The 68,093-nt window shown below is 58.4% G+C and overlaps 2 protein-coding genes across 4 annotated transcripts; one reads left to right on the forward strand and one right to left on the reverse strand.

Annotated features, from left to right (window-relative positions):
• The first annotated feature begins 30,175 nt into the window (after nt 1–30,175).
• TMEM179 (transmembrane protein 179) lies at nt 30,176–42,716 on the forward strand. Its single transcript, XM_036882232.2, has 4 exons — nt 30,176–30,598; nt 37,620–37,757; nt 39,237–39,315; nt 40,412–42,716. The coding sequence occupies exons 1-4, from the start codon at nt 30,294–30,296 to the stop codon at nt 40,589–40,591; spliced, it is 702 nt and encodes a 233-aa protein (XP_036738127.1). The 5' UTR covers nt 30,176–30,293; the 3' UTR covers nt 40,592–42,716.
• Nucleotides 42,717–42,882: 166 nt separating this feature from the next.
• On the reverse strand, nt 42,883–53,467 carry C11H14orf180 (chromosome 11 C14orf180 homolog). 3 transcript variants are annotated; one of them, XM_057488084.1, is made up of 5 exons: nt 52,936–53,467; nt 47,577–47,700; nt 46,568–46,697; nt 45,029–45,067; nt 42,883–43,106 (listed from the first exon to the last, which is right to left on the reverse strand). In XM_057488084.1, exons 2-5 carry the CDS (start codon nt 47,682–47,684, stop codon nt 42,883–42,885), a joined length of 501 nt encoding a protein of 166 aa, XP_057344067.1. In that variant the 5' UTR covers nt 47,685–47,700; nt 52,936–53,467. The 3 variants fall into 3 exon arrangements, with proteins under 3 accessions (XP_057344067.1, XP_036738128.2, XP_036738131.2); XM_036882233.2 differs by lacking the exon at nt 42,883–43,106 and adding an exon at nt 43,428–44,597 and having other exon boundaries at nt 52,936–53,457; XM_036882236.2 differs by lacking the exons at nt 42,883–43,106; nt 45,029–45,067 and adding an exon at nt 45,093–45,339.
• Nucleotides 53,468–68,093: the final 14,626 nt, after the last annotated feature.

The following is a 68,093-nucleotide window of genomic DNA, read 5'->3' on the forward strand; positions in this document are numbered from 1 at the left end:
TACTTGAATGCTTTTGTTTTTCTAGATAAAGTTCACTTTATTAGTCCTCATGTATCTGACAGAACTGTTTCCTCTTCACTTTTGAGTGATAATTGTCCTGGGGGTAGTGTTCCAGGATCCCAGTGTTTTCCTCTGAACGATATTTTCCTTCGAAAGATGGTGCTCCATTGTCTATTAGGCCAATGAGTCACTGTGACGTGCCTCACTTCACAGGAAATCTGTTTATTCACAGCGGCAGCTTTTCTTTTTCAACTCTGGAGTTCAGAGATTTCACCCGCTTGTGCTGGTTTTGTGTCCTTTTATTATTATTCCTGCCTGGTGTTCAGTGGCCATTATGACCAGGCATTCAGTCAGCCAAGCAGGACCTCAAGTCTTTGTTCAGATCAGGAAAATGTTCTTTATTATTTTTAATTAAAAAATTTTTATTGTTAAAATTTAAAATGCATTTTATTTCTAAATGAAAATTGCATATATTTAAAGTATGGAACATGATGACTAGACAAGTACATACATAATACAATGATCACTACACTCAGGCTAATTAACATATCATCTGCTCACAGAGTTACCATTTATGCACGTGCGTGTGTGTGTGTGTGTGTGTGTGTGAGCACTGAGAGCGCTCTCACACATAACCAGCACTAGTACAGTGTTGTTAACCACAGTCACCATGCTGGACGTTGATCTTCAGGCTTATTTATCCTACAAGGAAAATTTTCCTTAAAAGTATATATATTTTCCCCCATTTTTCCTATTCCCCATGTTATCTTCCTAGGGCATCTATTATACAGTTATTGGATCTTCTCTTACTGTATCTTATCTTACCTTTTTCTAGAATGGTTTGTTCAGCTGTAAGTAACAAGCTCCAAGTCTAAATGGTTTAAACATGGACGTTTACCACGTATTCATCAAGCAGTTGAAGGACGGTGGTCCCAGGAGGGGTTCGTTGGCTGGACAGCCTCTGCTGGGACTGAGGCTTTTGTATCCTCCTCTGCTCTGTCATCCTTGGTGTACAGACTTTGCTGCCTCTTGATCACAAGTTGGCTGACAGAGATCCAGCCATCAGGCTCACAAACATAGCGTTCAAAGGCAGGAAGCAGGAGATGCCAGCATGGCACAAGGGGACTTCCCTATGAGCTTTTCTTCTTCCACAAGAAAAGAAAGTTCTTGCTCAGAAGCCCCTCAGCAGACCTCTTGCATGTCATGTGGCAACCCTTCTTCAAGGGATGCTGGGAGCGTGAATTGTTGATTCGCAGGCCCTAGCCTGGGAGCAGAGACTAATGCCTGTACCCACCTGACAATGCCTGACACTTCTCCTGTTTTCTGTGTCCTTGGCTTCACAGCTCATGTCCTAGGTACACCCGAGATTGCCTTTTCCAGGTTACTCTGCAGTTTCCAGTCAGCAGCCCTTCTGGGGAGCCTTTGCTGCTGATCACATCCCCAGTTCCCAGGGACTCGCCCATGTTCTGAGTCCCTTTTCCCAGCAGCCTGTGTTCTGTGGAGTGCAGTGGCCTCTGCGAGCTTTCCTCCTGTCGGTTGCAGTGTCCCGTTACCTTACGTCCCTCTCATCTTGTATACCCTTATCCTGTGCCCGTTGCCTTCCTGTTCTCTCCCTGCTATTGTCAGGAAGGAAGACAGGCATGAGTGAGTGGGGTGAGAACAGAGCCAGCGGAGCCCACTAAAGGGGGCGTGAAGATCTGACCAGACAGAGGGCCGGAAAGGAGCCACAGAGTTAGTGAGTTAATGATTAGTTGAAGTTTCAAAGGCCTGCAGTGACTTGGAATGTCTGGATATTCTCCAGATGAAAGACAAGTCCCCAGATAAAGAAAAGTCAATCAGGGACTTCTCTGCCCTCCTCACGAGGGTCATGCCATTGTAAACCTACTCAGCCTGTGAAAAAGACGTGCTCAATGCCCAGCTTATCCTTTAGCTTAATCTACACACTGTTCTTCCAGCCCCTTAATCAATTAAGTAACTTTGCAGCCAGGACAGGAGACAGACCTCCGAAGTGTAAATGAACCTATGTGGATAAAGAATGCCAAGATCCAGGCCAACACACTCACTTAAATAACCCCATTTTTAAGACAAAACTTCAAAGGAATTATGAATCACCTGTATACATCATGCTTTATGCTGACCCCTACCCAAAAGGCCCTGTGAAACCCCAAACCCCAAGCCCTTAAGCGTGTCTCCTCTCTGAGGTTGCCCGTGCTTGCCTTTCTTTGAGGGTGTCCCTCTGTCCTACTCTGGATAAGTAGCGAGGGGCTGCTGAGAGCTCGGATCTGGGCTGGCAAGTTCCCAGCGCCTGGGTGCTCGGAACAGGACTGCGGCTGTGCGCTCACGCTCCTTAGCAGCCTGCCTGAAAAATCTCCTTTGCTTTGGGAAGTTCTCAGAAGGTAATCTCACTCCGTCCAGCGCTCCGCGGCCCTCCCCAAATCCTGGGGTGGTGGGGGCCTCGTCCCCAGCGGTGCAGATCCCAGGGGACTCCGGGTGGGCCTGGCTTCAGGCGTGGGCAGGGGATGTGCTCAGAGCCGTGCGGGAGTTGAACGAGCTTCCCTTCCCCCTCTGCTCCGCTTCCCTGCTGTTCCTGCTTTAATGAATTCCTTTCTCACCTTTCACTGATTCTCTGCGTCTCCGAACTGAGTTTCTTCCCATCACTGTGAGTCGACCTGCTCGTACGTAACCCCGGGGCCGCAGGTGTCCGGGCTTCCCGGCTGTGTGCTTGTACTTGTGCACGAAGGGCTGGATCGCTCAGGCTTCATCACGGATCCTACAACCAGCGCACGGCGGGCGGGCCGCGGCGCGGGGCCTTACCGGCCCCCCCAGAACCACCGCCCGGCGCTTGGGGGCGCACAGGGCTCGGGCCGCAGCAGCAGGGCGCCCGCCGCACCCGCAAACCCCGCGGCCTCGCTGCCGCCCGGCTGCACTGGCCACGCGAGGGCGCCCGAGCTCCGCCCGCGGGCCTCCAGGCCGAGAACCCGCCCTCCCCGGCGCTTCCGCGGGCTGGCTCCCCGCCCCGGTCCCGGGAGCAGCCCCCTCCCCGGGGAAGAGCGCAGGCCTGGAGGGCTTCCTGGGGCCGCAGCCGCGTGGGGCCTGGGCACGAGGCCGGGATGCGGCTCCCGCGGACAACCGTGGGCCCGAGCTCACCTCCGCAGACGGGACGGAGGGACCCGGTGAGGGCCGGATGCTGCGCGAGTATTGATGCGGGCCGGGGGCGGGGGGCGAGGGGGCGAGCGCGTTGCCTGTTAATATTTATTAAAGCCACAGCCCCGTCATTCAAGAGCCTCATAAATATTAATTTCCGATTAAACATTTATATGAAGGAGATTGCTTCTCCTCCCGTCCGAGAACCTGTTCGAAGCTGGGGCTGGGGCGGCCGTGGGGGGAAGCCGGGTCCCCACGGGCCTGGGCGGCTGGACGCAGTCCCCTGCGCTGCGGTGGAGGCGGAGCCCAGGCCCCGCAGAGTGGCCCCTGCTGACCAGACACGGCACCCTCCGAGTCCCCGTGGTCAGGTCTCTTGGGTCTGGCTGCAGGGTCAGTGTTTTGAGCCGTCCACCTGTGGCGCCGACCAGTCACGTACAGCGAGGTGGGATCTGCTTGGCAGGGCCGGGGGGTGAGGGCCTGGCAGGAGAAAGCGGGCAGCAGACGCCTGGCCTGCGCGGGGGCTGCCCCTCCGGCCCAGGCTGGGATGCCCTCCCGTGGGTTCGCCGGGGCCCCCGGGGCCAGCGGCAGGGGGCTCCGGGCTGCCGCCAGTTGTCTCCCACTCCGCAGCAGCTTCCCTGCTGGTTTTGCGTGTCAGCTGGGAGGAGTGTCCCCGGTGTCCCTGCTGGCCAGCCTGTCCACTCGGCGTCCTCCTCTCTGTGCCCTCTGGGCCCCTGCGCAGAGCTCCCACCTGACATCTGGGAGCAGGTGTGGACCTGGCACAAAGGCGGGTGCAGGTGTGTGTGTGGGGGCAATTTGTGCCTCACGGAGGGATCTGTGCACCAGACTGCATAGACACCGCACTCTACTTACACCCTGGGGTCCTGCCACGTCCTGCCCTTTATAAATCTTGTTGCTGAGGATCCTTCTGGATGGCTGAGGATTTCTGGGATCCCCGAGCCACGGGGTGCTTGCTTTCCGAAACGGCGCTGCCACGTGACCCCCATCCTGCACAGAGGCCCCTCCCGTGTCCTCGCAGCCCCCACACGGACTGACTCCCAGCGGCCCTGGCCTCCGCGTGTGCCCCTCCGATGACCCAGTGAGTGTGGGGCCCCCCTCCGAGGACGCCTCCCCCACGGCCTCTCCTGCACACCCGCCTTCAGCCCCTCGGGGGCCAGCTGACCTGGTGCAGGGGCGGGTTCCAACTCTCTCCCCAGCGGGGTTGCTGTTCGCCCCAGCCCTGGGTCCCCCTTGATGTGCGGGTCACCTTTACCTTAGTGGGTCCCGTGTCCCCAGTCCTGTTCGGGGGGTCAGCTTGCTCCTTGGTCCCCGGGGCTGCTGTGGCCTTCTGCCCTGTCCTCGGTCTGGCGCCGCGAGCCCCTCGTCTTTGCCCCCGTTTTCCGTCCGCGTCTCTACTCTCCGCCCACAGCGGGTTTGTAACGGGGCCAAGAGCTCTGGAACTGCGCTCAGCGAGACGTCGACCTAGACCGACCTGGGCGGAGCTGGTGGCCGCTGTGGGGTCCCGCGTGCGGCTGCGGCCCTCCGCCCCTCCCCGGGGCTGCGCCCTCGGTGCAGTTCCAAAATGCTCTCCCGGCAGCGGCTGCTCTTGGGTCATTTAGTCCCTGGCCCCGCTGCGGCCTCTGCTGCCCTCAGAACGCGTGTTCCTTTCTGGCGGCCTGCGGCCGGCCGGGCATCCTGTTGCGATGTCTGGAGGCTCCTCCTGTGACTCGGGAGTCTGAGGCGCTGGCCACTCGGCTCTGTCACCCGGGACGCCGGCCCGAGCCGGGCTGCCCCCCTCCCCCCGCCCGTCTTCACTCCTGGTTTTGTGTCTTGCATGTCCCCCGACTTCCAGGAACGACAGGGGTGAGGACTCTCTTGACTTACCTCTGATCTCGAAGTCTGATGTTTCTGAGGGTTTTTGGGAAATAGATTTTTTAACAAATTAACAATGTTCTCTTGTATTTAAGCCCTCTGAGAGTTTTTAGAAATTACAAATAGGCGTTGAACATTATGCAGTCTTTCTGTGTGTCTGCTGACATGACTCGTGTGGGCTTTTGGTGTGTTAGTCCTTTTAGGGGGCTACGTGAGGTGGTCACACAAACGTCCCGACCCAGTGACAGGCTGTGTCACCCCCCGGATGCACACTCTGCTGGAGTGTTATTATTATTTTAACTACATTTCATCGAATGCCATTGATCATAAGGTGCGCCGTTACTTTATGTACCTCTGAGAAAGACAAATGGTGCCTATAAAACGGTGGCACAGACTTCCTCACGTAGGAGCTGCGCTTTATATTTGTCTGAGAGCTCCTTCAGACTTATTTAATCATGGGATTTTATCACAGCTCATTCTATGCATTTGAAAACAGGAAAATAAAAACAAAATAGATGTGTTCAGGAGCAGCCTCACTCTCAGAAAGGCACAGGCCCTGCCAAGGGGATGCTGGCCCCCCGATTGAGCCCCATTCCCGCCCCTCCTGCAGAGGCGGCTGGTGCTCTGTGCAGAGCCTCTGGGCCTACTGATCTTTCTGGTGGCCAGCCTCTCTTGAGCCACCTCATCAGCATAAGCTCAGGTGTGGTCGAGGGCCCCTGAATAATGGGCATTCTTGTCATACAGGGGCTCTGCCAGGACCCCAGACAGCCAGCAGACCAGCCATGATGCCGTGCAGCCGCCCTCAAGGAAGCCTGGCAGGGAAGGAGTGGAGCCCACTGCGGTTCAGGTAGCTTCCCTTTACTCAGGATCCCTCGGCACTGCTCAGGGTTGAATGATCTGATCCCGTCTTCCATGTTCTTCATGGGCATTTGTGCAGGGCAAGTGAGCCTGGAGGGCTGTGGCCTCGCTGCTGACGGTGCGGCCCAGGGGGAGGCATGTGCTGAGCCAGGGCGTCCGGGGTGACTGGGTGGGCAGCTCCAGGACCCCGTGCAAGGTGCACCCCGGAATTCCCATCTGTGGGTGGAGAGGGAGCCCGCGCTCTGTACTTCCTGCCCCCGAGGGCGGGTCGTCTTGCAGGCTGAAGGGATAGCCTGTGTGAGCCCAGGGCAAGTCCCGTGAGACAGGGGTTGTGGGCTCGACAGAGCAGCGTGAGGGGCTCCGAAAAAACAAAGCAAGGTAATCCATTGTGGGATTTGCTCTGGCCTGCTCGGGGGGCCCAGCTTATTTTTCTGACTTTACCCAGGGGCTGCTTTTCCTCCTCCAGCCCTAATCAAGTGATTTGCAACCCGGGCAATTTAGCAAGCAAGCCCAAAACAACTAGTAAAAACAGGAAGGATTTCATCTTAAAGATAAAATTGCATTTTAAAACCCAATTAGTTAAAAAGTAAGTTTCTTAACATACTCTTTAACAAACAGACAATAGCTCAGCCCACCCTGGGAGCAAAGCAGGCAGTCTTAAGTGATACACTCCCAGACCAGGAAGCTGCTATCCTGGGAGGAAATTAGAGCAGTACATTTCTTGTAAATAACCAGGAAGACTAACAAGAAACTTAATGTCTCTTCAAAGATAAACATTTTGGGACCACTTAGCAGGTCTGCATCCCTAGCCCTTTGTCTCTCAACCACCTATAAAACCCCTAGACAACCACCACCCTGGGGCTCTCTTGTCCCCTTCTGGTGTGAGCCGGGAGCTCTGTCCTCTCACATTATCTTTAAAAAGCCTCTGCCTTGCTCTCCTACCTTGAGTGTTTGCAAAGTTCATTCTTCGACTCTGTGAACAGAACCCTGGCATCACCCAAGCCCTATGCCTCCAGCATGCTGGAGAAGCGGGGTGCGAGGTTGGCCCAGCGAGGCTGTCAGGCTGTGGTCCCCAAAGCTGGTCACCCTGGTGGAGGTGGCAAGAGGGGGTGGCTGAGCCATCTGAGCGCCTTGACCGGAGCCTGCTGCCCCCTTGCCTTTTCTGGAGAGGGAATTTCTAGAAGGAAGATTGGAGCTCGCCTCTGCTGTGCTGAGCTGGCTGCTGCCGGGAGGCGGTCTGGAGCTTCCTTAGCCTGGCACTCCAGGCCTGCTATTGGCTGAATGTTTGTGTCACCAAGTTAAGATGTTGAGGCCCTAACCTGCAGCAAGATGGGACTTTGAGGTGGGGCCTTTGGGAGGGGACTAGGCCAGGGGCTTAGTGCCCTTGTGAGAAGAGGACAGAGATCTAGCCGAAGCTCAACCCAAGATCTCGGGCCTCTGGAACTGTGAGAAATGCATGTGCGTCCAAGCTGCGCTGTCCCTACTGCGCGGTCAGGGCAGTGGAGCAGATGGATACAGGCCCTCTGGCTCCTGGTGCCCTTTCCTGTTCCTGCTCCGGGGTCCCCACACCCGGACCAGCTTCCCGCCGATCTGTCCCTGTGGGCCGGCTGCGGGCTCCTGTGCCTCCACTGGCACGCCTGCTCTCCTTCTGCCTGGGGCCCGGGTCACTGCAGGCGGCAGCCCTCCCCTGGCTCCTCCTCCATGGGCAGCTGCAGGGCAGGCCCTGGGCCAGGGCCTGAAGCCTCCTGTCACTCAGCCGCTGTCTACCTGGAGTCTCACTTGCAAAGCAGGAAAATACTAGAACCTGTGCCCTGGGTGGGGAGGAGAAAAGCCTCGGGAAGCGCCCGGGAAGGCCTCGGCGTGCCTGGTGCCAGGGAAGGTTCTGCGGCTCCTCGTGCGAGGTGGCCTGTGGGCAGGGCCGGTGACCAGCCGCTCTGTCTCCCAGATCCCCTCGTGCGGGGAACAGCAGGAAGAGCACGGCAGAGGCAGACGTGCGTGGAGCCTGCCAGCCTCCCTTGGCTGGGACCTTTGCTGTCTGGGGCTACCCAGGTTTCTTGTACTCAGAGAACGGCCAGGCACCCAGTGGGCATCACCGGCTGGATGAGTGGGTGGCTGGAAGGAGGGGTCAGGGGTGGGTTTGGAGAGTGGAGGGGTGGCTTGCTCAGGGGAATGCTCAGAAGTCATGGGAGGGTGGTCCCAGGTGGCGTGATGCTGGGGCGGAGGCAGAACCCCACACACCTGGGCTGGCCGGTTCTCCAGGCGCCTGGGCCCAGCAGCGCCCTGCCACCTGCAGGTGGGGGCCCACTTGGTGGCCTGGCGCCTGCTCCCCTGAGCAGTGCAGACCCCCAGCACCCGCCTTCTCACTTCCAGGGCTTTGCTGAGATGTGGGGGTGGGGCCCAGCCTGGTTAATTATTCAATGATTTAAATAAAGTAGCAAAAGGCTTTTTATTGATTTGCACATAAAAGTTATAAAGCCCAATCTATCCTGAACACGGGCAAATTAGTGGGCTGTAAAAGCTGGAGCGGCCGGCGTTTTCCGAGAGCGTGAGGCCGGGAGTGCCAGTGGGGATAAGGGTCAGTGGGAGACGGATGGCCACCGGGCTGGGGGCGCCCGGAGAGGTGGGCGGAGGGATTCACGCCTCCTGCCGCCAGGCCCCAGCTATCTGGGCGGGGTCTTCAATGTGCCCCTGTGAATATAATATCAATTCAGTCATAAATTAAAAGCAGTAGCTCTGAGAGGAGCCCGTGTGAGCCATTAAATTCAAAGCACCGTGTGAGGTGCTAGGGTGCTGGGGGTCGGGGGGAGGAGGGGAGAGGTGCGGACGTGGGATCCTCCCTGGCCCCGGCGAGGGGGTGAACATTACCCAGGCCTCAGTTCCCCACCCTCCCCGTGGGTCTGGGCCATGGACACCACCTGGGGAGCCCGCTGGCAGCTGCCTGGGGAGGCCCCGTGCATCCCCAGTGGGGGGCAGCTGAGTTGGGTGGGGAAGGACCCAAGGGGAGGGCTCTCCCAGGACTGGGGGGAGGGGTTCTCGGCAAAGGGAGGCTGCCGGAGTGCTGCCCGGGGACAAGAGGCTCAGGGCTGTGTGTGGCAGCTGGAGTCCGGGGTCGGGGGTGCGGGGGTCGGCGGCCTGGGAAACCCACAGACGTGCCCTGCAGAGCCGTGCCCAGAGTTGCCCTTTGCTCCGCCTTAGGGCACCAACCTCAGGCTTTTCCTGACCTTTTCCTGCAACTTAGCTGTGTTATCGTGCAGGGGAGGAGGTGGGTGGTCCCCGTGCAGGGACCCAGTGGCTCATGCAGAGAGGACGCCCCCACGCTGATGCCTCCTCCTCAGTGCCCAGGGAGAAGCCTAGCCTGGCAGCTGGGCCTCTGATACTCCTCTTGCCCTCCTGGCTGGTCTCTGGCAAGAATCCTGGGAGGCCCTGGGGCTGCGGGTGCCGGGCTGCCTGGTGGGCCTTCCCATGGGCTGGGATGTGCGCTCACCCTGCCTCCCTGCCAGCCAGTGCTAGGCCAGGCTGGGGGCACACAGGGACACTGCCAGCCAGGCAGCTGGGGTGGCGCTAGGGATGGTTGAATGAGGTTATGAGGGCGCTGGCCTCTGTCCACTGATGGCAGGGCCCTGGTCAGGCTCGGGGTGGGGCAGGCCCTGGTCCTGGCCAGGCTGGCCGGGCTGTGGGGGCAGGACACAGGGAGGCAGATGAAGGAAGGCTCCTGCCTGCCTACAAGGCCCAGTGCTCGCCTCCGTGAGGCCCTGCACGGACATGGCCTGGTCCTCCGGGCGGTCTCAGAGCTGGCCCTGCCCATCCGTGCCCACCTCTCAGCCTGCTGTAGAGTCCTCGGGCCAGAGACAGCCTGGAGCTGGGCGCCTAAGCCAGGCTGGTGGACGTGGGTGTGTGTAGCCACCCTGAGCCCCGCAGAGCCTGACGGGACAATCACAGGGCGACAGTGGAGTTTCTCCATTGCCGGGCACCTCTCAGCTCACCAGGATGGAAGACAGATTGGGCTGAATCTGTCAAGAACCAGGCAGAGGACTTAAGCGCCCAGAGAGGGGCAGCAGGTGCATGGAGGCCACACTGATGGGGGCCCAAGGCTGGGGCTCCAGAGAAGGCTGTTTACCCCAAGCAGGAGGCCACACGTAGGCATAAAAAATGACAGACAGGTACCCAGCGGTTGCCTTGACTTGGTTCCCTTTCCAACTAGGTTGTGTGTCTTTTTTCTTTTTTTATCAGTTCTTATAGGAGTTCATTATATATTCTGGACGCTAAGGATTCATTAGTCCTGGGCATGGCAAGAAGTTTCTCAGTGTGTTTGCTCCCCCTCTGGGACGCTTTGATGTGGAGAGGTTTCACACTCAGGCTGATGAGCTTACAGCGCGTCCCCTTGTTGCTTGTTTATTTTGTGCCTTAAGAAATCAGTGGCTTCACCCATATCATAAGCATATCTTCTCTGTCTTCTTCTAAAAGGTTTAGTTGCACCCTTCATATTTCGATCTTTAGTCCATCTGGAACTTACGAGTATTAGAAACTGTGCTGAGCCTTTGCCATGTGGAAAACAAGGGTTCCCAGTGCCACTTGTGAAACCAGCCAACCTTTATACCCACACCCTACGACACGGCGGCTGGGAGCTGCATGTAGTTACTTCTGTTCAAACTAATTAATGTTACATAACATTTAAAATTCAGACCAGTTGGACGGGTCACATTTCAAATGAATGCTCAATAGTCACATGTAACTAGTAAACAATTATAAAAATGCATCAGGGTGGAAAAGATGTGGAAGCACGAAGCAGTGGGTTAAGTGGGCGGCCATATGTGGGCAGCTGCGCTAAATCAGAGGTCACACATGTACAGAAATCATTTAAAAAATATTAAGAAGTGGACCCTGCCAGCCACATTCTCTGATTAAACTGTAGTCAACTTGGAAATCAATAACCAAAGGTAACATTGAAACACATAGTTTTGAAATGAAAAATACTTGTGAATAATTCATTGTCAAAGAGGAAATCGTAGGGGAAATGAGCCAGTGTTCACATCTGAACAGTGGCTACATCCGAGCCTCAAACAACACTGGGTTGGGGCTGACAGCCCAACATCTGCATATAACCTTTGACTCCCCCAAAGCTTAATTTATATGTAAACTGTATAGTATAATAAAAAAAGTAATTAAAATTCATGAGTACAGAAACCAACTCAAGAAGTACAAAAATACTAATAGAATAAACTGAAGCAAGTAAAAGAAAGAAAACCAGAAAGGCATGAGCAGGAATTGACAGAATAGAGGGCAAAGAATAAAGAGAAACAGCAAACAAAAACTTAATATTTGTAAAGATGCGTAAAGCAGACAGGCCTCTCTGGGCATTGTTTCAGTGGCAGGCAGCCCACAAGTTTTGGTAAGCAGTGGTCCTTGAATGTGAGTGTGAATTGCATGGGTCACTTCTATGAGGATTTTTTCCTTAGTATATGTATTGGAAAATGTTCTTGCAGATTTGTGACAATTTGAAAAAGCACTTTTTTTCTCTAGCTTATTTATTGTAAGAATACAGTGTATAATACACATGATGTACAAAATATGTGTTAATTGGCTGTTTATGTTATTGGTGAGGCTTCCGGTCAACACTATTACTAACGTTTTTGGGGGTCAAAATTTTTTGACTGTGCCGGGTCAGTGCCCCTAACCTCCATGTTGTTCAGGGTCAGCCGTGTGCACCTTTTAGGTCACACATTACCCCTGAAGGACTTCATTTGCTGCCCCTCCTTAGATCGCGCTGCTTAGATGTGCTTTCACATCTTTCCTTTTCCTATTAGTTTTTATGATTCTCAATTACTAAGTTATATTAAAATCTCCCACTGTGTTCATTTTTCATTGTACTTACCGTAAATTTTTGATTTATTTATGTTGGAGGCTATGTTTGCCATTCTATAGTAATTATTTTAATCCTTACTAATGCCTTTTCCTTGAAACCTGTTTTGTTTGATATTAACAATGCTTTGTAAACTTTAAAACAAATTTATATTTGCCGAGTTTATTTTTCTTCCTTTTTGAAATGAAAACTTTCTGCGTTCTTACATTTGAGTATCTCTTTTGAAAACATAACTGGATTCAATTTTTTCAAGTCTCCATTTTAGTCTGCAAATTCATTTCATTTATATTTATTGATATATTTGGATTTATGTCTACAATTTTATTTTGAGATCTCTATTTCCTGTGATTTTTTTTTCTTTGCTTCTCTCACCGCTCTTTCTCTGCCTTCTGTTGGGTTGATGAATTTGTCTTTACTGTTTTTTTCCCCCTCTCTTATTGTATAGATGTTTTAGGTTCTATTTAGATTCTGTTTATATTCTCTTAGTAGATGCTCAAGATTTTTAAAATGTGTATACTTGGCTTAATAAAGTCTAAATTCAATCAAAATCTCTATTATAATCCTCTAGAAATAGAAAGGACCTTTGCATGCTTAACTCCAATTATACTGTTCTGTTTTGCATGTTATTCTGAACTATTTTAGTTTTGTCTTATTTTTATATCTTAAGATTAGTCATCATTATTATTAAATTTTAACTAATCTTGTTTGGATTCATTTCTGCCTTTTATCTTTTCCCTATATTGTTTCTTGAATCTCACTCTTTTCTCTGGTTTCAGTTTTTTCCCTCTGTGAATAATATTCTTTAGCAGTTCTTTCAGTGTGGGAATGCAGATGTTAGCTTTTTAATTTTTGTTTGTTGAAAGATACATAGTTTCCAGTCCTGACAGGTAATTCAAGCTGGGTATAAAATTCTAAGTTGACATATTTCCTCTCAGCCCTGGTAGGACATTTCCACACTCTCTTCCAAGTCTCTTGTTGCTGTTTAGAAATCTTACTGTTAGTTTAATTTGAGTTCCACTGGATGTTATCTTCTGCTGTTATGGGCTAAATCATGTGCCCTCAAAATTCATGCACTGGAGTTCTAATCCCTAGGACCTCAGAAAGTATCATATTTGGAAATCAGGTCTTTAAAGTAGTAATTAGGTTAGAATGAACCTGTTAGGATGGGTCCTAATGCAGTATGACTGGTATATATCCTTATAAGAAGAGGAAGAGACACAGGGATGTGTGTGCACACACAGAGTGTTAACCATGTGTTAACACTTCCGCATGTGAGGACATGGGGGAAGGTGGCGTCTGCAGGCCGAGCAGAGAGGCCTCAGGGGAACCAACCCTGTCCACACCTTGATCTCAGACTTTTATCCTCCAGAGCTGTGAGAAAATAAATGTCTGTTGTTTAAGCTGCCCCAGTCTGTGATGTTTTGGTAACCCTGGCAGACTGATACACCTGCTTGTCTCTGCTTGCTCTTAATATATTTCCTTGCAGTTATACTGTGATATAATTGGGTGTGTAATTAATTTTTATAATTCTGCCTAGAACTTATCATGAGTCATGAACCTGAGAATCCACCTCTTTCACCAATAATGGAAAGTCCTCTGCCGTTGTTTCTGTGCAGAGCAGAGTCCACACAGCAGGCCTGAGACTGTGCTCCTTAAAAGGACTGCTTGCCAGGTTGGCCCTCAGTTGTCCTCTGGGAACTTAGATTTTGGAAGGGATCCCACTATTCCCAGAATTAATAAGAGTGGGTCACTGCACCTACAATGTTTGTGCAAATAATATGATTAGTCTTGTATAGTTGCTTTCCTTCTGGAAATCTGGAGTTTTTGTACTTGCTGGATAGAAGCTGCTCACACAGACAGCTCCCAGTAAAATCCCTGGGTGCTGGGGCTCTAATGAGTAGACAGTGACGGTGGCCTGATAGGCAGTGTTTCACATGGTTGCTGATCTGTTCCTGGAAGATTCAAGTGCATCCTGGTGGCTGCTGGGAGAGGGCTTTGGAAGCTTCTGCCCTCAGGTGTGGCCCGTCCACCGTCTCCCTTTGCTGCTCTTGCTCTGTGGCCTCTCACTGCGGTGGTTGTGCACCCTGAGTCCTGCCAGTCCCCCTGACAGGTCCCGGGACCCCAGGCACGGTCTCTCCTGGAGCCTCACCAGAGTGTGTCGGACCTTCTCTTCCTCAAGTTTCTTTAATGTTTTCCACCTTCGTGTTCTCTTCTGTGCTTGGGGTAACTTCTTCAGTTCGGCATCGGATAATTATCTCTTTAGCTGTATCTAAACTGGTGAATCTATCTTCCATTGATTTAAAAAACTTTAATGGCTATAGTTTTCTTTGTGATATTTTAATAATTTGTACATTTATTTACTCATCCAATTATATTAGCTCAAGATTCATATTTTATAAATATCATAATTTATATCAGTGTAAATATCATGTATTTATATTAGTATAAACCTGTGAATTCTTGTTTTATCCATTTTAACCCAACACCATCATCATCTGTTTTTCTCTCAGACTTGCCTAGCTTATGCCACTGAGGGCTTTTGGGCTGTCCTTGGGTTCTTTTGACATGTCTCTTTGTTTCCTGACCACTTAATGTATTTCACAGTTGTTTTTTTTTTTATCTGCCCAGCCGTTTCTCCAAGAAGCCCTGGTTCCTTGCAAGGATTTTAATTTATTTATTTATGTTTGATCAGGTGAAACACAAGCATTGTTCTGAAAGCTGGGACTATACACGGAAAGGTTTGCTTTGAGGAGTGTCTTGCCCTCCATGCCCCACACCCATTCTGTTCCATCATCTTTTCCACCCCATTCCTACAAAACCCTGTAGATAAACAGCTGCCTAAGGCTTCTTCCTGCATAAATGAGCAGATCTGTGTAGTTCCATGGAATAAGAAAATAATTTCTTATTTCTATTTCCTTCTTACACAAAAGGTAGCATTATGTAGATACTCTTTGGCTCTTTGCTTTTATAACTAAAAAATATCCCTTGGCAATCCTTCCACAGCACTGAGTTCCTGCAGCATTTGTCCTTTGGGGACTGGCTTATTTCACTCAAGGTCCATCCTTACTGTGCAGGTGCCAAAATTCCCTTCCTTCTGAAGCTATCCCAGCGCACATTCAGTTTGCATTCTTTAGTTATGTGTGAGGTTGACCATCATTTTATATGTTTAAAGACCATTTTTACATCTTTTTTGAGAATTGTCTGTTCATGTCATCTGTCCACTTTTCTAGTGAGTTGTTAGTCATTTTTTGACTTTGTTCAAGGTATTTTTTTGTTTGCCACGCAAAATTTTAATTTTAATTTAATCAAATGTATCAATTTTTTCTTTTATTGCCTCTGGATAGTGAATCATATTTAGAAATCCTTTCCCTGTGCCAGAGTTAGAAGGATTCACCCTAGGCCACATGCTGAGATATGGGGGGTGAGGACCTCAACATTTCTTTTTAAAATTTTTGACAGGGGACACAGTTTAACTCATAACATCGAGGTCTTCAAATTTATTCGCAGAGATGTCTGATGAAAGTGGTCCTATGATTTTAGACATGTCTTCTGCTTCACTGGTTGCTTTCTTCTTGTCATTTCTTATTTGTTATATGTGAGCTTTCTCCTTTTTTAATGACCAGGTTAGTTAACAGTTTCTCTGTTGTGTTAATTAAAAAAAATCAGGATCTTGATTTATTATTTAGGTCTAGTGCTTTTCTATTCTCTACCTTTAAATATTAATTTCTGCTTTTCTCTTTGTTATTTCATTCCTCGAGCTTTCTTTTGGCTTATTCTGTGGTTCTTTTTCTGCTAGTCTGAGCTGGGAATTTTATTTTATTTTTTTTCATTCTTTCATGTTAATGGATAAAAGTGTCCAGAGTTACGAAGTTCTTTGATCACCACTTTAAGACTATCCCTTAGACCTGGATATTTAGTATTTTTACTGTCTTGATTTTTAAAAGAAAGTAATTCATTGTGTCTTTCTCCCTTTGCCCAAGGGTTGTTTCATAGTGGAAGGGCTTTTTAGTTTTTATTTTGTTGATACTTTCTAGTTTTATTGGATTGTGATCAGAGATTGTTGACCGCAATTATTTCAAGTTCATAGAACTTTCTGCTTTTCTGGGGCCTAACCTGTGGCCGATCGTCGTGGCAGCTCCAGGAGCGCCAGGAAGGTGCGTCCGGTGTTTTCACATGGCTGCTGCTTATGAGCCAAGCTGAACTCTTCTTCTTCTGAAAGATGAGCCAAGCCCATTAACGTTTATGAGTGTGACTTGGTGGCTGGTGCCGGCTGGCGTGGCGTTTCGTGGTCATGTGCTGCGCGACGTGCTCGCTTTGCTCTGTTCCTTTTCTTGGCTTTGCTTTCTTTTTAAGGATTTATAGTTTTATTCTCATGATAAAGTTTCCTGTTCTCTTACTTAAACTTTTACTGTTGGTTTGCCAGTTTTTCACGGTAACTAGCCCTCCCCTGTCCCTGCAGCACTATTGAACTTGTTGTGTTTTTCTCTTTCTCTCTCTTCTCCCCCTGCCTTTTCCAAGTGGCATGATTCCTACTGTCAGGACACATGAGTAGGCAGTTTTCTGCCTTCTGCCCCACCACGTGCCCTTTGGCTGGCATTTTCCCGGTCACCTTTCCCATTGGTTGAAGTTAATTTTCTGTAGGTTCCTCAGGAAAGACTCAAGGCTCAGAATTTCTGAGGGTCGTGTATGTTTGAAACTGCCTCCTATAGCCTTGATACTCGAAGGCCAGCTTTGCTGGATAATGATACACTTTTGTATCTCTCCTTACTTATTTTATTTTGAAAATAAGCACAAGATTTCTGGATTAGAGGAAGATCAGTCTCTTACTTACAGAATTATCTCATTATGGTGCCTGTGACCCAATCCCCACATAGGTAACATGGTGAGACAGAGACAGACCCTGTTTGTGCAAAATGAGTTCTGCGCCACTGGAGAGGGACCCACAGTCATGAACCTTGGAGCTTATGTAGGAGCTGCTCTGCAGATACCACACGATCCCTGCCAGGGGAGAGAGGGAAATAAACCCTACTTTTCTAATGCAAGCAAGTTTTAAGAAGAGAAGGGAAGGTCTCCAGCTTACAACCCTTTGGGATGCCCCAGAGTAGGTCTGGTTTTACCCATTTTGAAAACTAAACACATAGCAAGGGGCCATAAGTGGGTGCTGCCTCCTGTGCACATGATGATCTTAAGCTTCCAGGCTTGCTCCCATTCAGGTGCCCTTTCTCCCAGGTTATCAGTAAATTTTGCTTAGAAAGCCACGACATTGCAGAAACACATACACATTTTCTCTACGAATATAAAATACTTGATTCAGACTTTCATTGATATTTCAGGGATGTTGCCCAGTGTTGCCTTGCTTAACTGTTATTTTTGAGCTGTCTGCCAGGCTAGCTCTTTTGTTCTTGTGCATTCTTTTTGCTTTGCTTGGAGACACAATAGTTTCATTAGCGATGTCTCAGAGCTGAGCATTCCCGGTGAATTATCCCAGATATCCACGGGGATGGGCTCCCAAGACGCGCTGCCACCCTTTTGTTTCTGGACCTTTATGTGGGTTATGGCTTTAAATATTATTCCTGTCCATTGTCTTGCTTTTCACCTTCAGGGGTTCCAGTATGCGTGTGCAATTCCTTACACATGCTTGTTCTGCATTTCCACCACTTTCTTCCCGACCCTTTTTACTTTTCATTATCTCGTTTTTCATTCTCTTGGGCATCTTGAATTCGGTCTTCATTTCGTCTTGGAAGATGGCTTTGTCTGCCCCTTGCCATTTCTCTCTGGGTGAGTTCTCACATCATCCCCCGGTGCTTTTGTGAGTCTATTTAATTCAGTGTGGGGCGCTGTCTCACCGTGTTCTAATGCTTTTTTTTTTTTTTGTCTGTTTCCTCAGGAAGGTATTTTTTTAAATCAGTGAGGTGTGTTGATTTCCACATTCTGATTTTTATAGCAACTTTGAATAGACTTCATTTTTTCCTGTTCATTTAGTGGCTTTGGCGAGGTTTGCACGATTCCTGGCTCAGCGGCCCGACCCCAGCGCTGTAGCGAAGTCCGTTCTCACTTTTCGGCGGTGGGAGCCCACGGGGGTTGTGTGTCCTCCGAGTTTGGGTTCATTTTTTTTCTAGGAGGACCTGAGATTCCTCCCCTTTCTTCCTCTTTGCCTTTACAGCCTAATTCCTAGAGGGCGCGTCTGCCTTCCTTGTAGCGTTTGCTCCTCCTGATGCTTTGCCCGTCAAAGCCTCCAGGGCAGGTCGCATGGGCTTCCAAGGCCATCCCAGCGGGGCCCTGACCCATCCAGACGGCGTGGCGTCCCGTGTGCTCACGTGCGGGGGGCCGCCGCGCTCCCCACCGCTGCATGGCGATTGCACGCCCACCCCGCGCTCCTCCTGCCTCGTTTTTGTGATGATTCAGGGGCTGCTGCCCTTACTGTAAAGACAGTGAGAAATCAGTGACCTGCTGGGATTTCTTCTCCTTCCTTTTTTTCACTTAAAGTCGTGTTGGAATCGGAGCACCCCATCTCCTGGTCATGCTGGGGGACTGGTTTTGCGCACTTCCCCTTATCCTGCATGCTCTCGCTGATTCTGGCGGTGATGGGCTGCTGCAGACCCAGGGCATCCATTCTCTTTGGCTGCCCAGAAACCCTCTTGGGGTGGTTTTAATGCACATTCCTTTCTTGTAAGTGATTTTAAGGTCATTTTCACAGGTTTGAGAATCAGTGGATTTTATTTTCCTGCAATTATTCACCTTGTTTGAAAATTTTCCTCTACTGACTTGTGGGTGGGCCCCTTCTCTTATTGATTTTTAGAATGTCTTTGCATATGAGAAAAATTGTGACATTCCTGGCAAAAAGTTTCCCCAAATTCCTAGATTTCTGTGGGCTTTGCTGATGGAGCCAAAGTCATCAGCCTCGGCTGCAGGCTGAGTGGTCAGGGCTCTGCGTTCATTGGGAGACAGAAGGGATTCGAGAACAGAACCTTCCTACGTGGAAGGCAGGACTCAGGGACACTTAGCCCCCTTCCTTAGGGAGCTGGAGGGCAGAGGCGATGGGGAGGGAGGGGGCGGTGAGGAGGCGGCCAGCCGAGAAGGACCTGCAGGAACCAGAGGGGAGGAGGAGGTGTGAATGTGTGCAAGGGGGACCAGTTCTTCCGGCTCCAGGAGATGAAATGAGAGTGGTGACAAACGCAGGGAGTGCCTAATCTGTGCAGCCCTGCAGAATGTGGGACCATTTGCATAAATATTGTTTGCAAAAAGCAATTAGCAGTTCATTTACATGCAGCGAAGTAGCAATTTACACTTTTTTCACGAACGATTTCTTTGCCTATGTGCACAAATTCAACGCCTTGCAATAGGCCTTCAAAGAGTAGGGCATGGAGATTTTTTATGTTTGGTTCTTCTCGGTGTCCTGAGATGTAAATTTTTTTTCTTTTGAAAAAGGAAGTGCCAAATTAACGTCAGAGGCTCTCTAAACTCACATCCTCTGTTCGCATCCCTTCTCCCCACCCCAGAGCCAAGTGTTCTCCAACTGGTGACTGTCCACACATCCCTCTGTGGCTGCAGCGTCCTAGTGAATGGCGGTACTCCAGCCACTTGGGGGCATGGGCGCCCGGCTCACGCAGATGGCCGTGCTCAGGGACAGTCTCCGCGCGGCAGTGCAGGCGGGCCCCAGTTCACACGCTGTTCCTGACTCCTCCCTGGAGCACCCACCCCTTTTGACTGTGGTTGAGCTTCCACCGCTCCCTGAAGGCTCCCTCTATGCCTGGGCACTGTTCCCTTGGCTTCTTAGGCAACGATGCACACAGAAATGAGGCTTTCTCCCCCAGGCAGTGGCCGGCTACACCTGCCCCCCGCCCCCCAGCTTGGGCCAGGCCGCAGTGAAGAGGGATCTCCCTAAACTGTGGGATCTTAGTTCAAAGAAACACGGCAGTTCCTGGCGTCCGGTGACCCTGGGTGGAATGTGGAGCCATACGGAAGAGTCCCAACCAGGCATGGCCTGCCCTCCCTGCTCTTAACTGAAGACAGAGCCAAAGCTTTAGTCTTCCTTTTGTAGGAGAAAAAATATTGCACTGGACATTGAAACATGGTAAGGAAGGCTTTATTCAAGACTACTGTGGCAGGGGAGAGAGGCCGGGCCAGCTCTGAGTAAGTGGGGTGGTGGGTGTTCACGCCCAATGGGCAGGATGAGGGAATGGGCAACATCACCAGGAGGGACTTGATGAGGGGTCGGAGGTCGGGGAGGGGGCCTGGTTGGCTCTCGAGTGTGGGGGATTTGTGCCGAGCTGGCTTAGTAGGATTCTTTGCCGAAATGGGAGCCAGCAGGCCAAGGGTGAGGCTTGGTCCAACACAGGGCTTGGAGGAGACTGCCTGAATGGTTGGTTGAGGAGGGGCCCTCGTCACTCACAGGCTCTGGCAAACTAGTAGAGCAGGTGCCCTCACGGCAGCAGTGGCGCTGAGCTCACTGTCAGGTGGAAAGGCACATGGTGGTGATGGGAACTCCGGGAAGACAGAGCTGGACCTGGCGGACGGAGCCTGTGGAGGGGATGGAAACCGGCGTGACTGGTGTCCCCAGGGAGAAAGGAGCCGGCACGTATCTCAGAAACAGTGAGCTCTATAAATTTAAAAAAATCATTAAGAGCAAATCACAAATGTCCTCTTGGGTGCGCTGAGTGTGGAAAGGAGTGGGCTGGGGACATGGGAGCCCACGGCATGCTGAGGCGTGGATGCCACCCCAGGATCCTAGGAGGAGGCAGTAAGGGGAGGGCGGTGGGGCAATAGAAAGAAGTTTTCTATGGACTTTTCCAGAGCTAAATGCTGGCATCGGCTTCTCTGAAAGAGCCACCAGGAGCCAAGCAGAACAAATGCAAACCAACTCCCCAAACTTGCCCCTTGACCCATCAAAGCGTGGTGCCATCAGCAGAGAAACTCCTAATAGCCTCTGACATTGGCGAGGAGGGGACACCGGATTATGGAGAAGGAACACGAATCAGACTGACACCTGCCTTTTAGTGTTGGGACGGACGGATCAAGACAGCAAAATCTTCCCTCTGAGGGGGGCTCTTCGGACAGTCCATTTTTGTGTGTGAATTAGCTCCACAATCCACTGGCTGCCCGAAAGAATCGCCAGAAGACGCTAATAGGGAGGGAGGGGACCCCGGGAGCGGACGGTCACTAGTGCTGTTACGCTTGGGCACAGCTGAGGACCATGCATGGATCGTCCAGTTTAATCCTCGCAGCAAAGCTGAGGGTCGGGCGCCACTATTCGCCTCTCTCAGGTGAGCAAATGAAGGTACAAAAACATAAGCACATTGCTGAGTTCAATTGTTAAAATCACAAACAATCTGGAGCTAAGAGTCCAGGTGGGGCTGTGGATAAAGTGAGGGTCCCCGTGTCCGGGATCCTCCCCGGGCCCTGGCTGGCTGGCTCACTGCCCGCACACCTGTGGGCAATACGTTGCTATTGACTCTATGTAAAGAGCTCTGCCCAGGGCTCTGGGAGACACGGCTGCAGGGCTGCAGGAGAGCAGAGCAGAGGCTGGGGTGGTGGCAGCGCCGAGGACAGAGACTGGGACAGCTGCAGGGACAGAGAGGACCAGAGGTGGAGACCGGCTTGCTGCCTGCAGACTCGCTCTGAGTGGACGGGATTCTAGTGACTGACCTGCCACCTGGAAATAAAGTTGGGTATAACCCTTTCACCCCAAGAACATTCCATTGTCATTCTTTGGTTTCATTGGATCCATAGTGAAGCTGCCTGGGGCTGGAACCCCTTGGCAAGACAGAGGTGTCTTATTCAGGAATCCCCGTTAAATAAAGTTGGAAATCAACAGCAAAAAAGAAAGTTCTTCAGAATGTATGCAGCTAGAAATACACTGCTAATTATTTTAGCAGGTGTTAAAGAAAAAATAAAAATGGAAACTGTAAACTACTTGTAATTGAATGACTAGGAGAATGTTTCCTGTCAAAATGCACAGGATGTGGCCACTGTGTTACCAAGAGGAAAATGTGTAGACCTAAATTCATTTATTAGACTTGAAAAGTGATGGAGTGAGATTTTTAACAGAGGAAGCTGGAAAAGAACCAAGTCAGCTCCAAGAAGTGGCGTGTTCATCCTAAGGGAGGACGTGGCGTCCGGGCAAAGACCCCGGTGGGCAGTGCCCCCCATCCCCACGGAGGAAAGAGAGGGACCACGGGGCGGATGGGCGTGGCTGGGGGATGAGGCGCCAGCCAGCTCCCCTCAGGCGGGGCGCCTGCACCCCGGGGCTCCCACCCCCGTCCCGTGCCTGCTGTCCGGGCCGCCGCCTGCTGACGCCCTTCCGAGTCGGCTGCTGGCGGAGCGGGTGTGCTTCGCGTGGGTGCCCGGCGCTCCCGCCCTGCTCGCAGTCACTCTCGGCAGGTCAGCGCCCTGGCCTCCCGGTGGACCAGCCCGGCCACCTGAATCCGGTCGCGGTGTGTTTCTGGGCCTGCAGTGCTGAAGGCCACACCCAGAACGACAGACCCGAAAGGCCTTGTGAGTCTTGATATTTAAAAAATTATCTTCGGATCGTCAAAGGCCATGCCTGTCATCCCGTGAGGCCCAGGCGCGGCCCCGAGGACCTGTCAATCACTCCTCGCTCCCAGCCTCTGCTCCCGGCTCCGGGGGCCCCGCCGCGCCTCCCGCTCCTCCTGCTGCTGCGGCAGCACATTCACGCGTCTCTCCCCGGCCCGGCCCGGCCACCCTCCCGCCACGCGGCCGCCCTGCTGGCGCATCGGCTCACCCTTCACGCTCCCGTCCCCCTCCCGCAGCCGCCCTCCGCCCGCCGTCCACCCGGGGCGCCGGCCTCTGCCCACGCTGCGGAGGGCGCTGTCCGTGCTCAGGGGCGCCCGGTGATCGACGTGCGGATGAACCGCGCACCCGCGGCGATCTTTTAGAGGGAAAATGGGTTTTTTCACACGACCCTTTCTTACGTCTGCGCTTAGAAAGAGCAGAGAAAATGGCATGAAACTTAAGGCATTTGCCCCGGGTCTGTTCCTGGAGTCTCCGCTGGCCTCTTCAGTCGCCCTGGCCTCCCAGTCCGCCTCCTTCCAGCTGCTCCTCTCCCTCCCGGTCAGCCGGAGGCCTGCAGGCACGTCATCCTCATTGGCACGTCCTGCTGCTCGCCCGCCTGTCCCCAGGCCTGGGTGCGGCCTCCGAGGGGGGTGGTCCTCCCAGGGCCTCCCTTTGTAATCCGCCATGCCTTGATTCCCGCCCAGCCCCTCCAACCCCCTGCGTCCCTCACACCCCAGTCCACCAACCGCTTGCCCTTCCGCCCTCACCCTACCACATGCCCACCCCTACAGGACTTGGGACCTCTACCTAGACGTCCGGCCCCCTTCCCCGGGCCTGGGACCGGTGCTTGGCCCAGGTGCCCAGGAGTGGCCCATGGAGGCGGAGGGAGGGACCCGGAGGGACCCCCGCACCGCGAGTCGTTCTCAGGACAGCTCTGGGGCATGGACACAGCGGCCGGAGGGGGCCGTTCCTATCCCGGCTTGCAGAAGGCCAGGCCCAGAGGTGGGGTCTGCAGGATGAGGCTGGCTCTCGGACGTTCCCACCACACAGTTCTGCAGGGTACCAACAGCGGCGGCGGACCGGCTCGGCTGTGAGGTCGCTGGTGCAGCGGTGCCGGGTCGTCAGCCTCTGAAAGCAGCTGCTGCCGTAAACGCCATGGTGACTGCCTTTAACTTCTGCGTTTCTTTCCCATCGCCGCCCCATTAGCTACCTGTCGGCCAGCCGGACAAATGAGCCTGGACACAGGCAGCCAGCTGTCTCTCGTCCCTGTGGGATCGCTGGTCGGCCTGCCGCTTCTCTGCGCTCACACACATGTATTCAAACCATAGCCGTAGTTTTTTTATGTATAAAAATGGGACACCTCTATGCACATTATTTGCAATTTGCTTTCTTAATTTAACTCTTAACAGATAATCCTTGAAGCCAATACCTGCAGACCTCTTAACAGTGTGTCATTTCCCATCATAAGGAGGCTCTAGAATTTACCTAACCTCTCCCTGGTTTATAAACATTCTGGTTGTTTCCATTTTTAGCCAGTATAGTTGTAGTGAACATTCATGTACATATGTCTTCACAAAATGAGGCGTGTCTGCTGAACCACAGCCTCTGAGAAGTGGCAGGACCAGGTCCGAGGACTTGCTCGGCCCTTAGCTGCCCACAGCACTGCCGGGGCTCCCCGGAGATCCTGGGACCCACTTCAGGATCCAGTTTAGTTTTGATTCGCACCTTCTCGCTGTTAGAGAGAGTGAGCATCTTTTCATATTTATGCTTCTGCTTCCACTTTCGTGAATGATCCATTTGTCCTTTATCTTTTCAGTTTGCCAGAACTATTTGTACTTTTGGGAAATTAAACCATGTCTGTTTACACAGGTCGCCAATGTTTCCTCTCAGTCTATTGTTTGTCTTTTAACTTTGATACTAACATTTTATTTTGCTATTGATGATTTTAAATTTGTACGCAGTTTGATCTTTTTCCTGTATTGTTATTGGACTTCCCATCTTGCTTGCGTCACCCTCGCCTGAAATGAAGCAAATAGAGTCTTAATGTTTTTCTATTACACATTTTGTTTTACATTCTTGCTTTTAAAACATGATGAGTTTATTTTTACATTGGTTTGAGGTACAGAGTTAAATGTGTTTTCTTTCCAATAGCTTCTGTTCCTCCAGAACAGAAAAACCACTTTTCCTAGACCAGATTCCCATTTACACTTGAATTTCCGGTCATATCTTATACTAAAGCTATACACATTAGTATAGCTTCATGGCAAACCTTAACATTTTGCAAAAAGTTTCAGCAATCATTGCAGGTCCATTCCTTATAACTTTAAAACAATAATATCTAGTGCTCTAAAGTAGTTTGGGTGGTATGATGATACCTCTGCAGATTTCTTTGGGACAGTTCGGCATTTCAAAGGTGGCTGGACATCTCATCCCGAGGCCTGGCCTCTCCCTGTGCGTTCAGCCTTGCTTCATGTCCTTCAGGGACGGTGATTCCCCTTCATCTGAGTTGCACGTCTCTCTGGTCACGTGGAGTCTTCTCAAGGCCATGGATTTTGCAGCCTGTGTGAGTGCGGTTCCATTTCCAGCTGGGGGTTGGCTGTCGGGGTGCTGCGCTGAGCCACATGGCACCCCCACAGGACGGAGATGCCCACTTCCTCACTGCTGGTGGCCACCAGCTGTGCCTCCTTGCTGAATTCAACAGGTACCACCTCCTCCATGGTGTTGACCCTTCCTGGAGAGGCAGCCCACATCCAGTGACTGGCCAGTTTGGGGGCACAAAGGTCTAGACCCTGGCCCCAGTTTGGGACAATTCTGAAGGCTCATCACTGTAGGACTGGTCCTCTGAGTGAGTCCACCCTCGGCCCATCCTGCTGCCTTTGGTCACTCATGGGTGTGGTTCCTGTGAGGACACCCCAGCCCCAGCAAATCTGCAGGCCCTCAGCTTGCGTCCCAGAACTTGGCCAGGAGGTAGTACGAGGAAGAAGATGCTAACACAGTGCGGTGGACTCCATGTCAGTGGCTGGTTGGGAGGTGATCCCCTGACCCCTGGGGGCACGTCTGCACAGGGCCCGGCTTGCAGCACCAGGATGAGCAGATGTGCTGATGGTGCTGTACCCCGGGAACTTGGCAGGTGGAGGGGACACAGTGACTGCAGAACTCTGGGACCAGATGGCTGGTGCTGGCACAGCTGATGCCAGAGAGACATGAGAGGTGGGCAGGGCTAATCCCCAGCAGGGCCGGGTGTGAAGGCCGGGGGCCTCCTTGGCAGCCTGTGCTTGGAGGGCGGAAGCAGTGGGAGACTGGGCCCAGGACTGAGGCCTGCAGCGTTCCAGAGGAGAAGGGGTTCTTGACCTTGGCACAGGTGCCTCCAGTGTCTGGACTCTGTGGTGGATCTGATTTCAGGGGGACGGGCTCAGCCTCCAATGTCCACATGCACTGCCTTCTCTCTATGCTCTTTGCCAAGTCATGCCCCAGGTCCAGGACAGATGATTCCTGTGATGGGTCTACATGCTGCCCACAGGGTCAGCTGCTGACGGGTCACAAACAGGACTCTAGAATCACCTCCACCAAAGGAAGCTGCCCCACCCGGGATGATCCATCCTTCCCAGGGTCACATCCCTTGACTGGAGAATTCGAGAGAGTAGGCTTGGTTTCCTTGCTCAGCTTGGGACATCTCCAAGGGACAACTGGACTCTCAGAGCTTCCCATTGGGCAGGCGGAGGCCTCTGTGTCACAACCACATCCCAGGCCATCCTCTGCCTCGGCCCAGAGGAGGAGATATACAATTACATGAGCAACTTTGTGGTTACTAGATTCCCCCCATTATCAAGTCCCCCCCACATGCCCCATTACAGTCACTGTCCATCAGTGTAGTAAGATGCTATAGAGTCACTACTTGTCTTCTCTGTATATACTGCCTTTCTCGTGCCCCCCCCACATTATGTGTGCTAATCGTAATGCCCCTTTTCCCCCCTTATCCCTTCCTTTCCACCCATCCTCCCCAATCCCTGTCCCTTTGGTAACTGTTAGTCCATTCTTGGGTTCTGTGAGTCTGCTGCTGTTTTGTTCCTTCAGTTTTTGCTTTGTTCTTATACTCCACAGATGAGTGGAATCATTTGGTACTTGTCTTTCTCTACCTGGCTTTTTTCCCTGAGCATAATACCCTCTAGCTCCATCCATGTTGTTGCAAATGGTAGGATTTGTTTTCTTTCTTATGGCTGAATAATATTCCATTGTGTATATGTACCACCTCTTCTTTATCCATTCATCTACTGATGGACACTTAGGTTGCTTCCATATCTTGGCTATTGTAAATAGTGCTGCGATAAACATAGGGGTGCATCTGTCTTTTTCAAACTGGGCTCCTGCATTCTTAGGGTAAACTCCTAGGAGTGGAATTCCTGGGTCAAATGGTATTTCTATTTTTAGTTTTTTGAAGAATCTCCATACTGCTTTCCACATGGTTGAACTAATTTACATTCCCACCAGCAGTGTAGGAGGGTTCCCCTTTCTTCACATCCTCACCAGCATTTGTTGTTATTTGTCTTTTGGATGTTGGCCATCCTAACTGGTGTGAGGTGATATCTCATTGTGGTTTTAATTAGCATTTCTCTGATGATTAGCAATGTGGAACATCTTTTCATGTGCCTGTTGACCATCTGATTTTCTTCTTTGGAGAAGTATCTTCAGATCCTCTGCCCATTTTTTTAATAAGATTATTTCCTTTTTGGTTGTTGAGGCATGTGAGCTCTTTATATATTTTGGATGTCAACCCCTTATTAGATATGTCATTTATAAATATATTCTCCCATACTGTAGGATGCCTTTTTGTTCTACTGATGGTGTCCTTTGCTGTACAGAAGCTTTTTAGTCTAATATAGTCCCACTAGTTCATTTTTGCTTTTGTTTCCCTTGCCTGGGGAGATATGTTCATGAAGAAGTTGCTCATGTTTATATTCAGGAGAGTTTTGCCTATGTTTTCTTCAAAGAGTTTAATGGTTTCATGAATTACATTCAGGTCTTTGATCCATTTTGTGTTTACTTTTGTGTATGGGGTTAGACAATGATCCAGTTTCATTCTCTTACATGTAGCTGTCCAGTTTTGCCAACACCAGCTGTTGAAGAGGCTGTCATTTCCCCATTGTATGTCCATGGCTCCTTTATCCATGCCTCCTTTATATTAGTTGACCATATATGCTTGGGTTTATATCTGGGCTCTCTAGTCTGTTCCATTGGTCTATGGGTCTGTTCTTATGCCAGTACCAAATTGTCTTGATTACTGTGGCTTTGTAGTAGAGCTTGAAGTTGGGGAGCATAATCTCCCCTGCTTTATTCTTCCTTCTCAGGATTGCTTTGGCTATTCGAGGTTTTTTGTGGTTCTATATGAATTTTAGAACTATTTGTTCCAGTTCATTGAGGAATGCTGTTGGTATTTTGATAGGGATTGCACTGAATATTTTGATTGCTTTAGGCAGGATGGCCATTTTGACAATATTAATTTTTCCTACCCAAGAGCATGGGATGAATTTCCATTTATTAGTGTCCTCTCTAATTTCTCTCAAGAGTAGTTTTCAGGGTATAGGTGTTTCACTTCCTTGGTTAGGTTTACTCCTAGATATTTTATTCTTTTTGATGCAATTGTGAATGGAATTGTTTTCCCGATTTCTCTTTCTGCTAGCTCATCGTTAGTGTATAGGAATGCAACAGATTTCTGTGTATTAATTTTGTATCCTGCAACTTTGCTGAATTCAGATAATAGTTTTAGTAGTTTTGGAGTGGATTCTTTAGGATTTTTATGTACAATATCATGTCATCTGCAAATAGTGACAGTTTGACTTCTTCCTTACCAATCTGGATGCCTTTTATTTCTTTGTGTTGTCTGATTGTCGTGGCTAGGACCTCCAGTACTATGCTGAATAACAGTGGGGAAAGTGGGCATCCTTGTCTTGTTCCTGATCTTAAGAGGAAAAGCTTTTAGCTTTTCACTATTAAGTATGACGTTGGCTGTGGGTTTGTCGTATATGATGGCTTTTATTATGTTGAGGTACTTGCCCTCTACACTCATTTTGTTGAGAGTTTTTATCATGAATGGGTGTTGAATTCTGTCAAATGCTTTTTCAGCATCTATGGAGATGATCATGTGGTTTTTGTCTTTCTTTTTGTTGATGTGGTGGATGATGTTGATGGACTTTCGAATGTTGTACCATCCTTGCATCCCTGGAATGAATCCCACTTGATTATGATGGATGATCCTCTTGATGTATTTTTGAATTCAGTTTGCTAATATTTTGTTGAGTATTTTTGCATCTATGTTCATCAGGGATATTGGTCTGTAATTTTCTTTTTTGGTGGTGTCTTTGCCTGGTTTTGGTATTAGAGTGATGCTGGCTTCATAGAATGAATTTGGAAGTATTCCCTCCTCTTCTATTTTTTGGAAAACTTTAAAGAGAATGGGTATTATATTTTCTCTAAATGTCTGATAAAGTTCAGCGGTGAATCCATCTGAAGACCAATTGAATCTTAAAACAACTGATATTTCTCAGTTTTGGGGAGGATGTCTGTAACACAGATATGAGAGGAAATGTGTACAATATTTTTAGATATCAGTTTGGTGATTTCTGTTAATGCTTAATATGTGCATACCCTCTGGCCCAGTGATTCCTCTTCTAATAATTTCTTTTACAAGAAATACTTGCCCAAGTGCACAGGCATATATACAAAACGATGTTCACACCCCAGAATTTAAAATAGCAGAAGTTGAAGAATTAAGCATCCATCATTGAATTAAAGTATTCAATGCATAACATTGAATAGTTATGTAAACTGTGGAATAATTTTATTATAGAGTGTTAAACAGTTATTACGAAGAATAACATAGATCTGTATGTGCAGGTAGGGAATAACGCCCACGGCCTATTGTTGAATAAAAGAATCGATCTGCAGATTTTATATATAGTATGAAGCATTTGCGAAAATTTTGTGTGTGTCCTTAGCAAAATATCTAGAAAAGTAGAAGCCAGATGGTTGAATGTGGTCACACCAGATAGTGTGGCTGGGTGGGGTGGCGGAGTCAGGGGAATTCATTTTTTTACTTAATACATATCTGTATCACTTGACTTAAAAATTGAGCATTTATTACTTTGGCAATAAAACCAAAAGGTTTTTTTAGTACTGACAACGGAAGTGCTGATTTAAGTTTAAACCACTTGGCAGTTTCTTTTTAGAAGGAGCCGTTCCAGGGCTTCCTCACACTGCGGATTGGACTACACATGCTTAGTCTTAAAGGGAACTAGAAAAGGCATTAATTCTATTAATTAATGCATCAGCACATTCTATCTCAGCAAAAGCTGTTTTAATGAGGTGCCCAGGGCACCCGTTATTTATCTTACAAATACCAACTCAGGGCTCTACTTGTATCAGACAGTATAACGGATGTTCCTCTGAGGGCGTGGTGCTGGAGAAGCACAAATAGCTCCTTCCTCTGACCCCCAGGCTTCACATTCCCCATGTCTCCGTGGATGAGCTCCCTGCCGTTCCTGCGACCCCAACTCCTCCACTGTTTCCCCCCATATTTCTCGCTCCAGGACCGAAAAAGCATCGCCCCGGCCTGGACTGCAAGCCTCACCGTGGGCCTCTTGGACGCGCTCCTCCTGAACCCCAGCCCTAGCCTCCTTTCCTTAACGCTGGCGGGTCTGGGGACACAGAATCAGCGTCCGTGGGGCGCACACGGGTAGCGCCTGGTTCGCCAGGGGCACAGGGGCGGGTCCCGTCCGCTGCCTGCTCTCCACCCCGCGCGCGCACCGGGCTCCATTCCCCGGCGTGGCCCCCCAGCACCCCCTCCGCCCTGCGCCCCCAGCCCGCCGGGCGCTGTCTAAGGTGCTGACCTCAGGCGCCGCCCGCGCTCGGCCGCTGCGCAGGCGTCCCGGGCGTGGCGCGCAGGACCCGCGGCGCCGCCACTGCGCAGCCGCCCGCGCGGCCCGGGATTCACGGCGGCGCAGGGCCCGCGGCCCGCACCCTCCTGCCGCCGCCGTCCCGGCGCGCCGGCCTGGCCATGGCGCTCAGCAATTTCCTCCTCGCGCAGTGCGCCTGCTACTCCCTGGCCTTTCTGCTCGGCTTCGCGGTGGTGGTGCCGCTGTCCGAGCACGGCCGCGACTTCCGCGGCCGCTGCCTGCTCTTCACCGAGGGCATGTGGCTGAGCGCCAACCTGACGGTGCGGGGCCGCGAGCGCTTCACGGTGCAGGAGTGGGGCCCGCCGGCCGCCTGCCGCTCCGGCCTGCTCGCCGGCCTCCTCTCGCTGCTGCTCGCCGCCGCGCACGCCTGGCGCGCGCTCCTCCTCCTCTGCAGGGGGCGCGAGGGGTAAGTGGGGCCCCCCGCCGGAGCCGGCGCCCCTTCCGCGCTCCCGGGGCCGCCCCCCGCGAGGGGCGCGTGAGTTCCCTCCTGTCCCCGGGCGTCCCGAGGCCCGCGCCTCGGCTCCAGCTGCCCCTTTCTGCGCGCACAGCCCGGGCGTCACGAGGGTCTCCCGTCCTGCGTCCGAGGCCGGCGCTTCCCTCCCCAGGTGCGCGTCGCCTCCCGCTTCCGGCACTCGCCACCCCCGCCGCCAGGGTGCAAGTGGCGCGCGGTCATCCCACGCAGACCTGGGCCCTCCCTGGCCGGCCCAACCGGGCCCTCACCGTCGGGACAACCCTCGGCGCTCTCGCCGCGCCCCCCGGTGGATGCGGGAGGGTCCAAACCCGGCAGGAGGCTGACAAGGCGTCGGTGACGGCTGAGAAGGGGGACGGGAGCCCCTTGAGGCCTCCCGCCAGCGCCCAGACCTCGGCTGTGGGGTGCGAGAGAAGGAGCGGGGCCCCGAGTGGCGGCCCTGCTTTGCCCTCACAGGTCCCCCTTCCTCCTGGCTTCCACCCCATCACCTTTCCCTGCCTGGCCCTGTTCTGGGGGAGCCGGATGTGGTTCACCTGTGCTGGGAGGGAGGCCTCAGCCCGGAGCACTCCTTGAGCCTGCACCCCGCGGGACCCTCTGTGGACAGCCCCTGCCCCTGCCTGGACCTGTGCCCAGATCAGCCCAGGGCCCTTGCAGAGGTTCCGGGAGGCCACTCCCGCCAGCGGCCTGCCTCCCATCCCGAAGGGAGGTCCTGGCCTTCTCCCAAACCCCACCCCACCCCACCCCACCCTCGCCCCCATCCGGCAGTTGTTGGCAGTTTTGAATGGCATTTCACTTTCTGGGAGGTGGGAGATAGGCGAGGGCCCTGAGGGTGTGAGTGGGCAGCAGGGGCACCCGCGAGCCCTCAGCTTGGCCTTGTCATGGAAGGAGGGGCAGGTTGACCAGGACAGGGGCAGCCAGGGCTGGGACACCTGGAGGAGGGGTGAGATCCCAGAAGCTGCTCCTCTGTAAGGACAGTAGCCGTGGGATTCGGGGCCCGCCCCCACTTGGGGTGACCTCATCCAGGGCTCTTTAGGTTACTGGCGCTTGCAGAGATCCTGCTTCCAAATAAGATCACATTCACAGGTCCCAGCGAGAAGACTTGGACTTACGTTGTTGGGGGACACAATTTGGAGTCTGTAGGAAGCCGTGTATCAGCCTGGGGAGGCCTCCAGGTGCTGGTGGGCCCAGGCCAGTCCCAGGGTGGAGTCCTGCCCTGTGCGGGTCTCTGAGCCTCCTTCCCTCAAGCCCGCGACGGCTCGTGTCCTGAGGAGATATTTAAGATGTGATCTGTACCCACACTGCCAGCCTGGGTGTTACCAGTGTCCCTGGGCAGGTCGGGAGACAGGGTCTGAGGTGTGGGGCTGGGCTGCTCACCAGGTGGGGCAGGTGAGGTGCGGGGCTGGGCTGCTCACCAGGTGGGGCAGGTGAGGTCTGGGGCTGGGCTGCTCACCAGGTGGGGCAGGTGAGGTCTCTTCAGTCTGGGAAGCAGAGAGCGGTGAGCACAGGCCACGTGGAGGCCGTGGCTTGGCCATCAGCTCACGCTTGTCCCTATGGGACAAGCAGCCTCAGTGCATCCAGAGTTCAGATGGTGAAGACGCGCAGCTGCGCTGTAGGTGAGGCCCAGCCATGTGACTCAGTGATGGGAGAGTTCAGAGCCGGGAGAACTGGACCCGCCGCTGCCCACTGCACAGGGCCGAGGCCGCCCTCGGGAAGGCTGCCGCAGCTTTTCTGTCGGTTACTTACGGACCCGTCGGCTCTGTGAAAGTGCCCTCACCATCGCATTTCCAAGATGGGACACTGAGGCCTGGGGCATTATGTGCCTTCTCACGCTCCTCCGTTGCGCTTGTCTGCCCAGGACGGAGGGAGCTTGTGTTCCTGGGGATGTGGCCTGGCTGGAGGAACATTTTGGGGCTTCTGTCCCTTTGTGTCAGTTCTAGGGGCTCACATGTCCTAACACCAGGACGTCTGTCTAGGGTTTGATAGGGGAAGCTGGTGGGGGGGTGGCAGCCCCCTCTTCTCCAGCGACATGTTACCTAATGACCTCCTCGCCCAACAGGAATTCTTGGCCAAGGCCATGTGCTTGTTCAGCACACCCCCCCACCGCCCCCCGCCTCAGCCACTGCACGATGCACTTGGCAGCCAGCCAGCTGTGCTGACATCTGTTGGAAGTGCCCACTCTTCATCTTAGCTCTGGTTGGAGGCCTAGGTCACAGCCTCATGGGTATCCGGGTGTGGCTGTCCATCTGAGGGGCCCTGGGCTGGATGAACCCAAGGCAGGCACACTCCTTATTTGTCTTTGTATGCTCAGGGCTGAGCACAGGGCATGGTGCACAGGAGCCACTGAATGAGTGTTTATTGAATGAATGACAGAAAGATGCCTACCTCCTGAGGTTTGCTGCTTCATAGCTGCTCGCCTGGCCCCGAAGTCTTTCACAATCTGGCCAAGGGGTTAATCCTGCAGACTGGCTGTGTCAGCAAGTTCTGGACCCTCCCCTGACCCCCCCGAAAGGCTGGTTCTGCCGTATCCAGCCACAGGCAGGGCAGCCGTCCTAGAGAAGCCAATTCCAGCTCATCTGTTGGTCAAGCCACATAGACCAGGCCAGTGCTGGGTGAGTAAGGGGACTCCAGACAGCCAGGAGGCTGGGAAGAGCAGGGGTGTGAGCTCCTGTGACAGACGAAGGCTCGCAGGCCGTGAGTGGCCACTGGACACCGCACCCTCAGAGGCACCACTGCCCGTGTCAGACCCATGCTTTTGGAGGAACCCGCTGCTTAGAGTCAGTGTGCACACTGAACCCCTAGGAGGCCAGCGTCAGAGACCACCCAGGACCCTCACTGTCTTGCCAATGGGTTTCAGCCCCCGGAAAGTCCACTATGGATTCAGTGTGACCAAAGAAAATGACAGTAGAACGTTCTTGGGCTGAAAGGGTTATACCCAACTTTATTTCCACGGTGGCAGGTCAATCACTGAAATGCCGTTCACTCAGAGTGAGTCTGCATGCCCCAAGCTGGTCTCTGCCTCTGGACCTCTCTGCACAGCCGTCCTCTGGGCCTCTGTCCTTGGCGCTGCCACCACTCCAGCCTCTGCTCTCCTGCAGCCTGGCAGCCCTGTCACCGTGTTGCCCAGAGTACTGGGCGGAGCTCTTTATATAGAGTCCACAGCCATGTAGTGCCCCCAGGTGTGCAGTGAGCTAGCCGACCAGGGCCAGGTGAGAATCCTGGCTGCAGGAACTCTCATTTTATCCACACTCACCAAGACCTACCCTTTGCTCTGGGTGAGGGGCCCATGCTGGGTCTTGTGCTCAGTGGTCAGGTATGTCTGTGATGCCCATTTCTTCCCATGCAGGTGTGGCCCTGGGCAAAGTGGGGGCCTGACCGCTCAAGAGTGGAAAGGGCCGAGGAGCCGGGCAGCCTTTGGCACAGGGGGGACATCCTGGCTGCTGACTGCGGGCATGGGCGAGTGCGTCAGGACAGCTGAGGCGCTCGGCTCAGGGCGGATGGGGGAGCTGAGGGAGGACCGCAGGCCTGGGGCGGCTCTGCCCACATGGGAGCCCTGGGAGCGTCCAGGTGGCAGCGGTCTGTGATCAATGGCTGGGGAGCGCTGGGTTAAAACAAGCCATCTGCCTGCCCACACATGTCCCTCAGCCTGCAAATTGCTCCCGGGGCTTCCTGGGATAGCATCGCCATGGCGACGGCACGTCCGGGATGGGCACCCTGAGAGGCGGGAGAAGGCCCGAGGTGACCGTTTGTGTGCGGGCAGCTGTGCTGCCATCCTGACTGTGTGCTGGCCCGCCCTTGGGGAGGGAGTGGAGAGGGGGGCATTATGAGCTTTGGGGGGCCAGGCCCAAGTGAGGCTCTGCACACACGCAGCTTTTGTAAAATCTCTAGAGCCCAGCAGGTTCCATGGAACCCGAGCAGAAATGGTCGAGAGGAGAGGAGGCTGTCAGTTGCCTGTGACCCCTGACAGCTGGCACGTGTCCCCATCTCATGGGGTGGGGACTGGGGGGAGAAGCCCAAATCGCGCCCATTTCACTGAGGCAGGGCTGGAGTGCCTGGGGCATCCTGCTCCCCAAGGCTGTGTCGTAGGGGCCCTAGACGTGGGGAGGGCTGGCTGTGTCTCAGGCCGTGTGTCGGGCTCCCCGAGGGTGCCTTGGCCACACACGGAGTGACGAGCCCTCCCACGCCTCTGGAATTTGGTACAGCATGTGGGGATGCCCCCCAAGACAGGGCGCAGGATCTGACGGGTGGTTGGGCTGGCGGCGTGCCCTCTGCACCCTGCCGTCCCTCCTCCCAGGAGGCCCGCAGGGGCAGCAGCTATCACGTCTGCATGCTGGGCAGGGCGTTTGGGGGACAGCAAAGGGCCGCTGGTGGGCGGGGAACCAGCTTCCCGGCGAGCTGAGCTTGGGTGCCAAGGGCGGGCTGCTGCTTTGCCCTGCCTGTGGAGATTTGTCCCTAGCCCCCTGGGACCACCACGTGCTCCTTGGCTGGAGCGGAGTGACCATCCAAGACGGACCTCAGCGGAGTGACCATCCAAGACAGCCTCTGATTTCCTTGGGGCACCAGCTCCCAGGAAGGAGGGCTCCAGGGGGTCCCCACGCCCCCACAGGGGCACAGCTGGCCCCTGGCCACAGTCTCGAGGCATCTGGGTCCTGACCCTGCTTCCCAAGCCCCCATCTCCTGTGGCGACATGGCCCTGGCCCCGTGCATGGCGCTCTGGGCTGCCCAGATCAGGGCTCTGAGCGGCAAGCCTCTCCCAGCCTGCGTGGTGGTCAGGTCTGTCCTGGGGAGGCCCGCACACTCCTGAGCCCCCGGCCGCTGTTGCTGGGGGTCCTTCCCCACGCAAGCCCCCTCAGTGACTCAGCTGGGGTTCTTACCACCCCATCTACGGAAGGGGAGATGGAGCCCAGAGAGGGGGATCTGCTGAAGGTCACACAGCTCGCAAAGGGGCAGCCAGGGTGTGACCCCGGGTCTGCCTGGGGACAGCCTTGGAGGTGGGGTAGGCTGTGATGTACCCCTCTTCGTTGCTGTAGGCCCCGACCCCTAATCCATAGCGCTGGGGCCAGGTGGATTTTGCACCCCAGAGCTGCGTCTGTCAGGGGCCCGTGTGGAAACAGGTGGCTCAGCCCCGGAGGCATGAAGAAGGCGGCTGGCAGAGACTCCAGCGTGGGCCGGGTGTGCAGCCCTTTGATGGCCGGTCACCAGCCCCGGTGGGAGGGACTGGAGGGGGACGCTTATGTGGAAGAGGCTGCCTGGGGAGGGTGGTGACCTTCGGTAGAGGGACAAGGCCAGCCTGGGGCAGCCTCTGGGGGGGATCCCCGAGTGGCCACCCCTGTCCCCGGCCCCTGCCCTGAGAGTCCCCGTTGTCAGAACTCAGCCAGGAGCGGGGTCACTGCTGGGGTCTCATCTGGTCAGCCTCCTGGGCAGGGCAGGGGAGGTGGTCTGAAGAGCACGGGGAAAATGACAGCCCATGGGTGGCCCGATTTTGGGGGCACAGAGCCCATCCCACAGGCAAAGCCCTGAGAGCCAAGCAGAGGGTGGCTTCCTCAGCCCTGGGCTGGGAAGGAGCCACGGGTGGCCATGAGCTCTGGGGAGCTTCTGCAGCCAGGCTGGCTAGGAGTGTGGGGTTGTGGTGTGGGTGTGCTGGTGCGCAGACCGCCCGGTGCAGGCGTGAGCATGCGTGTGGACGTGCAGGCTGCCCCGCTGTCCCTCCTTTTTGGTGATTTCTTGGAGCACTGCTGTGGCCTTGCCCCTCCTTTGGGGCTGTGTTTGAGGGGGTATTGAGGTCCCCAGCCCTGGGGTCACACCAGGAGGACAGGCCCCAGGGGACCTTTCCCCAGAGATGCAGCTGGTCCAGCTGCCAAGTGCTCTGAGTTGGGTACAGTGCCCTTGGCTTGCTGTCTGCTCACCGGCTGGGGTGCATGATGTTTTTATTTCTCTGTCCCCAGGGCCCAGCACAGGGTGGGGTGGGAGGTGGATGCGTGGGAAGGACCAGCCTGGTGGAGGCGAGGCTGAAAGGACAGGGCATCGCCTCCGCCTGGCCTGGGCCACCGCCATCGAGCCTGTGATATCTTCTCGGCCGAGGTCCCCGCTGAGACCTTGTGGTGGCTGATCGTTCCCCTTGGAGCTGATGTGCCGACGGGATGGCTCTGACGTGCGCATCAGCAGAGGTGGGCCCGGGCCGCGGGCCGCTGGAGGGGGGTCCCCCGAGAGGACAGCCTCGTCTCTCCTTTCTGCCGCGGCCTCAGCGTGAGCTGGGCCTGGCTGACCTGAGGGAGGGGTTCAAAGGTGGAGGGGTGGGCAGGGGTCTGGGGAGGTGGGAGGGTGCTCTGACCGTGAGCCCCCTGTGCTGCTGGAGAGCAAATGCTGGTGCCCTGTAGAAGCACCCCAGGAGGGTCATGCCCGTGTGCGCCCTGCGGAGGCCCTTGACTCATGGGGCGGTGAGGCCCACCCTGGGCGAGCTCTGCCCTCAGGGCCCTGCCCTCCGGTTCCCCATGCCCCCACCCTGGCACAGCTCGGCCTTCTCAGTTTCACTGGGGAAGTCAGAGTAGGGCCATACAGAAAGCCCCTCGTGAAGGTCCAGGCCGGCTGTGGTGCTGACGGTGTGGGTAAGTGGCCTTGGCCGACGGCCGCATGGGCGAGCAGCCCTGACAGGGTGTCTTCCTTCTCAGCACGTCGCTGCTTCTGATGCTCGGGTTCAGATCTTGGGCCTGCCTCCTCTCAAGGCGGTGCCGACAGTGGTTCCCGATCTGGCTGGGGTGGGCAGCCTGGGCCAGCACGTGGGGCCTGCAGTGAGGGGCAGCAGGAGGGAAGACGCCCCTCGTGGCCCCGCTCGGCCCCCTCGGCCCCTCCCGGCCCAGACCCTGGCTGGAAACCTCCGTGCTGCTGCCCACCTGCTGGGGGCGCTGTGGGGACCCTGGGTGGCGACCCTCCCTCACTGTGCCTTTCCTGTCCTTGGTTGCAGGTCCTTCCTCTACGCGTTCCTGAACCTCCTGGTCAGTGCCCTTGTGGTCTTCCTCGTCTTCATTGCCAGCACAATTGTGAGCGTGGGCTTCACCATGTGGTGTGACGCTGTCACCGAGAAGGGCACAGTGCCCCACAGGTGCGTGCAGGCCCTGCCCACCCCCCCGATGCTCCCAGACGCCATCTGCCCACGTGCATCCCGTTCTGCACCCCCAGCAGCTCACCTGGCCAGCTTCCTCCCTTGGGCCTGTCTCCTCGATGTCCTCATTCAAGGAGCCACAGCTCCCCGCAGAGTGGGGCCCCTTGGACCTGGGTGCGGATCCAGGGTGGAGGCAGAGGCCCAGGTCAGAGATCCCAGCTGCCCCAGGACTGCCGGCACTGGCTGGATGACGGCCCCTCAGGGCGGGCTCCACGTTCTGGAGGGCCCTGCAGATCCCACCCTGCACTGCTGTGGGGGGTGGGGTGGGGCTCGGGGATGGGGCCTTTGGGGCCAGGACAGCTGCCCTGGGCCCTCAGTGCGGGGCCGTGTCCAGCTTGGGGTCAGCCCGGGGTGGAGCCTGGTGGCTGCCTGACCTGAGTGGGGCTGCTCAGGGCCCAGGCCTGAGGGGCCCCATCCAGTGTCCTAGGCGAGGACCCTGGAAAGGCAGGGACCTTGGTTCACCTCTGCCAGAGGCTCCAGATTCTTTCTTTAAACAAAATCAGCCCCGGAATCACGGTGTGTAAAATGGGTGAAAGCGCTGAAGTGGGGGCACCTCGCCTGCTCACCCGCTGGGGTCCTGGGCACCTCTGTGGCTGTCCAGGCCCAGAGCAGAGGAGAGCTGGAGCACCCTGGGTGGGCAGCCCCTCTGTGGCTGGCGGGTCTTGCCCAGGCTAAGCTGAACTCCGCCAGCTGGGCCCCGTGGCCTCCTACTTGTCACCCTCCGAGAGCCCTCTGAGTGTAGGCCGGCCCCTGGGCATGGCCTTGGGCTTCTCCAGCAAGATGCCCAAGGTTTCTTCACCCTCACCAACACCATTTCCAGCCCTCACACCCGCCCCAGCACTCCCCCGGGCGTGCGGGGCCTCTGGGCTGCCTTCTGTCTTCCATCCGTGTGTCCTGGCCTCTCACAGTGCTGCAGGCCCCTGGCTCCTGGGCCTCCTCCACTCCAGCCTGGAGGCCAGGCTGGGCCCAGCCTGCCCACTGGTGCACAGTTTGTGTAAGTCACATAGGGCTTGTGGTTCACCCAGCTGGCCCCCGCTGGAGAGCCGGTGAGGGGTGGGCAGGCTGCCCCTGCAGATGCCCCCGTGGCATGTGAGTAGAGCCATTGCGTGGTTGGGTCTGGGGACGGAGGGGTGAGAAGCCCCAGCCCCACACTCGCTGCTTCTGAAGCCCCTGACCCTGCAGTGCTGTGGGGCCAGAGGCCCAGGGACACTCACCAGGAGAGCCGAGACTGGCCCTGGTGGATCTGCTGTCACAGCTAGGTTGGGGTGGGGTCTTCAGGTTCCCTGTTCCACAGAGGAGGCATTGAGGCCCTCCATTTGCCCCACTTTTGGGGCAGCCCCCTTGCCATTTAGGGGTCATGCTTGGCTGCTGCTTGTGTTCGGTGGCCCTGCAGTCACCTTCCACCCCTTGCTTCTTTAGCTGCAAAGAGCTCCAGGACATCGACTTGGAGCTGAACGTGGACAGCTCTGCCTTCTATGATCAGTTTGTGATCGCCCAGGTAGGCGGGGCTGCTGGGGGGCGGGCTTCAGGTTGCAAGGGAGGCCACCTTGTTGGGGAGGGGGCCATTGCACAGCCCACCCCTCACCCCTGATCCTGTGGAGGAAACAGATTAGTTAAGGATGGTGCCAGGCAGAGCAGCCACAGTTGAGTGAGTACTACCCTGGGGGAGCAGTCGGAAGGCTTCCTGGCGGGGGAGCGTGGAAGGGCTGGGTCTTGGAGACTGGGATTTTGCAGGTGGACATGGAGAGGGTAGGGCGTGAGGTGTCCTAGGAGCTGAGCCAACTGCAGGAGGAGGGGCCCTGGGGAGTGAGCAGGTGGCCCTGGTGGTGCTGGGCACGACACAGCATCAGATCGGGGGCTGCGTGGCTGTGTAAGGATTGGATTCTGGTGGCCCCAAGTGGCCCCCTCAGATAAATGCTGCTGGGCTCTCAGTTATCCCCCAGGCAGGACGTCTGAGGAAGGGTGTGAGGGCATCTGACCTGCCAGCCTGGAGGAACCCCCAGCAACGACACTGTTGCAGGGTGCTGCGTGGGGCTTCTGTCCCTGAGCCAGCCGGTCAGCGTCCAGGGCGCTTCCAGACCCCAGACTGGCCTTTCAAGACCTGCCGTGGCGAGGAGTCCTCTGGGGGGATGATCCTGGGGGCGCTGAAGGTTCTTTGCTGAGATGAGCTGAAATTGCCAGACACCCTAACCAGACGTAGTGGGATGTCACGAATCTGCCAGTCACTTTAAGGAAGGTGCGAGCTGGGTCCCTGAGGAGTGAGAGCCGGTTGAAGTCTTAGGCCTGTGCCTGATCGGTCCTTTCTCCTCCTACCATGCGGAAATCGCAGGTGCAGGTCACTTTGCCCCAGCTATGGAGGAGTCCCCTTAGGAACAAGCTCCCCTTGGAGCTGCCAGGGCCACTGCCCTCCCTGGACCGGCCCAGCTGGGAGCGAGGGTGGGCGCAGTTTCCAAACGCGTTCGCTCAGGTCCCTTTGGCTAGGAAGGGAGTGAGAAAGTGCGCTGTCCCTGCCCCTTTCCTCTCCTGGGGGCAGCAGGGCACCGAGCGCTGGACCTGGGTCTGGTCGGCCCCTGACCCTCCCCCTGCCCCTGCAGTTCGGCCTCTGGGCCTCGTGGCTGGCCTGGCTGGCCATCACCATCCTGGCTTTCCTGAAAGTCTACCACAACTACCGCCAGGAGGACCTGCTCGAAAGCCTGACCCACGAGAAGGAGCTGCTGCTGGCCAGGCCTGGCCCCCGCGCCGCCTCCCGGGAGGAGAAGAGCGCCGTCATCTAGGCGCAGCTCGGGCCCCGCGCGCCCCCTCCTTCCCCAGGGGCACAGGGCCTGTCTTGGGGGAGTGTCTGGGGGCCCCGCTCAGGCCCCACGCCTTGCATGTCCCCCCTCGGCCCGTGTAAAGGGAGTGATCCTGCTCACGCAAGCGCCCCTATCCCACCGTGAGCGTGGCAGCTGGCTGGGCTGCCCTGGCCTCCAGGCTTCAAGCAGGGGCAGCATGCCTGGCCGGGTGAGCCAGGCCCAGGGGTGTCCAGCCTCTTGGTCCCCTCGGGCCGTCAGGCTGCTGCGGTCCGTGCCTCTGCTGGACCCTCAGGTGTGATTCCATGACAGCAGCCTGTGTACCCAGTGTGGCCTAACTAGCCCACAACGGCCACACATCACTGTTGTCACTGTTGTCACAAGAACCCAAAACCTGGGGCCAAGGGGCTGAGTGTGGGAAGGAGTTTATACGTGTTCCCCAACTTCTGGCCCCTGCGGCGGCCCCAGGGCTAAGTCCTCCTCTGTTTCCGCTCTGTGGCCCTGTGTGGCCAGGCTTCGTGTTGGCCTGGAGTCGGGTGGGGGTTGTGGGTGTCCTGGGAAGTGGCGCGGCTTGGGACTGGGAGCCTGAGCTGTGGCCTCCTCCGTTCTCTGTCACAGGCGTTGCCTGGGGAGCCCTGTGTGGCCTGGCCTGTGAGGACCCTGGGCCCCAGCATGAGTCTCAGTGCCTGGGGGCTGGGCCTGTGCTGTTGGGGGAGGTGTGGACATGGGTCAGGGGCACTACCGCGTAGGGAGGGAGGGATGGGGCCAGATGTTACCACAGGTGTCTGTGCGTGTATTAGTGCACACGTGGTAGGAGCCTGCCCTCGGGAGTGTACACAGGGAGCGGTGGGCTGAGACCCAGTGGGTGAGGACACGCCCCGACCCCCAGGGGGCTGCCTCCCCGTCTGACGGGGCCCACGGCACTAGCTCTAGGGGCATGGCCCACGTACACAGCAGCAGGTGGAGAGTGTGGAGCCTGGACCCTGGAGCTCAGTGACCCCACTCCTCTCAGGGTTCCCTGGCTTCCAATTCTGCCTCTGTCCAGGGGTGGGGTCCCCGAATTGTAAGAGCACACCCCACCACTCTCCCCTCTCCCCCAGGGGTTCAATAAGCAATCCTGGTTTCCTGGGCCGGCCCTCATGTCAAGAGTTCACCCCTGCTGCTGCTCTCCCCACTCAAGGCAGAGAGCCCCCGACTCCCCACATCTGTGGCTGGTTTGGTCTCCCAGATGGTGGGGCGTGGGGCCTCCAGAGGCCATGGATCCGGCCTGGGTGGAGGTGCCTGTAGAAGTGGACAGCCTGGGCAGGGAAGCCAGGCTGGCAGGTCGCTTGTAAGGATGCACCTGTCCAGGGGCGGTGGGATCCAGGAGGGCACGGCTTCTCCCACCTCAGAGGCGCTCTGGCCTCAGGCCCCAGCTGAGGGTTCTGGGCAGAATAGCAGGTCCCTGGGGGAGGTGTTTGGACAGACCCTGCGGCTCCCAAGCAGGTCGGGTGTTGCTGCAGCCCTGAATGCCAGCCCGAGTCCACCAGCCTTGGGGACCATTTCCAGCCCTGAGAACCTGTCGGCCCCTAGCAGCCACCAGGCCCTGCAGGGGAGAAGGGGCAGGGCGTGGGCTTCTGGAGTCTTAGGGCCACCTTGGGTTTGGGCCTGCCCTTGGCAGCTGCCCCTCATCGATTACATGGAGCTGGTCTGGGCACTTGGCCAGGCTGACAGAGACCTGCGTCCGCTTACCTACAGGTGTCACCTGCAGAGTCCGGTGGTCGCTGGCAGGCCTGACTCAGGCACCCAGCACCCCAGGCCTCCATGTCATGTCTTGGGGGCTTCCAGGGAAAGAGCAGCCGGCCCGGGAGGGCTTCTGAGGCGGGAGCTGTGTGCCCTTGCTGTGGGCTAGGAGGACCCCCGGAGCCGGCCAGGGAGGCAGGCGGGCAGGCCGTGCCACGGGGGCTCCCGAGCTGGGAGCGGCCTGGACAGGACTGGCTTCTCCGTGCCTCCCTCCCCCAGCCACTGTGTGATCGCAGGCGTCTCTGTTCCATTCCACTGGCTAAGCTGGAAAGTTGTCTTAAATGTATCTATTACTCAAAGTCAAAATAAAAACAGAAGTACCTGAGCTTCTAGTGTGGATCAGGAGGGACCTGTTCCCGCCCTTTCTTCCTCTTAAGCTGACCTTGATTTCATTGCTTTGTCTGATTTTAAGACCGGAAACCTGCCTTCTGTGCTCCTGTAGCTCTAGAACCTTGAAGGGAGTCGGGAGCCGGTGGGGGCCGGGCTCCACCGCTTCACGTCATGGCTTCCCCGGGTTGGAGGACAGGCCTCGCGCCCGGGTCTCTCGGGGTCATGGTGCACACGTGAGCAGTGGGGCCGTGCCTGCGGGCCCTCTCGAGCCAAGCGGGCTTGGTGGTGGGCAGTTGGTGGATCCTGTGGGCCTGGACGTGCGGCCTGGCCTCTCCGAGCCTCGACTTCCCCGTCTGGAATATGGGGCCGTGACCTGCCTGTCCTCTTCCTGAGGGGAGGGGCGAGATGAGGCAGGGTCCTGGGAGCTGGGCCGGTGCCGGGAGGGGTTATGCTGTGATGCTGGGGGATCCCTAAGGGCTGGGCCTGGGCCCCCACTCTAGTCCCCTCTAGACCACTGTCCTAGAGCCAGGCCCCTCTCCACTGGGCTCCCCAAGTTCTGAAGCTGGAAGGGACCCTGGAGCCCACTGCCCTGGCCCCTGAGGCCCGAGGGGAATTTTCCCCAGTGCCCCCACCTCTGCATTAGCCCACGAAGTGAATTCCGTAGTGAATCAGCCCCATTTCCGTCCATTGGGTAAAACTCCCCAGACCGAAGAGGTTCAGTGCGTTTTAATAGGAAATCAGTCTCCCCGCCTCTGGTGGGTGGGGGCTTAGCGGTTAGCCCCCCAAGGGGCAGCCCGTGGACACTCATCTGAAGGTTGTCTCAGGGGCATGGTTTCTCCCTGGCCGTCCCTCCTGGAGTCTGGCCATGGGCCTCCCTGCTCTATGCGGGGTCTGGAGGGGCCCCTGGAGTTTGTCACTGTGCGGGTCCCCTTGGCCGTGCCCCGTGGGGGATGGCACGGCAGTGCATGCAGTCTGGGTATTCACAGGCCCCCAGCTGTGCAGCGTGCCTCGGACCTGCGCACAGATGGCTGTGTTCTGAGAATGGTGGGCATCTGGGCAGAGCTGCCCTGCCTCTGGGCTCTTTGCTGTCCCCCTTCTGCTCCACACCCTGAGGCAGGATGGCTGGGGGCGCTGGGCAGGACATGCTTCCCCCAGGCCTTGGGCCCAGTGCAGAGGTCAGACCTGGGCTCAGGCTGACGGCCTAACACCGCCAGCAAGGTCGGGGTGTGGGGCCCTAGCCCGGGTGTGGCTTTGGGAGGGGCCTGCAGGGGGGCGTGACCTGGCAGCCAGATCAGCTCTCCCAGTGGGCCTTCCGGGTCCTGGCGGCTCAGGCCCTAAGCAAAGGCCAGTTGCCCCTCCCCGCGGGGTCCCCCAGACTCAGGGCAGGGTGACCCCTTCTATAGGGGCTACACTGTGCCACATCCAGGCCAGGCCCAAGGGCATCGAGTTCCCACTGGGACGAGGGAGGGGTCTAAAGAGCTGGTGGGTCCCCAGTTTTCAGTACTGGATCCTTTTTCTAATGAAGCCTCACAGAGGACCCCAGTATGTGAACAGGGGGGGCCCCTGATCAGAGTGGGGACTTGAGTCTCCAGGGTTCGGGCCTCGAGCCACCCTGGGGCTCTGTGCCCGCAATGCTGCCTGCTGGGGCCGCCGGGATGGAGGTGAGTCCCGCGCAGTCAGAGCTGTGGGAGGCCGTGCCAGCAGGTGAGGGCTGCGTCCCGCAAGCACAGGATGAGCCCCAGCAGGCGGGCCTGGAGGTCCTCGAGGGCCAGCGCCACCGGCTTGGCCCGGCCGTAGTACAGGCCGAGCACCAGTGCCAGCAGGACGCACACGGACAGCCGCAGGAGCAGGGAGCCGCCGCAGAGGTGTGGCCCCGGTGCTGGGGGCGGTGGGGGGCATGGTGAGCCCCGGGCCAGCAGGCCTGAGCCCCCAGTGAGCGCCCTGGGGGGGCTCCCTCCTCCCTGCGGGGCTGCAGGGGAGGCTGCAGGGAGAGCAGCGCAGCCTCCATCGCCTGTCCTGTCCCGGGCCCCGACGGTGCCACCTGGGCTCTGCCCACCACGGGGCTCTGGGTGGCCCGCCTGCAGCGCCCTCCCTGGGGGAGGAGGAAGCAGGGCAGACGGTGCCTGGAGGGGGTCCCTAGGTTGCATCTGGAGGACACCTGTGCATCAGGGGCCCCCGTGTGGGAAGCTGCCCTGCAGTACAGGGGCACCGCTGGAGCAGCGGGCGGATGGGGGACTGAGGGCGGCCTGGGTGCAGCGTGGTGGGGGTCCAGGGCCCCCGAGGGAAGGGGGCCCAGGGCTCAGAACTTACCCTTGGTGGTGGTGGTGGGGGGCTCCCTGCAGGCGGCGTCTGGGGAGGAGACCAGTGAGCTCAGGCAGTGAGGACTCCCCGCCGGAGGGGCCCTGAAGCCTCTGCCTGCTAGGCACCCCCGGCGCCTCTCAGCCCGCCCCTGCCCACCCGAAGGACCCTGAGTCAGGGCTGTGCCAGGTACAGCCACCGGCTCTGCGGACTGCAGGCCCAGGCCACATGCCCGGACTCCAGGGCTCCTCTGCGGCCGTGCAGCTTCAGGTTCAGGCGGCCAGCGTGCGGGGGCCCAGAGCACCGGGCACTGCTCTCGGAGTCTGGGGGTGCGTGTGGCATGGTGGCCCTGCAGTCAGCCCCCGGAAGGAGGCTGCAGGGGTCCTGGGGGCCAGTGGGCTGGTGCCCGGGGAGGGGCAGACAGGACCCCCCACCTTCCACCCAGCCCACACAGCTCCCTGGGGCCCCTAGACCACCCCCCACCACCCTGGCCCTGGCCAGGACCTCCCACAGGGCCTCTGTGGCTGAACCCTGGGAGAGAGAAGCAGCAGGGAGCCGGGCCCGGAGGCAGGCGCTGGCTGTCCCGAGAGGAGCGGAGCCTGGGCCGGACAGAAGTGACCGGCCACAGGGAGACACGGGCCCGTGCTGGGGCAGGGGTCACCCAACACGACAGGACTCGGGGAGGGCCTTCCTAGGGACCTGCGATGCCCCCTCCGTTCCCACCCCGCGTCCTGGCCTCTGGGTGGGCCCTCTGCTTAGCGTGACTTGCTTCTATACAACAGAAAGTGGCAAAGGGGAAGCGTTTCTGCAGCTGAGATGAAAATCCCCAGTCAGTTGACTTTGAGCCCATCAAGAGGGAGATTATCTTGGTGGGCCCGACCTGATCAGGCGAGCTCCTTTAGAGGGTCTGGCGGTCAGAGAGAGCGTCCGCCCTGGCCATGCGGGTGCAGCTGCCTTAAGTGCTACAGCTGCAAGGGAATGAATCCTGAAATGGCCCTGTGAGCTTGGGGAGGGGCCCCGGGCCTGAGCTGGTACCAGCCCCAGCCGCCACCTCGATCGCAGCCTTGTGAGACCCTGCGTAGAGGACCATCTGCACTGCGCCCGGACCCCTGGCCCATGGCATCACCGAGATAATAAGCATAGCTGTTTGACGCTAAGTTTGGGGTAAGTTGTTACTCAGCGTAGCTAGCTGACATGGGGTCATGTCCCGTGGGAAAGGCCAGAGCAGGAGTGAGGTGGGCCGTGGGGGTGAGGGTATGGGAGGAGCTGGGGGCAGCGAGCAGCTCAAGAAGTGGCTGGTTCCCCCTGGCCTTTCCTCAAGGGCAGTAATGACCAGGGCAGCTCTGGTTCTATTTCTTCTTGCTCTTTTCTTGACTGTTTCTGTCCAGACCAACCCTGCGGCCCAGATTTTGTTGGGGTCACACCTGGAAGATGGGATGCATGGCTGTGGTTCCCCCAGACGGCCCTCCCAGATGTGCTGGGATACAGCATCCCTCTGTGCTCTCCCCACCCCACCCCTGCCTGGGCCGGCTCCCTGTACTCCCCTCTTACAATGGACGGCCACCTCCAGCGGCTCTCGGAACCGCACGTGCCTCGAGGTCCTCTGTGGCTCGGCCCCAAGGCCGTGGTGTTGCAGCCCACTCCGCCTCAAGATGGAGGGGGGGCACTTCTTGTCACCCTCCTGTTGTGGGGGGAAGCGGGGAGTGAGCCCCTTCTGCCCAGCCCTTCCCCTTGGAGGCTGGAGACGGGCAGCCCCCACCAGGATCCCTGCTGCCTCCTGGGTTTATGCAGAGGGACCCCCTGCGGGAGCCTGCCCTTGGCCCCCAGCCACAGCCTGGTGGCGGACTCCCCAGGGCTGCCCCTGAGTGGGAGGACTGGCCCCATTTGTGGTGCCACGACCTGGTCAATGCCTGCGTGGGCCCGTGCCTTCTGCTTTGGCTGTGCCCCCGACCAGTCCCAGTGGGTCTGTGGTAACCTCTACATCTCGGTAGTAATGACAGTGAGAGGTTTGTCTGCATCGGAGCCGCACACACAGCCCCCCGCCGGGTCCTGGACGCTCTGGCTGGCGGCTCTCCGTGCGTGGGCTCCAGGTGGGAGGTGGGCCCTGAGCCGCCATCGGGGTCTGAGGCCGGCGCACTGCTCTGATGGACCGTTCTGGTCCTCCCATCCCCACCCCTCCCCCCTGGGCCGCCAGGGCGACCTGGCAGAGCCACGTTCAGACTGTCTTTGTGCTGCTCTGGAGCCCTCCCTGGCTCCCACTTCCTCCGCCTCTGCCCCCCTCCACCCGCCCTCCACCTGCCCCATGCACTTCCCCCATGTTGTGCCCGGACCCTCACCCCTGCCCGTGCATCTTTTGTTATGCTTGCCTCCCGTGGGGGCCTCCCTCCTCTGTGCCAGGCCATGCCTTTAAAGTGCCGCTCACCCCGGCCCCCCAACCTGGAGATTTCCCCTCCTGGGGTTCCTGGGGCGGAGGGCATTCCCCCTCCTCTGCCCCCTCCCGCGGAAGCCCAGCTTGCAGAGCCCGTGTGCCGCCCTGCGTGGGGACGGGGCCCTGCCTTACCCTCTGCGCCCTGGGTGTCATAGGGCCCGGAGGAGGCTCCTCATTCTCTCTGGTCTCATCTGTCTCTGGCCGGGAGTCAGGGCTCAAGGCTGTCACTGCAGTCCGCATTTACTGGAACATGGTCCTGAGATAAGCAGATGCATTACTTACCAGACGTGCAAAGCTGTAGGAATGAAGTGAAAGGAGGCGGCTTTCTCCCCAGGATGCTGGACTGGTTCTGCCTCCCAGGGCCCCGGCACAGCGGCCGGGGCTTCCCCCGGGTGCTCCCAGCACAGAGGACCCTGCTCGGGCTTCCCCTGCTGCCAGTCTCCCTAGGTGTCCACTTTAATGGCTGCACAATATTCCACCGGGCTGATGTCCGAGAAACTTTACAACCACCCTCCGTTACCGGTCATCAGAGGTTTGCGTTTATTCTCGGCACCTGCCGTATTTCCAGGTCGGGGAGAAGGCGGCAAGAAATGTCTCTGCTCCGTCCTTTCACAGGGGAGGCCCCAGGTCGGGAACGGTGGGGTCCAGAGCTGGCGCTGTCAGGGGCTGGGACGGGCTTCCCCAGGGCGACCCCCGCCACAGTGGGGCTGGAGGTGGGGGGGCCGCCCCCTGCCGCCCCCACTCTGCCGGTCCCTCTGTCACTTGGTCCCTCCCTCTCACATCCTCTCTCTCTCCAGTTCAAAGTGCTCATTACTCGGTGGAAGGTGGCACCTCCCGCTCCATCTGGGAGCCTTTGACTGCAGAGGCCCAGGGCTCTGCCCTTCTCACCGTCGCCCGCAGTGGGAATTTGCTTCCGCATCCTTGTCTTTGGAGACCAACCCCCAGGCCTGCCCCAGGTGCAGACCCTACTGCACAGATGAAGCCAGGCGCTGAGCATCAGTCCAGGGGCTCTGGGAGGGGGTGATGGGTCCCCCCACATCATGCACTAGGGGAAATTGAGGCCAGAGACAGCAGGGGCTCCTGGCAGCAGAGAGGTAATGCTGGGGGCCTTGCTCAGGCCCTTGCTACTCCCTGCCCCTGGATAATGGGAGAGGCTGGGGGTGGCATGGGGGCCACCTGCCCTCTTTATGCCCAGCCCCAGGCCCTTCCAGGGCTCCCTGGTCTGGGGTCCTTGGAGAACATTCCTGCCCTTCTGCTTGGGTAAATGTTTGCATTTCATGAGGCATGTCCCTGGCTTCTGTCCACTCTCCAGGAACTGCCCCCCAGGGTTAAGGACAGGGCTGAGAGTGAGAGGCCTGCAGCGTCTCCAGCCCAGCACCTCCAGGGCCACCCTGAAAGGGGCGGGGCTGCCTGTGGGGTGAGCAGGGGAGGCCTGCAGGGAGAGGTGGCCCGGCACTCTTCCAGCGGGGAGGTAAGAGGCTGGGTCCCTTGGTAGGCATCAATAGCTCTGGCACGCAGAGCGCCCTGTTAATGGCGTCTGTGTGGACGCTGCCTGGGCCGGTTCAGTTATTTCCAAAGGGAGCAGTTTTTTCCTGTCACAGAGTCTGGGCTTTATTGCTAATAGGGTCATGGAAGAAGCCGGCCAGCCCAGGGAGGGGGTGGGCGGCCTGCTTGTCTTAGGGACTGGCTCTCGCAGAGGGTGGCGCTGGGGCCCAGCGGCGGCCTGAGGGCTGGGGCTCAGTCCCAGGGGCCACAGCAGCCTTCCTGGTCAGCAGCACCAGTTCAGATGAGGAAACAGGCCTGCGGAGGCTTGGGACTGGCTGAGCCGGGGGACCTGCGGGGCCGGGACCTCGGCGGTCACTGCCGTCAGCCCCCAGCTGCTGAGCTGTCCCGGGCCAGGGCCCTGCCCTGGTGGGGGGTGTGGACAACAGTGTGTGTGTGTGTGTGTGTGTGTGTATGTGTGTGTGTGTATGTGTGTATGTGTGTGTGTGTATGCGTGTGTGTGTATGTGCGTGTGTGTGTGTGTATGTGTGTGTGTGTGCATGTGCGTGTGTGCATGTGTGTATGTGTGTGTGTGTATGTGTGTGCGTATGTGTGTGTATGTGCGTGTGCGTATGTGTGTGTGTGTGTATGTGTGTGTGTGTGTGTGTATGTGCGTGTGTGTGCACGTGTGTGTGTGCATGTGTGTATGTGTGTGTGTGTGTGTGTGTGTGTGTGTGCGTGCGCTGTATGGACGTGTTCCTGGCAGTGAGCACAGCTCGGTGCTCGGTGCAGGAGTCCCCCTCATGCACCCCTTGTGGCCTGTGCCACCCTGGGAAAGTCTCTTGACTCTGAGCCTCGGTCTACTCAGGTGGAAATGGGAATAATAATGGCAGCTTGCTCTGTGGGGTCTCATGAGGGTTTGCGAGGGCACGAGTGCCAAGGGGTCCTCCACGAGCTGGGGACCGTGCCTGGCTCACTGACGGCCACTGTTAGCATTCCTTAGGGACGGGGTGTGGCGTGCTCAGGCGTGGACAGCGAGCACCTCTTACGGGTGGTCCCTTCTCTGGCCCTGTGCTTCAGCCTGTGCCGTGTCTGCTCTGGGTGGCCTCCCCACCCCACATCCCAGCCCGGCCTGGACAGCCTGCTCAGCGGGCAGCTTCTCCTGAAGTGGCATTTTCCCTGAGAGGAGGCCTTGGCTCTGTCCGGTGGCTCAGTGACCCCTGTCAAGCAGAGTGACTGCCCTGGGCCTCAGTTTACCCCCAGTAACCAGGAGGAGGGCGTGGCTCTGGTGCTCTCAGCAGGTGAAGGCTGCCCTCGCCGCCCAGGAGGCCGCCCACCCTTGGGCTGGGTGGCCAAGGGCAGGGCCCCGTTTGGTGGTGGGGAGGCCTTGGGGCCTCTGGCAGGGACGGCGTGTAACAGGAGTGCTCTGAGGCCGGCTCGTGACAGATGGGTGATAAAGGGTGGAAAATAGCTCGGGCCTGGGGCCTGCAGAGTGTCACCGCAGCGCTGCACCCTGACCTGGGGAGGGCACGCATGCTAGGGCTGGGCTCCTCCATGCACCACCTCTACCTGCTGTCAGAGAGAGGGGCACCGTGCTTCCCTGGGCAGGCAGACTGAGGCCTGCTAGGGCTCGGGGCCTGGGTTGTGACTGGGTGTGCAGGTCACCGGCCTCCGAGCTCCCAGCATGTCCCCTGAGCTGGTCAGAGGTGGCCTCAGGTGTTCCCCAGAACTCTTGCTCTGAGGGAATGCCAAGCAGAGACCTCAGGCTCCTGTCCCCTTTCCAGGAGCAGAGGTGTGTCCAAGGCCATGCATCCCTAAGTCCCCTGATAGACTGTCTGCGGGGCTTGGCTGAGGGCCTCCTCCTTCCCAGCCTTGGCTTGCAGCCTCTGGGAGGTGACCACATGGCCTCGACAGGGCCCTGCGGCCTCACCAAGGCTGAGTCTCTCCAGCCCAGCCCCACCTTGGTCAGGGATGACCCTGACTCTGGGGCCTGGCCACCTGTCCTGCCATCTGCCTCAGCCGCATTGCCCTGTGAGGCCGCTCGCTGGGCCTTCCCCCTCCTCCCCTTTGTGCATGCCCATGTCCATCCCCCACCTGCTGGCATGTCTCTGTCCTCACCGAAGGTGCCTCTCAGACCCCAGCACAGCACAGCCCTGCGTGGGGGAGGCTGGCCCTTCCTCAGCTCTGACCCTGTGGCTGGCAGTTGGCTCAGCACCGTGCCTGTTCCCTGTCACCCCTTGAACCCTGCACTGTCTGCTCACCCACAGGACCTTGGGGCTCAGGGGACCAGGACTTGCTAAGTCCTGCAGCCCTCAGGAGACAGAGGGTCTTGCCCCCGCCCAGCAGGTCCTGGAGCGTGAGAAGGTAGGGCCACGGTCCAGGCTTCTTGCTACACACACACTCACGCCACACGCACACTCACGCACTGAGTGCCCACCTGGGCTCCTGCAGGTGCTGCCCGCTGGTGAGCTTGCCCACTTGGCCGGCTGCAATCCGCCAGCGATCAGAGCCTCAAGCAGAGTGAGACCAGAGCTGCCGGCTCACAGGCCAGCAGGGAGGTTTCCATTACAGCTGCAGGGCAGTGGCCTGCCACTTCTTTGCCTTTTGTCCAGGCTGGCCCTGGTGGAGGCTGTCAGCACGGAGCTTGGTGGCCCTGGCTGGTTTTTGACCCCCTCTCCCCTGAGCAGCTTATCTTCATTAAGTGGGGCTAAGGCCACAAGTCACATGCTTGTCCCGGCTGGAAAAGGGGACAGGAGGCCATGGTGCCTCCAGGCCAGCCTCCCCCGAGTGTGGACAGGGGCCTCAGGGAAGGGGTATCTGCTCCCAGCCCAGCACTCCCAGCTGGGGACTGGCTGGAAGCTCCCCAGATAGCATGTGTTTCTGAATTGAGCAAGACGACCCCTGGGGGCCCTGCTGATGACCATGTGTTCACAGGGCTCGCCAGAGCTGGAGGGCAGGGAGCAGGGGCCGGCCTGGCGGCCCTGAGGCCTGCTCTCACCCTGAGAGGGCCCGCATGCCTCTGGGGTGTTTAGGACACGCAGTGACAACAGGACTGAGTGATGGCTATGTCTGCTGGTGCAGGGGGACAGCCTCCCAGCCCAGCGGACAGGGCAGGTGGACCCCGATCCAGACCCTGGCCACAGCTGGACCCAGGTGGGTCTCTTGCACTGAGTCGGCGTCTCCCGTGTTGAATGGGGCTTGTCTGCCAAGCACCCTGCACACTGACGCTGGGGATGAGGAGCCCACCCTCCTGCTGTGCCTGCCCCAGAATGGTGCATCCTGGGCTGGAGGGGGGACCCGGCATCACTGTGAGCCTCCTGGTTAAGTCAGCCCAGAAAGGGCCAGCCCTCTGGGGCTCCCCAAAACCCTGGCCTGGGCTCAAGGGACCCGAGGAACAAGCTATTCCCTGCTGGCTCGGCTGCGCTCACCAGGGCTCTGACAGCGTTTGGAGAAGGCTTGCTGGTGTCCATGCCTGACCCTGCTGCCCTGGCCTCTGCCCCTGCAAATGACAAGAATGCTGGCTCCTGGTGGCTTCTAAAGGGACCATGCTTAGCTCATCACTGGGCGAAGTTCTGAGAGACCTGTGCTCCAGCCTCCAGGGTGGGTCTGGCCACGTCCCCCTCTCCTCAGCAGGTGGCCAGGCCTTGGGCAGGAGTGTGAATGAAGGGCTGGCCAGGGCCCCTGGATCAGGCCTGACCGCTGGGGAAGGGCTCAGAGCACCGGAGGCTTGGGATGTTGCCGAGTGTACCTGCCATCCCCAGAGAGACATGGGCTTCTGGGGTCAGCCCAGTGCCCAATTCAGCCCATGTCCCAGGCGAACAGGATGGATGGCCCCCAGCCGTTGTCCAGGGCCTCACAGTCACCCTGTCACCCTACCCTCTGCCTCGCTGCCCCACGGTGTCCACCTGGGGCAGGCTCTCTGGCTGCATCATTGCTGGGAATCTCTCCACTCTGGCAACTTCATTCCCAAATGCGAGGGTCCACCCGTTCCCCTGAGCTGGGATCTCACCTGCTCCTTCCTGGGTCCAAGTGAGGGACAGTGACAGCCAGGCTCTGTGGCGTCCCCCAGTGGGAACTGTCCAGCACTGTCCCGGGCAGGTTTTGGCTGGCAGGGCCCTCCTGCCCCTGGAGAGGCAGGGTCTGGGCTGCACAGGTGGACGAGGCTGTGTCTGCCCGGCTTCCTACGCTCTGATCTGGAGGGACTGCCCGCCGCCTGCAGGCCCAATCTGTGGCCAGCCTGTGTCCCCGCCCCAGGCCCCTTTTCCGGGTTGCAGAGCTCAGCCAGCTGGCAAGGGTTGAGCTATAATTACCTCTCCCCTTTGGCAGAAATAGCAGCGACCCCGAGGACAGGCTGCTGGCCCCGGAGCAGGAAAGGAGGTGACTGTTTCCCAGGCCCTGAGAACAGAGGCCAGGCCTGCAGACCAGGCAAGTGGGCAGTGCCCTCTTCCCGTCTTCCAGGCCCACACGGTGCTCCTAAGCCAGCTACCAGCTACATAGCTGTGCAGCTCTTAGAAAACCCCTGATTGGAACCAGAGGCTGTGTGGGGTGGGGAGGCAGAGGGTGGGGTGACATGGGGGCTGGGTGGGGTGTGGGCTGTCGGAGGGTGTGTCCAGCCCCTGACTGGCCCTGCCTCAAAGTGGTGCTCCGAGGTGGAGAGGGGCTGTGCTGCATCCCCCAACTGTGTGCCTCTACCGTGAGTCCTGCCTTGGGGTCCCAGGAGGAAACTGAAGGCGCGGACCCCACACTGACGATCTGGGGCACACTGGCTGAGCGCCATTGCCCCAGCAGGTGGGGGCAGTGTCTAGGTCAGAGGGGCAGCTGGGGTGACTGGGCCAGCATTTCCCAGGGTCTGTCCTGGCTTGGGGGCTGAGAGTGTTCGCTGCCCTGTTTGGCAGGTGCCCCACATTTGTAGATGAGGAAAGTACAGCTCAGAGAGGGGAGGCGGCTTGCCTGGAGTCACACAGCCAGGAGGTGGGGGCCTGACCCAGCCTCAGTGCCCCCCAGCACCAATGGAGTCAGGTCTGCAAGAGGCTGGTGTGGGCGGCTGCAGGCATGGGGCCACATCCCCAGTGGAGGGGCCCGTGAGGAGGTGTGGAGAGACCCCTGCCCCATGCCTCTGTCAGGAGTGGGGAGATGCTCCTTATGCCCCAGCACGCCCAGGGTGTGCAGGGCTGCACGGGGCAGTGTGAGCAGAAGTCTGCTGAGGGCCGAGCATGGCCACAGTGGCCTGGCACCCACGAGGGGCACACATTCTGGGCGGAAGTTGCCAGGGAGTTTGCTGGGGGCTTGTGCTCCCTGCGGCCTCCTTGCGCTCGGGCAGGGCTGCAAGCTGTCCTGGGAAGGGCCAGTGGTCTGGTCCGTGCCTTAGGCTCCATGGCCTTGCTTAATAACTCTGGTCTCCCAGAACGGAGGCAGCGCAGACCAGAGACAAAGGGGCGTGGCTGCTCCAGCCAAGCCCTCTTCACCTTCATTCATAAAACTGGAGGTGGGTGGTCGGCTCCCACACGGTTTAGTGGGCTCTGTTGTAGGGGCACTGCTGAGGGCTGGGGCAGAGGGGGTCCTGGAGCCAGCTGCCCTGGCCGGGTGGTGACCTCCACCTGGCTTGCCGTCCACAGTGGGAGCTGGTGCCGCCCCCACCGGCGGGAGATCGGCTGCATCCCCGCCGGGCAGCGGGGCAGTTGCATCCCCGCTCTTGCTGTCCCCGGAAGTGCGCTGCCGCGCCGCCCTCAGAGCAGTCGCTCAGGAATTCAGCAGCATGCCCAGGCCCGCAGCTCTGCCAGCTGGCTCCAGCTGGGTAACGCTTTCTCGCCTCATCCGATCACACATGCTGTTCTCTGCAGGATGAGGTGCGGCTGGCCTCGGGGGGTACTCAGAGAGTCCTCGGCCTGGTACCCCCAGGAGGCAGGCGGGTCTCCGTACAGCCAGGGAGCGGCGCTGTGGGGCCCTGACTCTCCTTAAGCTGGAGGAGACTAGAGCACCCGTCCACCCTTCCTTCTGTTCACCTTTCATGCCCACTGCCCTGTGCCAGGCCCTCCTCAGACAGCAGATGTCCCAGGGGCAGTGTGCTCCTGAGAGCTGTGAAACCCAACGAGAAAGGCCGGGGCTGCAGTGACCGGGGCTCTGGGGAAACACGCCCAAGGGGATGTGTGTGCGAGCGTTTGCGGTAAGGATCCAGCTCACATGATCACGGAGGCCGAGGGGTCCCAGGAGGGCCAGTGGCATGGCCCTGTCCGAATCCCAAAGCAGAGGACCCGTCGGGGCCCGAGAGCCTGGGCAGGGGAGCAGGTTCTCCTTCTCTCCAGCCATCCGTCTGTACAGGGCCCCGGCTGGGCGGGCTCGGCCCACCCGCCCTGCGGCCGTGCACTTCCTCTGGACTCACGGGCCCACCCCCAGCAGAGCCGTCACACACACCCAGATCATGTTCCACCTAACATGAGCCTGACCTGCAAAATGAGCCGCCTGAGGCTGATGGCGCTCTGAGGTCCGGGAGGGCTGCTGTGGCTCAGCAAGGTGGCGACTCCAGTGGGCAGCTGGGGAGCATGGCGGTGGCCTCGCTGCCAGACACAGACACGGTTCCAGGCTTCACCCCCTTCCCAGCACTGGCCCGACTTACGGGACTGAGGCCTTTCTGGAACGCAGTGAGCCCTGCAGGGAACAGGTGGGCACAGGGACTGGAGAGTGGGTCCTGCAGCCCGATGGCCACCGCCCCCCCCCCCACTGGGACAGGACTTCTGGGCCAGATTCCAGCTTGTGCTGGCTGCAGAGGCCAGGGCGGGGGGTGGAAGTGGTCTGCAGGCACACGCCTGGCTCGCCGTGTGTGGCCTGCATGCATCCTGTCACAGGGCTGTGTCCCCTGCTGGGATAAATACATTTCTGCTGTTTTCTATTGCCCTGGTCACCTCGTCTGTGGCACTTTGTCATAGCAGCTACAAGAAATGAACTGGCCACCTCAGAGATGACAGTGAAAGCCATGGGGCTGCAGGGGTGAGGTGGGGGGCCCGGGGATGGGGAGAGCCAGGCGGGCAGGAGCACAGGGGCCTGTGGGGTCCTGGGGCCTAGGGTGGGAGCCCAGTGCCAGCACCAGGCCAGGAAGGACAGGAGTGGAAAGTCACTGCTGTGCGGGGGTCCCAGGGAGGCTTGATCAGAGCCCCTTCGTGGTGTGGTGAGAGCCGGCCCGAGGGTCGGGCATTCAGGACAGAGGGGGAGGGGAAGGCAGAGAGTGTACAGGCCTTAGGATGCATGATCAGGGTAGGCCCCAGAACAGGGGCCTGTGCTGGGGGTCCCCAGGTGCCGGCTGCCCTTCATGGGGGTGGCAAGGTGGGGGGATTTCTACCAGGCACTGCTTACAAGGGAGGAACTTCTTACAGGGAGGTAGTGAGTCCTCTGTCATTGGAGGCAAACAAGGGCTGATTCCTGCCTGTGGGGACTCCAAGGGCTCCGTAGGACTTGGGGTTGATAGGCAGGGTTGGGGGAGGGGAAGGGGGCCTGCAGCCCTCAGCAGGCTGTGTCCGGCCTCCGTGTTCACCAGGGTGTCTTGCCATGCAGCTGCCTGGCGTTGGGGGGGTGCCTCTTCTGGTTTGCAGGTTGGGGTTCTGCTCAGGTCCCGGCCCTGCAGTCGGCTCCCGTCACTACCGAGCCCACGGCCTGCATTCTCAGACGTCAGCTTGGCCCCTTTGTCAGGGTCACGTCTGGCCATTCTGTCGCCCAGCCAGAGCCCTTATTCAGGAGATGGAGTGCCCAGTTCGTGTCCCCCCACGGAGCCTGGCAGTGGTGGAGGGGCTGGATGGGGTGCTCCTGGTCTGCTCCGCTCAGCATGAGGCTGTGGGGCCCCAGCCACCCCTTCCGCTGCTGCGATAATAGGAACCTCTGGGCCCCGTTGTGCGCCGACAGAAGCCACCCTCTCCCTTCTAAATGATTCATGACCTCCAGGAGGCCATAAAAGTCCTCAGCTCTCTACAGGAGCCGTATTACAATGATAAATTTTATTTATAAAGCCGGTCCCTCCCGCAAGCCAGCTGCCTGGGGGGCCGTACATAAGCCATAACCAAGCTAGGGACCAGGAAAGCTGCCTGTCAGCTGGTTTTCCGCAGGCTTCCAGTGGCTGGAGCAGCAGGGTTACACCCAGCGGGGGGGGGCGCCCTCACCCCACCAACCTGCTGAAGGGCTCTGTGCTTTCACGGACCTGTCACACGACCCCAGGGCGTGGGCATCGAGGCCATGACTGCCGTGGTCAGGCTCTCACCGTGTGGGTGCTGCTGGCTGCTCAGCCTCTGGCTTGGGGTGAGGACGCAACAGGGGCCTGGCTCTAGCTGGCCCCAGGGCCGCGTATTTATGCCCACTACAGCCACCTGGCATTCTCGCACCACGACTGTGCGCCCATACACACACATCAAACGCGTGTGGGCATGTGCTCAGTCCACGGAAGTGAATTGCATTCGCTGAGCACACTCGCTGGCCAGGATGCGTGCCAGACCCTCGCGTGGGGGAGCTCCCGTCAGACCCCCCACCCAGCCCCCGGGAAGCCCCAGTGCTGGTCCCGCTGGCCAAGAGGGACATGGGCTCTGTGCGGGGAGTGCCCCATACAAGGCCTTTAGGTGGCAGCTTGAAGAGTCAGGGTGTGACGCAGGGCCACCGGTGCCCCCTGGTGCCCGGCACCTCCAGCTGCCTGGGCAAGTGGCACGAAGCATTAGAAAGCTTGGCACTGGAGCCGGGGGCTGGGGCTCCCTCACTTGCCCCCTCTCCTGATGGCATGACCTTGGGCCAGTCACTGCCCATCCAAGAGCTGCTGAACCTCACCCGTAGACTCCTTGCATGTGGGGCTGGTGTGGGCACTAACTACAGGGATCCTTGTGCCACACTCAGAGAAGAGTAAGTGGGGCTGGCAGGGCAGGTGGAGGGCACAGTCCACATCAGAGCATACCTGGCAGGAGCCGAGCAGCCCAGTGACCCGGATGCCAACAGGTCCGCCCGGCGCCGTGTGCTTGTCCCTGGGTGCTGTGCGTAGCCCTCGGGGCCCTCCTACTGTCTGCAGGGAGGAGCCTCCCAGGCAGGCCGGCCTGGAAAGGCAGAAGGAACCAGCCTGTCAAACTCTAGAGCAAGGGCGCACTGGGAAGGAGGCATGCCCAGATCTTCTGAAGGTCGCTGGGTGAAGAGCCCGGGCTGGCACCCACATAGCTGTCATGGGCCTGCCCTCCAGGCCAGAGGGCATCAGGAGGGCACATGAACCTCAGCCTCTGTCACCAGAGCACCTGGTCCAGACCCAAGAGCCTCTGTCACCCCAGCACCTCAACTCATGCTCAGGGCCTCATGGAGGGAGGGGCCTCTCTGCTTAGCTGATGATGGAGGAGAGCTCCCTCCCTGGCCTGGGAGCTGACTACAGGGCCACGTGACAACTCGTGGCCGGTTGTCCCTGGAGGGTGGCCCTCAAGGAGGACAGGAGCAGGAACCTCCCACTGGGCAGAGCTCTGAGCATGTCCCAGCTGTCCACCCTGCATGGGGAGAGGCCTGGGAGGGGCAGGTGGGGTGCCTGAGGACGGGGGCTGGCACATGGGGTGGTCTGTGTGCGGGATCTGGGCAGCGTGGAGGAGCTGGGGCCCACTGGGGGTCTGACAGGACACAGAAGACAGGAAGGGGGCTCCTTTTGGGGCTGTGCCCGCCCACCCACCTCACCCCTGTCCACGCTCACTCCAAATGGCCCTGAGGGGAAGAGGGTCTGGGAACCTCTGCGGGGCCACATGCTCAGGAGCTGCCCCCAGGCTCTGCTTCCTGGGCTCCTGCTTTGCCCCCTGCAGGCCCAGACCTTGCTCGGAGTGGGCAGAGACCGGCTGGGTGCAGGCACAGCTGATCACTGGGCGAGGGTCCCGGGGTGGCCCTGCTCCCAGGGCAGACAGACACCTGTCGGCCACGCCCTGTGGCCTGGGGATCACAGGGTGGGACGTGAAGGGCCCACTGAGTGCTGCCAGAGCCCGAATGTGGGAGCGGGAACCCTGCTATTCCTTGCGGAGTCCCAGCTGCATTTCCGATTAACAACAAGCTGACGGGCTGTGCCGGGGGCCCCGCCATTCAGTGACGACTTCCCGGGCTTCTCAGGCTTGTCTGCATTTACATGATGAAACCAGCCACAAAGTTTCAGTGAAAAAGTAATCTTAAAAGTAGCCCTTGAAAAATCTCTGTCAGGAGCTGGGCCCCAGGGGGTTCCTGGGGCACAAGGGGCCGCTCATGGAAGGGTCGGGGGACCTCTCTACCCAGCACCGGGCAGGGCGGGTGGGGGGGCGGGCTGTGGGACACAGGCAGGCACAGGCCTTTGCCTCTTCTGCTGGGGACGGTCCAAAGCCAGGGCCACAAACCTTCCCCAGTCTCCAAGGGAGTGTTTGAGGACACAGGTAGGTATTAGCAGGGAGGCTGGGGAGGGGTCCACTTGGGGCCAGATCGAGGGGCAGTCGGTACTGTGTGAGACCAGGAGAAGGGCACTGACTGGTCCATTTGGAGCCTGCAGGAGAGTGTGAGGGCTGTAAGATGAGAACTGACGGGTGTGCCCCAGGCGACCCCCCTCATGCCCAGCGTGACCTCGCAAGCCCCCACCAGAAGACCCTCACGAGACACGCTTGTCCGAGTGGCCGCTGGTGGCGGTGGAGTCCTCAGAGCACCCCGACGGGGGACACGGCCTGGAAGGGACAGTCATGGTGTGCCCACGCCCAGTGCACATGTGTGTGTCCTTGGCACTTCGAGCACCTTCCCCTCCCACCCTCTAGCCCCTGTTCCCCTTCCAGCCTGACTCCTGCCTGCTTGCCCCAGCCCTTGCGCAGGGTCACCCTGCCTGGGGGCGGGGGGAAAGAGAGAGAGAGAGAGAGAGTGTGTGTGTGTGTGTGTGTACAGACAGGAGGAGCGGAAGGGGTGGGTCTGAGCCACAGCCCACCGATGGCCCTGTGCTGTTGTTCAAGTTGTGCAATAAGGAACCAACTTAGACTTACTGGGCCAGGGGCAGAGGCACCCCGGGGCCAGTGTCTGCCTGGCATCCTCCCAGGTACAGAGGAGGCCACAGGGCACGTGCTCATATACGTGCCTCCCGCCTCCCTGGCCCTGCACCCCTGTACCGCCCCCTCGTGCGGCCTACTGCCCCGGGCATGGGCTCCAGCCTGCTGCTCTTGCTGCCCCTGCCCTCGCTTCCCTCCATCCACACGTGTCTGGGGAGACGGGTGCTGCCTCCACGGGGCCCGACGCACGGGGTGGCCTCCAAGCTCAGCTGTGGCTCGTGCCCTGGGACAGCCTCCTGCCCCTGACGTCCCCTCCCCTCCTCTGTGCAGGGCCCTGCAGCCAGCACACTGTGTTCCCTCCCACCCAGCACTGTGAGAGACCTTGAATTACCCTTCGTGTTCTTGCTCTGGCCCCACGCTGCTTCGCCCGAGTCCACCACCCCCTGTGGGTCTGGGAAAGGGGGGCAGTAAGCACCCTGGTCAGCTGAGATGCCCCCTGCTGTTCCTTGGTGCCCACCTGGCACCCATCTACGCCTGCTGGCTCACCATCAGAGACAACCCTCACACACGCACACACACAGCACATGCGCAGGTGTGGCTGGAACAAAGGCCTCTGGGAGGGAGGTGCCCTCTGTCTCCCGGTGGGAAGGACGGGGCGGCCGGCGGCAGGAGGCAGGGGCCCGTGGGAGGCCCGAGCTCTGCTTTCTGGCCCGCAGCACCCCCTTCCATCTCTGGGGGAGCAGCTGCCTGCGGAGCACAGACGCGCCCACGCGGAGGCAGCCCGCGGAGCCGGCGGAGGCTAATCAAGTGCTAGGCTTTATATTAAAGGCAACGCGGACTCTTCCATAAAATCAGCCCTGAATGAGGGCTGCTGTAAACGCTCGAGGGCACACGTGGGCAGGGGCAAGGCAGGCGGGCGAAGGCAGGGGGAGTTTACAGCTCGCCGTATGATAAAATAATGGAGTCATTAACGTAAAATACCTTTTCAGAGCATTAAAATTAGAGGTGAATTGATTCAGTGGTAAAACAGTCTTATTTTCCTTTTTGGGGCTTATTTAGAGCTTTTATGCGGCTTTCTCCGTATAACACTGTTTAAGAAGCTGCACTGCTTCCAGACGCCGGCAGTGTTCCTGTCCTGGCTCCGGCCGCACGAGGCAGGCTGGGCTGATGTGGGTGGGCGGCAGTGCGGCCCCCCGAGGCCTGCAGGCACCCCCCGCGGGAAGCACTAGGGGTCCCGCGGGTTCCCCTTCGCACGGCTTGGGTGCTCATCCGCTCAGCGCTTTGTGCCCAGGGCCGAGCCCATGCTCTGCAGGCCTGGACAGGTAGGTCCCTGTGGCTGACGTGGGGACAGCAGTCGGGGACCCAGGGCCAGAGGCGGGGGTTGAGGCCGTGAACCGGTCGGGCTCCAGAGGACCGGCTGCGCAGGCCCTGGAGGGGCCGGATCCCGGGAGGCTGTGGGAGGGAGGGAGAGGTCCCCTGGCGTGGGCCGCTGGCTGCCAGGTGCAGGGTGCCTGGAGAGAGGCCTGCCCCGGTGTCCCCACAGGCAGTAGTCCACCTGCATCTTGCGGAAGCAGTGTACCCCATTTCACAAGTGGGGAGACCCGCTGAAGGCCGAGGAGGCGTTGCTGTGGCCACACACGGTCTGGACGATTTGGCTGGGAATCTTGTGGATTCTGGGGGTCTGGGCAGGCCCTGGGTCTGCATTCCTGGAACATTTATCGTGGTGCTGGAGCTGCCCGGCCCAGAGCAGGTGGCCCCAGGGGGCTGGTCGTCAGGTCCTGACCACACCTAGGGGTATGGAGCTTGTGAACCCTGACCTGGGCTGGCCCCACCCCTCGCAGACGAGGAAAGCTCTCCCCGTTGGTAAAGGCCCCTGACACATCACGGCAGGGCCACCCACCCCCACTGGACCCGTTAGGTGTGTGTGAGGCCTGGGGTCTAAGTGGGGGTCTCCAGAGCCTGCCTCTCTAAGGCAGGAGCCAGGACGCCCCCGAGGGCCACCAGCCGCTGGGGCGTGTCTGGGAGATGCCTGCCCCTGGCGGGCGGGTTACAGTTCTGTCTCTGTGAGGTGAGGTCGCTTCGCTCGCCCCGTACCCAGGACCATGCGTTGGGATCTCGGCCCTGCCCCAGAGGGAGGGAGATTCAGGAGCCAGTGTGACAGACTTCCTGGACCCTACCTGCAAACCCTCTGGCCTTGGCAAAGGGGTGCTGCTTGGCCTCCCGCACGCTGCCATCCCCAGGTGGGCTTCTAAAAGTGGGATTATCTGGATTCCAGACAACCTGGGGATGATGCTGGAAGCAGAGCCCTGGGTGGGTGACTGAGTCCTGTGTCGCTCCCCCTTCGCTCTGGCTCCCCACCCCCACCCCTGTGCATGCCTGAGGCCTGAGTGTCCCAGGGCCGCCTCGGTGGGAGCCCTCTGGCACGAGGTGGGGCTCCTGTCCCCACCACGTCCCTGTGCTGGTGCGGGCCCCTCTTCTGAGCTTCCTCCTTGACAAGATTTGCCTGGCTGGGGCTCCAGGCAAGCCAGGTCCCCTGCCCGCCTGTACCCCCAGCCCAGTAGCCCTGGCTCTGACAAGGGGTCTGGGCATTTGTGGGCCACCGGGGGGTCTTTGTGTGGGAGCCCATGTGCCTGCGGTGGGAGCCAAGGAAGAGGAGGGGAGCCCCTCGCCGCGTGGTTAATCGCATTTGTGCCTGTGGACCTCCACCGGCCTCCTGCGGCCCTGGCATCCTGCTTCTGAGGGGCTCCCCACTGTCCTGAATGCAGGCTTTCCCAGGGTCACAGAAGAAGCTGAGACAGGGCCCCCCAGTACTTGGGGTCCCCCCAGGTCGTCCTCTGCCCCCTGAGGTGGGAAGCCCCTGAAACCCTGGATGCCCGGCCTTGAGCTTGTCCTGGAATGGCAGGTGGCCCCTGTGGGTCCTGTGGGTCCACGGGCGAGGGCCCAGACACAGCTGCGCGGACAGATTTCCTTTCTGCTGTGGCTGCTGTTCATGCCCTGTTTCTGCACAGGGGACTCAGCGGGAGAGAATGTGGGTCCCTCCACAGGACTCGCCGGGGCCCTGGGCCGTGCCCACCTGCACCATCAGGCTGAAATGGCTCAGCCTCCCCACGTCCCCCGGCACGCCGCCCGCACGTCCACAGGATGCTGCCAGCCCCTCCTAAGGGGGTGTCCATGGCTTGGGGGCAAGAAGCTCTGTGGGAATGTCCCCAGCAGGACCAGGGGGGGAAGTGGGGCCCATGGGTCACATACGGGCTGCTGGCCCGGCAGAGGCTGGGACAGTGAGCTGGCAGAACCCCCAGATCCCCCAGCAAGGGTGTCCCCCAGCACACCTGGGGCTTTGCCAGGAAGTAGCTTCACTCTGGCACTTTGGGGAGCACAGGGTTTACCCCCAAACGTCCAATGTTAAATGCACTCCATCTCTCCCTCCTGGGGAGTCTCGCACTCACTTTTCTGGAGTGAGGATGGCCTGCAGGCCCTGTTCCCCAGTCCCTTGGTACGGGACTTCCCACAGCCCCATCCTGCCCAGTTCTGTGGCCCTGTGAGCCCACGTGGGCCAGGGTGGGCCTGTGCCCGGGGAAGGGCCAGCAGGCAAGCTGGGAGCTGAGCCCTGCAGAGGGCGGACCCAGGACCAGGGTCATGCCAGGGTGGGGGCTGCTCACCCAGCAGGGACGCTGCTCCGTTGCCCCCCAACCTGGCAGGACCCATCCTGTCTCCTCAGGCTGCTCACGGCTACTTGGGATGGACAACTGCCGGTTGTGTGCCCTGTGAGGTGTCCTCCTGCACCCAGACAAGGTGGTGGCTGTTGGCAGAAAAGCCAGGGAGCATTGGGGCAGAGCCCCAGGCGGGAGCCTGGCCTGGGCCCCACTGTCACTGCCACTTGGAGTCACATGGGTCCAGATTACCTGGAGCCTGGGGCCCAGGGAGGCAGGGCTGGGAGTCTGTGGGGGCCACCACCCGCCCAGGCCTACCCTTTCTCCCCTGTGAGGTGGGCAGCAAAGAGCGTCTGAGGAGGGAGAGGGTGGCCCTGCTGTGGCTATGCCGGTCCCGAGGGGCCCTGGGGCCTGAGCACCCGGTCTGCCCTGTTGGGCCTGTGCGCTTTGCCCTGTCCTCAGGGCTGGGCCTCCTGCTGCGGGGCCTGTAGCCTGAGTGGGGAGGGAACCACCTTGGAGATAGACATGCCTGTATTTCCCAGGCCTCCACCTGGGAAGGGCACCCTGGGGCCGGGTTCCCCATGCCCTGCGTTCCATGGTGGCGAGCCGCGCTCTCTTCCTGAGCTCACTTGCACCTCCTGGGGACAGGCTTCTGATGACCCCAGGACGGAAAAGTGGCTCGGCAGGCCCCGCCAGGGGGAGCTTCCAGCCCACGGGGAGCCCCTTGGGGGTGGCCGGTCCTGGGCCCTCTGGGCGGGGCTACAGGAGGACCCCGCTGCCACAGCTCGGGGCCTCAGACACCCCATCCCGCTGTCGGGCTGCCTGGCTTTGTGGCCGTGCTGGCCGGGCAGGTCCCATGGCCTTTTCAAGTTAGCCAGGTGAAGTGGGACGTGATGGCCGCGTGGGGGCCACTCTGGCCTGGGTGGGCTGGGGGCCGCCATGCAAGCTGATGACGGGTCCCACCCTTGCTACTGAGAGACTCGTATGGAAAAGACTGGGTGTTAATAAATAATTTCTGAGTCACAAAACAACATATTTATCACTTTGATGGGCAACAAAAGTGAAGAGGCTGAGGGGGCAGCCATGAGGCGTGAAATGCCTGGTAAACATCTTTTTCATGCACAGCGCTGGGCGCAGGACGTGTGGTTTAAGACCAGTGTTGATTAGAATTTTTTATAAGTTTTCTTTATGAGGAATAACAGCTCTTTCGAGACAATAACAGGCACAGGAAGCATGTTAAAGACCTTCAGGGATGGGAATTTGATTAGCAGTCAGGACGGGCCCCTCTCCGCCCGGCCAGCTCTAATTTCTCCTGTTTATGTTCATTTTATTGCCTTCACCCTCAGGGGATGGAAATTCTTCTGATGAGCAAAACCCCTTTTCAAGACCAAGGGTGCTGCTCCAGCAAACTGCCCAGACCAGGGCCCCCCTCCCCGTGCCCCGGCCAGGACCCTACCTCTGCGCAGGGGGTCCAGCAAGGGGAGGCCCAGGGCAGAGAGGCAGGTGAGGCCCGGGAGGCTTGGCGGTTGGCGGGCCTGGGACAATGGGCCAGCAGGTGGCGCAGGAGGACCGGCCAGGAGGCCAGGCGCTGCCGGGCTGGGCTGGTGGGGGAGGGCCTTGGGCTCGGCAGCGTGGGCCCCGGCTGGAGGGGCTGCTGGATGCCAGCCACCGAAGTCCAGCAGACTTGATACCCACGGGAGGACCCCCTAAGCCTGCAGTTCAGGCAGCATGAACACACCCCACACTCGCAGGTCCTGCCGGAGTGCTCGGGACATCCTGGGGGAGCCGCAGCCTGGCTGGTGGCATGCCTTCCCCAGATGCCCCCGGTTCTGGGCCGCCGTTGCTCTGCTCCTGTCCACACCTGAATGGCTGAGCCTGGCTGAGCCTGGAGGGACTGAGGTGCGGGCAGGGCCAGACAGGAGCCCCACAGACAAGGGAGGGGACTCCCAGCCTGCAGGGGCCTGGCCGCTGGCTGGCTCTGGTGCCCAGGGAGGGCCACACATGGCATGAGCCCCTTGGGGACTGGGGTCAGGGGTCACACCCTGCCTGGCTATGCCGCATCAGGAGCAGGACCGCATCCTGGGAAAGGGCCTGGGTGCCTCCTCTGCACCTCGCCTTGGGTGGCGGGGGGTGGTGCCTGTCCCAGCTAGCTGACTGCCCCGGGAGTGCTGCCCGGCCCCCCGAGAGCATCTGGCAGCAGGTGGGATGTGCCTGGGCTCCTGACGACTGCTTTCCCTGCCAGTGTGAAGGCTCTCCCCTGGGGAGTCTCACCAAGGCGCCCGAAGGTGGGTGAGGGTCCCCGGGGCTGCTCTGGGACTGGTGTCTGGGGCTGGGGGGCAGGAGGCCCCTTGATCTCCTCCCCACCTCGGGCGGCCTGGCTTGGTAGGTGGCCTTCTCCCTCCAGGCGGAGGGAAGACCCCTTTCCTGGAGGAATGAGGGTCTCTGGTGGGGTCCCCAGCCCCAGGGTGTCTGCTAGGTCCCCTCTGTGTGGTCACACACCAGGTGCCTGCCAGGCTCAGTGGGCTCTGGCTGTGCCTTCCGCTGGTCAGTGTCCAGGGGCTCAGAGGGACCCATGGGCTGCACGTCAGCTACAGGGGGCAGGGGGCTTTGCCCTCCTTGTGGCCGGTGAAGTCTAAGAAAGGCCTGAAAGAGGGGCGGGATGGCCGGTGCTCAGGACAGGGCAGCCGAACCGGGTGGGGGAAGAGCAGTAAGATGCGAGTCCACAGCCGGGAACTCCGCCTCCAGCTGTGTGACCACAGTCAGGTCAAACCACTTCCCCGAGCCCATGCCCGAGGCTTGACTCAGCCCCACAGTGAGCCTGGATTCCAGTCCACACGGAGCCCAGGTTCTGGCCGCAAGGAGTCCTGACCCCAGGCCACACAGCTCTGACCCCAGCACACATGGAGCCCAGATTCCAATCCACACAGGGCCCAGATCCCAGCTGACTCTGAGCCCAGACCCTAGTCTACACTGAACCCTTATCCCAGATCACACTGAGCCCAGATCTCCGTCCATGCAGCCCTGGTCCCAACCACACGGAGTCCTGACCTTAGGCTGCATGTATCTGGACTCTGACCTGAGAGTCTGCTGAATGGACGGGTGAGCACCAGAGCCGTGGGGCAGCAATGGAGGGCACACCTGCTTCTGCTGTGTGGTGGGGGGGCGTCTTGGAAAATGCCCCAAGGAGGCAGTTCACTCTCTCCTTCCCTTCCTAGCTCCCTGCCCCAGCCCGTGGGACTGATGCCCCGAGACTTGTGTCGGGCAAGGAGATGCGCTCTCGGGGCTCTGGATGCAGCTGTTTGCGCCCACGTCTTTGCTCGGTGACTGATCCTGCCACCAGCACGTCCCTCCTTCGGAGGCCCTGACAAGGGAGCCCGCGGGAGGGGAGCGCCACCCCGTTCGCACAGACGCCCCGTGTGGGCCTCTTTGCTGGTGGGCTGCAAGCTGGGTGTCTCGGCTGGGGGTAGGCGTTAGTGGGGTGGGGGCCTTAGCAGGGGAGGGCCCAGTGGGAGAGGAGCCCCCGCCCCTGGCCGAACCGGCCGAGCGCACCCAGGCACACCGCCTCCCTCCATGAACTTCCCCAGGGGAAGGGCCACCCCGCATTTCCAGCCCCATCTTAAGTCATTTTCTCTCTGCTCCACCCACGATCCTGTGCGTGAGTGTGGGAGAGTTCTGAAAAATTACCTGCCACCAGAGCTTATTTAAATCCCGGGGTGATTTATGAGTGTGGACAGTTTTAAGGCCACCACCGAGCAGGTAGTTAGCCAGACTGCTGAACTGACAGTTTCCAAAGTGAGCGCAAAGGCAGGCGGCACGTGCTCTCCCTGGCCCTCTCCCCCGTCCCTGCGCCCTGTGCAGCCCCCCGAGCCCCCCCGCAGCAGAGAATTACCATGTTTTTGGCAGATCCTTGCAGAGAAAGCAGGGAGTGTCCTGTCTGGGCCCCAGAGCAGCCTGGGGTGGGGAGCTGCCGGTCTCGGGGGCATGTGGCCCGCACAGGGTGCAGCTGCAGGTGCTTCAGAAGGGGCAGGGGGCGGGGTGTGCGGTGTGCAAGTGACCCCGAGGCCCAGACCATGCAAGCCCCTCAGGGCCCGGCAGGCCTGGGGTGGGAGTAGATTGGGGGTGGTCTCCATGCCCCTGGTGTGTGGAGCTTGGCAGCACACAGGTGGCCCCCAGGAAGCTGGAAGTGAGATTTTCCTGATCTGTCTCTGGGTGTAGCCCAGGACATGGGGCAGGGACAGAGAGGGTCTGGACAGTGGTGCAGGCATGGAGGCAGGAAGCCTGTCTCAGCCCACTGCGCCCAGCTGCCCATCGCTATATGCAACCTGAGCACCAGCAGGGCACACAGCCTGCTGGTGCCAGGGTCCCCAGGGCCCCCAGGAGGGACGTGAAGGAGGTGGGCTGCAGGCCCCGCCCATCAGGGGAGCAGCACCCAGCGCCCCCCAGCAGTGCCAGGCAGGAAGGCAGCTGGGGACTGACCGGCCTGAATTGTTGCCTCCTGGCGGCAAGGCAGGACATCAGAATGTGAGTTTCCTGGCCTAACAGGG

The sequence above is a fragment of the Manis pentadactyla genome, chromosome 11 (assembly GCF_030020395.1).
Source record: "Manis pentadactyla isolate mManPen7 chromosome 11, mManPen7.hap1, whole genome shotgun sequence".
Taxonomy (NCBI): Eukaryota; Metazoa; Chordata; class Mammalia; order Pholidota; family Manidae; genus Manis; species Manis pentadactyla.

What these genes read in the sequence shown, in the direction of transcription:
- TMEM179 (XM_036882232.2), top strand. Translation starts at nt 30,294, where the DNA reads ATGGCGCTCAGCAATTTCCTCCTCGCGCAGTGCGCCTGCTACTCCCTG. An exon ending in CTCTGCAGGGGGCGCGAGGG is followed by an intron (nt 30,599 to 37,619) that starts GTAAGTGGGGCC and finishes CCTTGGTTGCAG; the next exon opens with GTCCTTCCTCTACGCGTTCC. An exon ending in AAGGGCACAGTGCCCCACAG is followed by an intron (nt 37,758 to 39,236) that starts GTGCGTGCAGGC and finishes TTGCTTCTTTAG; the next exon opens with CTGCAAAGAGCTCCAGGACA.
- C11H14orf180 (XM_057488084.1), bottom strand. Translation starts at nt 47,684, where the DNA reads ATGCGGACTGCAGTGACAGCCTTGAGCCCTGACTCCCGGCCAGAGACA. An exon ending in TGACACCCAGGGCGCAGAGG is followed by an intron (nt 46,698 to 47,576) that starts GTAAGGCAGGGC and finishes CCCCCACAACAG; the next exon opens with GAGGGTGACAAGAAGTGCCC. An exon ending in CCCCACCACCACCACCAAGG is followed by an intron (nt 43,107 to 45,028) that starts GTAAGTTCTGAG and finishes CCCTCCCCTCAG; the next exon opens with GAAGAGGACAGGCAGGTCAC.